The sequence below is a fragment of the Chlorocebus sabaeus genome, chromosome 11 (genome assembly GCF_047675955.1).
Source record: "Chlorocebus sabaeus isolate Y175 chromosome 11, mChlSab1.0.hap1, whole genome shotgun sequence".
NCBI lineage: Eukaryota > Metazoa > Chordata > Mammalia > Primates > Cercopithecidae > Chlorocebus > Chlorocebus sabaeus.
In genome coordinates, this window is record NC_132914.1 from 17,231,558 (window position 1) to 17,303,646 (window position 72,089).

A 72,089-nucleotide genomic window follows, 5' to 3' on the forward strand; every position below is an offset into this window, starting at 1 on the left:
TTCAAGGAAAATTGTTTTCCAACAGGTGGTCCTTCCCAGAGCTTAGCACCCTTTGCTTGCACCAAGTACCTCAGGTTATAGGCAATCTAGCACCCATTTAACCTCATCTAAGTTAAATTAATAACTAGAGGTATACTGAGCCACTCAGATAACATATAATCACACATTTGAAGGAGAAAAAATACTTGTTTTATGTTATCTCAGAGATAAATCCCCCCCCCTCGTGAGTTCTCAGTGCCAAAGTAAATTTTCTTGTATCCTGGGAAGTGAGTGGGGTAGCGTAGCACAGATTTAACTCTGAGCTTTCTCTTCCCTGTTCATAAACTGCAAGGGTGTGAGTAATGAAGTTTAAGTTTGTCAGGTTCAGCAAATGTCACCAGGGTCAAAGTGGTTATAGTGCTATGCTTACTGTCATTTCTCTTTAACTAGGAGATTAGCCTATCTTGCCTGCTCTTTGACATTTTAAGATGATTTACCATATTTAAAATCCATCATTTTAATTATTCTAATGGAAGGGTTGAACTTACTGTTTTACTAGCATGTCTGCTTCTACACCTCCTAAGCATCTCTGAAATACACTTAACTCTTCCTGTTTCTTCTTCCATCTCTCCAGTTCAAGTTCCCACCAGTTCTTACCCGAAGTGCTGCAATAGTCCCTCTCTGTGTTTTCTAAATCTGCAAATATGATATACTTAGTTCTACAGACTCTAGTCAGATTTATAAAAGCATATATATGTTTATGTATATTACATATGTGTATACATTTGATTATATATTTATATATGTTTATGTACATACTATAAATTCATGATATATATTTTACACATACATATTAATGTTTAAATATTACATATACATATATAAATATATATAAGATACATATTAATATATGTATATATAATACATATATTACATATAATGTAATATTAATATATAATATTAATACATATAATATCCAATACATACATTACATATAAATATCAATATATGAATATATAATATATGCTACATATAAATATTAATATATTAATATCTACTATGTTACATATAAATATTAATATATGTATACGTAATACATATATTAATATACATATTATATATTTTATATTATCTATTTATATTACATTATACATTTATTATATGTTCATATATGATATGTATTACATATACATATCATATATTAATATTTATATGATGCATTATTAATATTTATATTAATATATGTATTACACATACATATACATATATTAATCTGTATATTTTAGTATATTATATATATGGCCTTGTATTTGTATTCAAACTAGAAAAATGTCAAGAAGTATGGGAAGCGCAGTATAAGATATCTAATCTGACCATTATATAATTCCAGAAAATGTACATATCAAGTATGAAATGCAAATGTGGTCTTTGTAATACAATATACTATATTATATTATATTACGTGTATATTACATATACATGTTAATAAATGTATATGTGATACATATGTCATATATAAATATATAATCAAATATATAATGTAATATAAATAGATAATATATAATATAATCAAATATTTGAATATACTCAAATGCATACGTTTGATTATATATATTTGATTATATCATCCCCCCCATATCCCAAACCCTTCACCAGCTTCTCGTTATTCACAAGAATAACGACTACATATAACTATTTAGTTTGACTCCATTTTCTCCCAAGATGCTCCAGAACCACTGTTTCTTTGGCTTCTGTACCCTGCCAGGCTGACCTATGTTCAACGTCTTGTGTACCTCATATTCCATGCTTTTTTCTGATATGGAAGCTTTGAATGTGCCTTTCCCTCTGCCTGCAATGCTTTGCTTCCTGCTCCACTCCCACTTAACTCTTCCTTTGTTCAACTGTTACTTCCTTAGGGACTTTCTCAGACCTCTTTTTCTTATCAAGTTCTTTTGTCATAGACCCTCAAGGTATTACTTGCTTTCTTTTCTGGGCATTTTTCACAGCTGTAATTATGTGTCTGTTTTCTTTGCCTATCTGCCTGTAGGCTCTAAGCTGCATGAGGGCAGAACCACATCCGTTGGGCTCACCATTACAACTAGTCCGTAACATCAGGGCAACTCTGGTACTTGGGTCATTGAAAGCAGTAAATATAAAAAAAACTAACTAAGTAAAACTAACTAAGTAAAAGATATAATGTTGATTATATCTTGTACATTATCACAGTGAAATCCTTTATAGAGAGTTACCATACGATACACTTGTGAGACAGCCAAAGGAAGAGTACAAGGATGTAGAAAAAATTGTCTATGATATTTTTGTGTTAAATTTAACAGATTATTGGCCTATTAGGTCAAAGATCTCACATTCTTCAAAAATGTTAGTTTTCTTTAATAACGCATGATGATTTTGGATGAAAGCATAGGTAATTCATTCTAAGAAGAGGTAATGTGACATGATAAAGGGCTGTACAAATGGTGGGGCTTCAGATCCTATAAATCCTGATATGAACAGTGTCATAACGAAGTTGTTTTCTAATACTCTTGACAGAGGCTAAAACTAGGAAAGAAAATGGCTTCTCTCATGATGTGTTCTCTATGATAATGTATTTTCTATGATGATGTATATTAGAATTTTCTTCTTTTTAGATGTAAAAGTAGTGTAGAATAATCACTAATAACATAGACTTGAGAATCATGTCTGCCGTCCTATTCAGGCTCAAACACTTATCAGTTCTATGGTCGTTACAGAGTTAGATAAGTTCTATACACCCGAGGTGACTTGGGTGTCAAATGAAATTAATAATAATACCAACCTCATAATGTTGTAAGGATAACAAGGGTTAGCCCATGTAAAGTGTATAAACTAGTGCCTGATAAATAGTAAACTATTAAAAAATGTTAGTCATTGTTATTACTGCCTGTGATAGATCTGGATTTTTAAATTAAGAAGTCTTACACTTGCAGTATGGAAATTGGGGGTATATTATTTCTGGCTAGTTTCCTTTTATAGATCAAACTTACACTCATGCTCGAAGTCAGAAGACTTGGATTTGAATCTAAACCACTAAATATGACCATGAGTACAACCTGAATCATACTTACATCTGTAATGTAGGGGATGATAATACCTACCCGAGAGGGTTGTTTTAAACTTTACAAACGTGGTAGATAGTGTAAGTGCTCCAATCAGATCTCCTAGTTTCCCTCTGTAGTGAGATATTATTTTGAAATATTAATTTTTGTCCTAATCTTTGCCCAGTTGGAAATTGGTCAGAGGCATTCATTGCTTGAGGAGAATTAGGATTGTGCATAACAAGCATTTATAGAAAGAATCAACTAATATTTCAACTATGACATCCAAAATAGGCTTTTGGAGCCTGATATGGTTTGGCCGTGTCACCCCCAAATCTCGTCTTGAATTGTAGCTCCCATAATTCCCACATGTCGTGGGAGGGACCCAGTGGGAGATAATTGAATCATGGGGAGGAGTTTTTTCCATGCTGTTCTCATGATAGTGAATAAATCTCATGGGATCCAATGATTTTATAAAGGGCAGTTCTCCTGCACATGCTCTCTTGCCTGCCGCCATGTGAGATGTGTCTTTGATCTTCCTTCACCTTCCACCATGATTGTGAGGCCTCCCCAGTCATGGGGATCTGTGAGTCCATTAAATATCTTTTTCTTTATAGATTACCCAGTCTCAAATATGTCTTTCTTAGCAGGGTGAGAACAGACTAATACAGAGCCCTCCTCAAAAACAGTAATTTTGTACATAATATTTTTATTTGGAAAAGTCATCCTTTAATGGGGAGAAGAAAAGGCTCTTGATTCAAGAAGGACTCAGAATGAAGCAGAACATAGATAATATGTCATAATAATATGCCAGAAAGAGAGTAGGGAACTCCTCAGTCCACCTGCCCTGGATGGTGATAGTGAAGGTGGTTAATTTAGGGGTGAGTTGTGTGACTACTCAATGAACATCACTTTAAAAGAAAGGAAGGAGAAGAGAGGCCAGCAAATTAGCATCAAGACAACCACTATCACTGGCTTTCTTGAGCCCTATTTGGCTGTGCAGGAGCTAAACTGGTATCTACGGATGCCGTATTGCCATTTGGGCAACCACCACATATCACTTGTTTTGAGAAGCCATGCTAGCCGCTGCTCAGGTAGCTGTCGAGGGTGAGTCTTGCAGCCACAGCTGTCTGCATGTCCATGAATTCTGCAGCAAAAAAGACATGCGTTCGTCACGCAAGATTTTGCTAACTCTCATTCAAGCAGCCCCATTGTGAACGAAACACTCAATTTTTAATGGTACAGGCATTTTATGAACCCTGAGAACAGCAGGTAAGTGATGGTATGGAGTTGAAAGAGAATTCTCCCAGTATCCGTATCTGGATTGGAAAGGATGATGGTGAAATACCCATCGCACCTGATTCCCTTTTATCCCCTCCCCAGGTCCAGTGAGTAAACTCTCACTGATCCATATAGATAGATCTCAGTTTTCTCATTTACCCTTATTTTTTTCCATACATTCTCAAGGAAGTGTCGGTTATCCCTTCTTTTTGGGATAAGCCACTAGAGTTGTATTCTAGCATTTGTCATTGTATGCTGCCAGTATTTGTTTACATTTGTTTCCACCTCTAGACTATGCAATTAATAGTGTTATTTAATCTTGGCATCTGCAGCATATAATTTATGACACATTGAAGACTCTTAGCCATTGCCAAATCAATGAATGAAAGTATACATATATGAATATGAATATGTGAATGTATATTCTTTTTTCTTCTTACACACATAATATTAAGGCTTACTTTCTGCAAAATTTAAAAAATTCAGAATAAATATGTTTTGTAGAAACTGTAGGATCAACAACTAAGTATTATGATATTTGCCTGCTAAGAGTTGGGACCATCTGGTTTTATACAAAAAAATAATAATAACAAGGTATTTCCTTTGTTACCAAGAGACGTAATATTGGTGCTCAAAAAGGCACTAAAGTCCCCTAAGCTTTCATGCTCTCTTTATTCCTGTGGAATACCAATTTTTCCAGCTACTAGCTCTTTTAGTTTTATGTATACCAACTTATGATTTTCTAGCCTAAAAATGTGGACTCCACAGGTTGAGGACTCACAATTAACTGGTAAACCATTTATTAAGTTCAAACTACTGACCAGACTTGAAAGATTTATGTTTTCCTCTGTATTACCGGATTTCTTTTTTTTGTTTTTTTTAAGGCCTCAAGGTGATTATTTTACAAATATTTTTAGCCGGGCACAGTGACTCATGCCTGTAATCCAAGCACTTTGGGAGGGCGAGGCGGGCAGATCACTTGAGGTCAGGAGTTTGAGATCAATCTGGCTAACATGGTGAAACCCCGTTTTTACAAAATACAAAAAATTAGCCGGGCATGGTGGCCCGTGACTGTAACTGCAGCTACTCAGATGGCTGAGGCGGGAGAATCACTTGAACCTGGGAGATGGAGGTTGCAGCGAGCCAAGATCACACCATTGCACTCCAGCTTGGCCAACAAGAGCAAAACTCTGCCTCAAAAAAATTGTTTTTTCTGATAATTACTAAATGTTTTAGCGTGTATGGTAGGTTAAAACACTTATGTAAGGGACTGGAACATTAAAAGCCACATTTGCATTTCATAGTTGATATGTACATTTTCTGGAATTACATAATGGTCAGATTAGATATCTTATACTACTTTTCCCATATTTCTTGACATTTTTCTAGTTTGAATACAAATACAAGAACTTTGCTCAGTAACATTTGCAGTTTACATTGTTTATTTCACAATGCCTTAATTTCCATAGGGAGAAGGGGTACATTGTGAATTATACAGATCTGAGAACCTCCTCTTATTTACTCATCTGATTTCCTTGGCCATGAATAAAATACAGTTGACTCTTGAACAACAGGAGTTTAAAACGTGTGGGTCCACTTATGCATGAATTTTATTTTGTCTCTGCCACCCCTGAGAGAGTCCGACCAACTCCTCTACTGCCTCCTCTTCCAGCCTACCCAACATAGAAACAACCAGGATCAAGACCTTTGCAGTGATCCACTTCCACTTAATAGATAGGAAATATATTTTCTCTTCCTTATGAATTTCTTAATAACATTTCTTTTCTGTAGGTTAATTCACTGTAAGAATACAGTATATAATGTGTATAACACAAAATATATGCGTTAATTGACAGTTTATGTTATTGGTAAGGATTCTGATCAACAGTAGGCTATTAGTAGTTAAGTTTTTGGGGACTCAAAAGTTATATGTGAATTTCCAACTGTGTGTATGTGGAGGGGTGCTTCCGGCCGCCACGTTGTTCAAAGATCTACTGTATACCTAGCTACACAAATGAGGTGAAACCCTCATTCTCAATGGCAGGAATGACTTGCTTATTTACCTTCAAACATCAGTAGTAGAAAAATTACAGATAAAATTCTGTAAAATTTATTTTATAAATATTTGCAGCCATAATCAAGAAATAACCTTTCATTTCATTTCTTATGCAGAGATTTTGCAAAAAGAATAATATACATTTAGTAGTCCTTTTCATGCGCATTTATGTATAATCAAATAGTTGCCTTTACTGGATAACATATGGTCACCTGGGCCTACCATTTTCATTTGATTCTTTAAATATTCAATGTGAGAGTAAGATATAAAATGAGACCATGAGGAAAAGAAAGAACTTTGTAGATGCAGATTTAATTGGTTATAAAGTCAACTTATACCTGTACTTTAAGAACTTGTATGTTTCTGCTTAAAACTATTTATAAATGTTCTGCTATCTGCTTGTTGTTTTAATGATGTGAATGAAGATAGTTTGCAAAGTTGGAAATGAGTAAGGGTCAGATTCAACCCTCAAAAAATACAAAAATGTGTAACTAAATATTGTAGTGCTAATGTTGAGGATTGTAGTGCAAGCCATTTTAAGCTGTTATAACTAGATACCATAACGTGGAGTAGCTTAAACAATAGAAACTTATTTCTCACAGCTCTGGAGAGGAGGACTCCAGCATGGTCATTCTGATGAGGCTGTTTTTCTGGATTTCTCACATGGCAGGGTGAGAGGGCAGCGGGAGGAAGTAAGTTCTCTCCTGACTCTTCTTATAGGAGCACTAACCCCATCATGAGGGCTCCATCTTTCTCTAATTACCTCCCAAAGGCCCCATCTCCAAATACCATCACATTGGAGACTGGGGTTTTAATATACAAATTTTGGAGAAACACAATCATGCGATGCATAACAAAGGGAAAATAAGCAAAATGGCTGAGGGTGTAGATGTAAAAAAAGTTGTTGCAGACTGGAGAGAAGCATTGAGAAAGAATTCTCAAAGATTGGAGCAATTTGGTTTGAATTTCTTGAAAGTTCGTTGTTGAAAACTGAATTAGGAATCTGCAGAATTTGCATTTCTCATGCCACCTGCGGTATATCCAGATCAAACGTGTCGACCAAACGCATACATCGGAAGTATCACAAGGTAGCTAGTTAAAAACGGGCCAAGTTATTTAGCCTACAATTCCTATATCGATTAATTATCTAGTTGATGGATAAATTATTTATTCAACAAACTTTTTTGTAGTCTTTACTTTGTTCTAGGTACTCTACTGTTGTGTTAGTTCGTTCTCATGCTGCTATGGAAAAAAAAAATACCTGTAACTCATAAAGGAAAGAGGTTTAATTGACTCACAGTTACACATGGCTGGGAAGGCCTCAGGAAAATTATGGATCATAGCAGAAGGGGAAGCAAACACATCCTTCTTCACATGGTGGCAGGAGAGAGAAGTGCAAGCAGGGAAAATGCCAGGTATAAAACCTTCAGATTTTGTGAGAACCCACTCACTATAATGAGAGCAGCATGGGGGAACTGCCTCCATGATCTAATCACCTTCCATGACGTCCCTCCCCCAACACATGGAATACAATTTGGATTTGGATTGCAATTTGGATTACAATTCAAAATGAGATTTGGGTGGGGACAGAGAGCCAGACCATATCAACTTCTCAACTGTATCGTATAGAAATCAATGAAAACTGCTCCCCTCCTCCAGGAGCTGAGAGAGCTATTTGACCAATGCCCTACCAATGGAGAATAGCAGATCAATGAAAGAATCCAAGTGTTATGACTCCTGATTTATTACTCTTTCTAGAAGCAATATTGCTTCGGAAGTTTGACAGTCTAACCAATAAGAGGGGAGAATGCTCAACAGTGAAGTAAGCAAATCAGTGCCTCTAACTTATGGTAGGTTAATAAGGTCCCAGATATTTGGAGCTATGAAAAACAAACTTGCAGAATCTGAGGTAATGGGCCCTAAAGTTTCTACAATATGGGTGAAATTCTAAACCCAAGAAACATCCCCAAACACAACTACTAAAACATCGAAGGTATCGGCTTTAAAATACAAAAGCAGTAAAGCAAGTATTTAAAGTATCAAGGCAAGTATTTAAGTGTAATTGAGGTCCTTTCTTAATTACTTAATTAAATTACTTCTACATATTGGGACTAGGAAATCTTCCATTTCCAGCTTGAACAGCTCTTCCATGCTCCTTGCTGTAGGGAAGGACTTTTGAGACTTGGTGGCTGACGGCACATACATCTCTTCATCAGGAAAATAAACGAGTCAAAGCAGGGCAAAGGGAACTCACAATTACTGAGTATCATCCATGGGCCCCGAGTTTTATGTGTGTCATGTCATTTAATCATCAGAACAACCTTATAGAGTGGCAATTATTGTCTGCATTTTACTGAAAACTAAATTCAAATTGTAAAATACTATGCCCAAGGACACACATTGTAAACGACAGAGCCAGAAATGGAGACAGGCTGATCTAATTCCAAGGTTCATGTTCTTTGCAGCATATCCTGCCACCTCCAGGGATTAGAGAAAAATTTGAATGAGCGAAAAAACATCTGAAGGAAAAGCAGGGAAGATGGAAGTCGGGAATGGCGAACATTTTGATTTTTGTTTAATTATCACATATATCAGCAGAAGATTTGGGTTTATAATGCTCATTCTTCTCTGATAAAAAAAACCATTTTTTAACAAGCAGTGTCAGGAATCAAACTCAGTTCCCTCACTCACTTGTGTTGTACCCAGAAGCAAACTCTAATACTCTTAGTTTTCTGAGAGATTCTACATTCATTGAGAAATAAGAAGATAAAATCCTGTGCTCTGGAAGCAGATAGCCTGTGTTGAAATTCCACCTTTGCCACCAACTAGATATATGTAGATAAATTATCTAATCTTTGTGTGCCTTGGTGGTCTTAAGAGGGATACTAATAATAATGCCTAACTCTTACACTTGGGAATACATAAAATAATACATATAAAGAACTTAACACTGTCCAGTCCATAGTGAGTGCTCAAGAAACACTACTGACATCTTTATGTTGTTAAACTGAATTTGATCCATTTCAAGGATTAGTATAAACATTCACTGATAAATTTGAAGAACTCATACCCACCCCTCAGAGCTTACATGTTTAGTGTTTGTGAGTCCTAAATTGGAAGAAGATCATTATTGATGGCCAGGCTCATGTGGCCTAGTCAGAGATGGTGACTCTACTCCAGAAATTAGGCTTCACCATGGCTTTCCAGCACTACCTAAATTGGAGCCATTTCTATTCAAGATTCTACCACTCATTTGATCGGGGTCAGGTCATCACCAGTCTTAGAAACCCGAATCTGACAATCTTCTTTCCCAGTGTTAGGGATCTAACCATGCATTTTAAGTTTGAGCTGTTCCTTCTTCCAAATGCTCTGTTCTTGCCTTTTCTCAGATACCTCAGCCTACATCTTCTTAAAATACAAGCTCCTGTAGGCATTATCTTCAAGATTCACACTTTGTCTGGCATATTCTCTTGTCTGGCTCTAAGGAAAGTGTAGTTTCTTCACCAGGGGTGGGAGTGGTGAAAAGGCAGATACTGGAACTTAAGAAACCCTGGTCTGTCCTTCCTAGGGGAAGAGAGATAGGTGCCTTTATTATTTCCTAGAGAGATTGCTTCAGAAGAAAGGAAAAAACCTCAACAATGAACTTTCTCAATAAATTACCTCGTAGGTACGAATAAAACCATACTATCTGTAAGATACTGTAGGAAATATGGAGAGTAATATGATATATTTCTTCAAAGAGCTTATTCTCTAGTTAGTCAAAGGAGACCAAGTCAAGGCAAAACAATTGAGATACTTGGGATTCTTGGAATTTCTATCAAACATCTGAATATCTTTCCAGTGATTTTAAAACATGACAATTTTAACTAAGAATAGCTTAGAGGGTTATGCATCTCAGCCTGAAGATATACTTTGATGGCCATAATCTTTGCCTTTCTGCTTCAGTGATATGGAGATGGCTTGGATGCCAGGGTGTCAGAGAATCCGCCTAGCTGATTAGGTTGCCATAGATATAACAAAGGCCATACTTTAGCTCCAACAGTCTAATCAGAGTGAACAGATTACTTGAATCTGTGATGGAGACATATTGGCAGCCCATGAAGCCTGTCTAGAGGGATTTTGGTGAAAAACCAAAGTATATAAATGCTAAAAGCAGTTTGATTCCAGTGTGAAAATTGAGGGTGATTTAGAAGAAAACGTTTATGTGAACAATTCATTTGTATCTTGATTTCATTTTCTTTAAAGTTTAGCTTTACATAGATGAATTTTAAGAATCATACAAAATAATTTTTCTCATGTGTTTAATGAGTGTCTTAAAAATATATATATTTCAAAATAATTACACTCAGGAGCATTTTGATAGCACAGATCACATCATCAAGATGTCCACTTCCATCTGAAGCAAAACGCACTAATTGAAGATTCAGGTCTTTTGATTGAAGAAGCCAATTGCATATTGACTCTGCAACCTGGAACACATTCATCATCTAAGAAAAATGCACGTTACTTGTCATGAAAGCCATTAAACTTATTCTCATAATGAACTTTTCTAGATATGTCTATTTTTTTACATGTTTTTTGACATAGATTAAAAAACTATCCTAAGTGGGTTTCCCGGGAAACAAAATCTGAATGAGGTTTCCATGCAGGAGGTTTTTTGGCAAGTGCTCTCAGGATCAACACCTGTGATGGAGTGAAGGGAGGAGAAAGGGCAGAAGGCAGAGCTGAGTTGTGACGCAATCATGACAAAGGCTCATCAGATTCTAAGGAGAGCTCTGGAACTGGGATGATCCTTCAGAACTGGACCTTTCTTCCTATTCATCAAACAGTGATTGGGTATGGGGAGCTGTCTTTAGGAAGTGGGGGTGATCTTGGGTGAGAATGCTCTCTTCTGCTGAGAACAACTGCCAGAGAACTTAACTGAGCACCTTTAACCATTAGCTGAGGCTTCTTAGTAGGCGAGGGAATGAGTGCCTCAGCATGCATTATAGTCCACCCATTGAGTTTCTTAAGTTCATTTATTTTCATGAAAAATTCTGGGAACAGCTCCTCCAGCATTCAGATTCACCTCTTTTACTGAGGCAGAGTTGCCTGAGAATGGTTAGTGGGATACAACACAGCACTGTCTCTGCAATTGGTCTCAAGACTGGAACTGGTACTCACTATCTCTCTTCTCTCCTATCCTCTGCTACACATTTTCCCCATCTTTGGCTGCCATCTCTTTTGATCTAGATTGTTTAATCAGATGAAATGATCCAGACTTAAGCCCTGATGAATCTGAATCCCTGATTACTATTCCCATGGCTGCTGCACATACCCATTTATCAATAAATTTGGGAAAGGGAGGTACCAAACATACTCCCTCATCGTTTAAGAGTAGCCGTATCTCCCCCTATTGATCAGAGTCCATTGCCTCTAAAAATATGGTGACTCCTTTCCTTCCCTGGTCGTCTCTTGGCATGAGGAGCCTGATGTGACCCAGTAACAACCTTAGCTTAAAGTTTAATAAAATTATTGTTTTGTTCGCCGGTTAAAACGTTTCCCTTTTGAAACTAGACCACTAAACCAATAGAGCCCAGAGTGCCAATAATGGAAATCACTAATTCCCCAAATGGGATCACTTCTATTTCTAGTTTATTTACTGAGGACATAATAAAATATGACTGTAGATTTAGGATATACAGTGCATTTTGAAGGATATTACTCTATTCATGTGTAGAACAATCTCCTAATTCTTGCCTCACTTGTGCCTTTACAAGGCTGTTCCATCACTCTAGTAGCAGGGGATATGTAGTATGGTGTAGTATGAGATAGGTCCATGGACATATACTCACTTTTATGTTTCCCTTTCAGTAAAGTGGGTCTCTTGATCTGGAACAATTTTAGATAAAATGTCATGATGGTGGGTCAAAGACTGTAATTCCTGGCAATAGTAAGACAAATCCATACTTGGAATATATGCCCATTTGGTCGAGACGAATAACTGCCCCTTCTGGACTACAAGGGTCCAGTGTAATTAGCATGACACAAAGTGAATGTTCTGGTTTCACTGAGGGATGTTTCCATATCTGGATTCCACATTAATCTCTTACCATTACTCTAGATCTTTGTGGCTGGCTAGTTGGACATTTTTGGCAGCAGCGTCACTGGTTAGATCAGCCTCAGGCAGTAAGCATTTATGCTGGGCCTATGCAAAGTCTTCATTCCACCATCACAGATACTCCATTCTTGCACCCATTTGTTAGAACTGGGGTGGTCTTGGATGAGACTGGCTGATATCAGCTGACTGGGTAACTCTCTATCAGTGGTGATTAATTTCTTCTTCTGTGGGACATGTGCTCTCTTTCAGCCCTCTGATCAACCAGCCCATCTATTCTCTATTGTGTGTATACGAGTCTATCTGTCTCTCTCTCTCTATATATATATATTTATCTTGGACCAACTATCTTTTTATACAGTGTGGATGATCAGATATACCACATAAATCTCTGGCCAGTGGGAGACGTTCCCCTTACTACTTTCAGGGCCACTTCTCAGTGGAAATCCATTTTCAGCTGGTATCACACAAAACAAAATGGCTTATTTTCAGCATGGACCATACAGACCAAGACTCTCCTTTTCTGTCTCCATTATCAGGTTAAAAGGAAACACACATGATGCCATAGGAGTGAGTTGAGGTGCAATTTTGGTAGCTGACAATGGGGCATGAGTCACCTGCTGGCAATGTACTTGTGCTTCTGCCTCTGGATTGCTTGTGTCTGATCCCAATGTACCATATCCTTTAGATTTATGCACTCATAGTCAATTGATATTCTAATTAAGTTACTTAGAAACAGCTTTAATCTCTTAGGTGTCACTTTTAAGATTTCCTAGTGGATACAAAATCAGAGTTTATTCTCAGGGCAATTACTTAGACAATACTTTTCTTGGTACCCTATCTAATGCCTCATGAATTATAAGAAGGCCCCTTTCCTGTATATGAGCTCCAGGTACTGCTTCCTCTAATTATTTTGAGTGGTTCTCCCTTGATACTCAGGTTGTCTTATCACATGGACATGCTGATTGGTACTCAGCTCAATATTCCAGGGAAGATTTTGCAGGTGTCTGGAGCTTCCTCTGTGTGTCACTCTCTGATCTCCAGTACTCTACCCTGTGAACTCTAGCTGCCTTCTTTTCCCCTGACTCTGTTTGTCTCCTCCACTAAGGAAGACTGCTGAGCTCTTTAAGCCACAGCCTGAAAACTCTCTAAACAGTAACCTGGAGCAATCAGAGGGCTCATCTTACTTTTTTCATTATCTTAGAGATCACTGTCTTTAATTACCTAATGTCAAATACATTGAAAACCACTGTTTCATCTATTTAGTTGTTTCATGTGGGAGAATAAATCTGATCCTCATGTTGGCCCATGTCCTCAACTACTAATGTCAACTCAGACCTGGCATGCAACAATCCTGTAATTGTCTAGATGTTTCTATTTTCTCAGTGTATAAAGATTCAGCATGAAGATAGGTCACAGCAAATATGTGATTTTAAAGTGAAACAAAAAACAATTCTCTGATATTTTGTTGTCCCTAAACTGTACAAAAAAAACCTTGTTGTACATGCTTATTATTCATCCTTTAGAATTATTTTACCCATCATCTGCTTTTTTATAGCACTTTGTTTGTGTACTCATTGTGATGCTAATTACCTGTGGATTTGTTATTTTGTTAGTCAACATACATACTTCTTCCTCATGCTTCCTTGAATTCTGTTATTGGTATTACAGCTTCTCCATTTTGCTCCTCTAACCAAGAGCACCAGATCTGAGGTAAGACAATCCTATGCTCCCTCAATTCACAGAAAATGGTCATTCCCCACTTGGCAGGTACATTCTCACCAGGCCCTTTCTGCTATGATTCCCACGTGATAGTCTCCTGTCTTGCCTCGGTGAGTGTCAGTGCTCCAGCCTGCTTCTCCAGCCTCCCATTAGTTCTGAGAGTCTCCAAATATATCTAACATATTTCCTTTATTTATAGCACATTCAGAGTACATTTATAGTCAATAAAACAACCTATCTAGCTTTGTTTTATGTTCATGTGTCTTTCTCTCTGCAACTAGACTGTGAGCCAGTAGAGAGCTAGAATCATGGTTTATTCACCCTTGTATCTTCTGCAGGATCAAGAACAATTATAGATGTTAAATAAATGCTGCATTAAATTTAATCGATCATCAAGTGTTTTTAGCACCTTCTTCCTGAAGGATGTAGTGTTTGTTTGCACAAACACATCACAGCCTCTAAGTTCAACAGAGGTGTCATAGAATCAACTTCACCTTGACCAAAACCTTCCTGAAAGAACTTTGGAAGAAACAGACAATATTTTCAATTCAAAAATATATTGGAATAAAGTCTCTCATGCACCACTTTACAAAAAATTCAACTTTCTCTGCAAAATCGAGTGGTCTAAAATCTCCTAAATCTGTAAGTTGCTGACTAAGTCTCCTCTCTCCTGGATACTTTTTCATGCTTGAACATTTGAGTTGAAATTTTTCTTTTCCTCTAATTATTTCTTCTTCTAAGGCCCAGGATTGAAATCTGTGCTGTTACTTCTCCCTACTCACTTTCTGGAAGAATAGCTCCCACTGTAAGCATGAAGATGGTTTCCAAATTTTTATTCCAAGGCCTAATTTCTCAGCGACACTCCAGTGTCACATCTGCTTCTGATTGAGTGACACGGGCCTATCCATACACTGCCACCCATGAAAGCTAAATCTGGCACAAATTGAACTCCTCACCTTTTAAACTGTCACCTTGTCATTTCCCCACCATCATTAAAATGAGAGTCATCCCTCAGACTTGGGAAATGGGATATATTTTTGTCTCTTCTATTTTATAACCCAGTTCACACAGATCAAGTCTGTATGAATGTGAGTCACATGTTCCCAAAAGTCAGGCTTTTTCTTCAGCTTCTTCACCTATGTACACGCCAAACAAAGAAACAGAACAGACATGTTTGGAGCTATATAATAGAATCAATCTATCGGAAGGAAAAAAAACATGTATTTTACACCACCATCTTTCAGTGGTATTTCTGGGTTCCCACCTCTGGGTTCCCATAACACCTCTTGCCCTGACTCTGAATCAATTTGATTCAGGTAGATGTAACGCAGGGTTAGAATGCATAATCATCTACTTACAGCAATTATGGTCTTTGAGTTAAGTTTAGTTTTGATACATTTTGTACTTTATCTACTTAAGGACAGTAAGGTAGATAGATCCAGCCAAAAGTAATAAAATAGCCATAATATCCCACAAAAGTATAAATATTTTTGGAAACTAGTAGGTTTTTTATTATTTAATTATTTAGAAACAGAGTCTCTGTGTTGCCCAGGCTGGAGTGCAATGGCATGATCTTGGGTCACTGCAGCCTCTACCTCCTGGACTCAAGTGATTCAGATGCCTCGGCCTCCTCAAGTAGCTGGGATTACAGATGCAAGCCACCAATGCCTGACTAATTTTTGCATTTTTAGTAGAGACAGGGTTTCTCCATGTTGGCCAAGCAGGTCTCAAACTCCAGAACTCAAAGTGATCTGCTTTCTGGGCCTCCCAAATCGTTAGGATTACAGGCGTGAGCCACCACACCCTGGCAGAAACTCATCATTAATTCTTAAACTGTGGGATACCACACCAATAAAGACACTTCTAACTCCATGATGACAACAACTAGATCTAAAGCACAGTCTAGAGAAAAGGCAGCTGCTCAAGAACATGCAGCAGAATCTCAGAGCTCCCCTGTTCTTCACGTCCTTATTCCTACTGCCCCACTGGGCATTACCTTTTACAGAAACTCAAAGACTCAAAGTCCTTATTTTCCCCAAGCCCGTTCTCAATACCCCATTTTCTATTCACACAACTGTGAAGGTATAAGCATATTTTCAACCTCTTCTCTCAACCCAGGGAGTTAATTCATGCTCATTTTATTATTGAAATACTACTTTCATTTGTTTTTTTCCTTTCCATGTTTACTGTCACCGATATGTTTGGTCTTATATCTCTTGCCTTGATTATTATAATACAATAGACTCCTTGTGGACTCCTTGATTCCATTCTATTGTCTTGACCAGTAACCCTCCATACTCCTAATAGATTTAGCTTTCTAAAGGGATATCAGATCACTTTACACCCTGCTCAACAAAATACCTCATTGTCACTATAATGAATTTTGAGGCTGACACTATGTGTTTGCTTTACAATCTTCATCTCTTACTCCTCGCTATAGGGTTCCATTCATCTTACCTTGGCTATAGTAGATCTTTCCTAAGCATACACTATACTTCCCTGCATCTATGGTTTTGTAACAACTGTTTGTTTTGAATGCTCATTCACTCCACTTTTCTGAGTCAGAAATTCTATGTATTCATCCTGGCAAAACTCAAAGGACAATTTATTTTGATTCTTCCAGTTGAAATTAGACTGTTCTTCCCGCTGAGTTCTTTTTGTTCTAGTTGTTTTTCTCCTTTAAACCAAGTAAGTTTGATTATTATTTAAATTTTTATTGCATTCATTCATTCACTTCCTCAATCATCCAATAAATATTTACTGAATGTTAGTTTCATGTGTGACTTCTTGGCAGTATTCAATTCCATTCCATTTCACTACATGCATTTGTAGAATGCTATACCTAGCAAAAGTATTAGGGTTCATCCTGTTGTAGTTAAAAGCTGAACAAAACAGAGTTATATTCATTCATTAATTGAATAAATATTTATGAAATTCCTATTGTGTGCTAAACATTGTGCCAATTACAAGGAATGCTGAGATGAAGTAGACAATTTATAGTCTGGCAATAAAGACTTTAAACAATTGTTTACAGTATTCTATTAAGGAGAAGTTGAAGTTAGAAAAAATGTTTTTAAGAAGACTAACATATTGTGGGGGCTCGAGGAAAATGTCCAAGTGAGAAGAGGTGCTTAGACTAAGATACAGGTGATGAGTAGGAATGATCTATGTAAACGGGATGAAGGGCAGAGGGAAAGAGATGAAACAACCTGTCTCTGACCTGACAATGTTTAAATCAATATTATAGAAAGCCATAGGCATTTAAATAATAATCAAACTTATTTTTTTTTGTTTGAGACAGAGTCTGGCTTTGTCGCCCAGGCTGAAGTAAGTACAATGGCACGATCTTGGCTCACTGCAGCCTCTGTCTCCTGGGTTCAAGCGATTCACATGCCTCAGCCACCTGAGTAGCTGGGATTACAGGGTGCGCTACCACGCCCAGCTAATTTTTGTATTTTTAGTAGAGACAGGGTTTCACCATGTTGGCTAGGATGGTCTCAAACTTCTGGCTTCAAGTGATCTGCCCATCCTGGCCTCCCAAAGTGCTGGGATTACAGGCATGAGTCACCGGGTCTGGCCTACATTTTTTCTTTTCCATTAAGGGATAGTACATAAAGGAATATGACTTGATACTGGCTATTCAGCTTTGATTATTTTCATCTAAGTGTTATACTTTTCTCTTTTAATTTTACATTTAAAAAAAGTTATTCTTTTTAATGTTTTTCTTCTTCAGGGAGTCATACTTATATTGGATCTTTTAAGCTATTTTCTGTGACTCACTTGTTCTTGAATATTTTTATTTATTTCTTCTTTTTGGTTTTTAAACTTTTTGATTTAATCTTATATTTCTCTTGAGGCATTATACGTTGTTTTTATTCTCTTTTGTGTTCTTTCTGTTTAGTCTTTACTTCTTAAATTACTCTTGCATTGATTTTCAACTTTTCCTGGAGTAACCTTTTTTAAGAAAATTATTTTCCCCAATCTCTTCAAACCAGAGTTTTTCTGATTGTCTTTAAGATGTCTTCTAATTTTGATTTATTTTCATAAATATCCCTTCATAGCTTTTTTCAAACATTTTTAAATACTATTTTTTAGCTGACTTTAAAATATATAGATCTATTTTTGCCTTTTTTGAGGGATCATATATTTTGGCTTGTTTTCATTGACGTTAATCTACTTTTAATCTTTTTTCTTATAACTTTACTTGCAAAGTGATCACAATATTTTCTACTAGCTATTTTAAAGTAAAGTGAATTTTCCTGATTTTTTTCTGAAAATGAGTAGGACAGAATAACATTTCTGGATACATATTTCTAAAGCTTCCCCTTCAGTTTTATTTGTGACTTCTTATCAACCTGTATTGAACATTTCCATTGTTTTTTGGGGATGTTCTCATGAGTTTTTAATTGTTATTCTAGTGTTTATGGTGGATTTTGGAAGATTTTAACAATTTCACTGATATTGCATCTGTATGAAATTTAATTTTCCTAGAGTTTTAAATATATATTTTATTTTTTGCTAAATATATTTCAAACTTTATATGTCCCACCAAGTACATTATGTCATTTAGTATTATTGGTTTTGTTGCATAGAAGTATTTTATTTAAAATGTTTTTCAGATTTTATGTATGTCAGATGGTTAAAAAGTTATACATTTTGTTCGTTATTTTTATGACACTTGCTTTTACTTAAGATTTCTATTTATGCTTATTTGCTCCTAATAATTTCTTAACTTTTGTTCTATAAGACGTATTTATTTTCTAGTGATTTCTAATCTTTTCAATTTCTATGCCATCATTTAAAGATGATAAAAAATTTAGCCATCTTTTTTTGTACCTTTGTTTTTTGTTCCTTCTCAACTGGGCTAATATTGTCTACAACTGTAGTTCCACATCGTTATGTACATTTATGTTTTTTTGAAGTCTTCCCTGCCCTTTTTTCTCTTATCTCTGCTTTTTGAGATAACGATAAACATTGTTAAATTTTTTGAACATCATTACATTCCAGCACCTTCTGAATTTATTTATCTTATTTATGTTTTTCTTCAAGGATATTTTCAAAAGGATTTTCTTTATATCTTGCCCTTCTGAATCTTTTAGTTCTGTATATATCTTTATTGCACATTTACATAAATCATAATTTGGTTACTTCAAAGCAGTTTTCCTTCAATATTTCAAAATATTGAAGGAAATGTTGAGCAGTTTGAACCACTTATTATTTGTTGGTGATTCTTCCTTGTGGTTATACTTTTCTTACTCTTTTGATGGTCTTAACTGGCATTCTCCTTTCCTTTTTCGTTTATTTTCAGTTATGTTTTATATTTTCTCTCCCTTCATCCTTTTCTATTGACTTCTGAGCTATTTCTTCAATCATATCTTTCGATTCCTTCTAATCATCCTTTTTTTTTTTAAAATTACAAGCATACCTCAAAGACAGGTATGCTAATTAAAGAAAAGTTTAGTTCCTGACCAACAAGATGGAGCAAATATCTCAATTAAGTGAATCAGCCAACCTTTTGGTTTCCTGTTGCATATAAAAATTATGTTTATACTATACTGCAGTCTAGTAAGTATGCAATATTCTTAGGTCTAAAAACTGTACATATCTTAATTTAAAAACGTTTCTTGCTGAAAAATGCTAGTGATTATTTGCAACTTTAGCAAGTCATAATCATTTTGCTGGTGGATGGTTTTACTTCAATGTTGATGGCTGCTGACTCATCAGGGTGGTGGTTGTTGAAAGTTGGAGTGGTCGTGGCAATTTTTAAAATAAGGTAGCAATGATGTTTTCTGCATCAATGGACTCTTCCTTTTATGAAAGATTTATCTGTGGCATGTGAGGTTATTCAATAGCATTTTACCTGCAGTAGAACTTTAAAATTGGAGTCGATTCTTTCAAATCCTTTTGCTGCTTTATCAACAAAGTTCATGTAATATTCTAAATCCCTTGTTGTCATTTCAACAATATTCACAACATCTTCACCAGGAGTAGATTCCATCTCAAGAAACCACTTTGTTTGCTCATCTATAAGAAGCAACTTCTCACCTATTAAAGTGTTATTATGAGGTTATAGCAATTTAGTCACATCTTCAGGTTCTACTGCTAATTCTAATTCCATCAAATCTGTAGTTGCCTCCTCTACTGAGGTTTTGAATTCCTTAAAGTCATCCATGAGGTTTGGAAGCAACTTATTCCAAATTTTTGTTAATGTTGACATTTTGGCCTCCTCCCATGAATCACCAATGTTCTTGTGGGCATTTAGAATGGTGAATCCTTTCTAGAAGATTTCCAATTTATTTTTGCTGGATCCATCAGAGAAATCACTAACTATTGCAGCCATAGCCTCACAAAATGTACTTCTTTAATAATAAGACCGAAAATCAGAATTAATCTTTGATCCGTGGGCTACAGAATGGATATTGTGTTAGCAGGCATGGAAACACTGATCTACTTATACATCTCTATCAGTGCTCTTGGGTAATCAGGTGCATTGTCAACGAGTGGTAATATTTTTGAAAGAAATGTTTTTTTCTGAGCAGTAGGTCTTAACAGTGGATTTAAAATATTCAGTAAACAGTGCTATAAAAAGATGTGCTAGCATTCAGTCTTTGTTTTGTTTATAGAGCATAGACAGAGTATATTTAGCATAATTCTTAAGGCCCCTGGGATTTCAAGAATAGTAAATGAGCATTAGCTTCAACTGAGTTATCATCTGCATTAGCCTCTAACAAGAGAGTGAGCCCGTCCTTTGAAGCTTTGAAGTCAGGCATTGGCTTCTCCTCTCTAGTTGTGAAAGTCCTAGATGGCATCATCTTCCAGTAGAAGGCTGTTTGATCTACATTGTAAATGTTATCTAGTGTAGCTAACTTTATTAATGATCTTAGCCAGATCTTGTACATAACTTGCTGCAGCTTCTACATCAGCACTGGCTGCCTCACCTTTCATTTTATGTTATTAACATGGCCTCTTTTCTTAAACCTCATGAACTAACTTCTGCTAGCTTCCAACTTTTCTTCTGCAGCTTTTAAAAATAAATTTTCACTCAGCCATCATAAAATTGAAGAGAGTTAGGGCCTTGCCCTGGATTAAGCTTTGACTTCAGGGGACACTGTAGCTGGTTTGATCTTCTATTCAGACCACTAAAACTTTCTCCATATCAGCAATTAGGCTGTTTGGCTTTCTTATCATTCATGTGTTGGCTGGAGTAGCACTTTTAATTTCCTTCAAGAACTTTTCCCTTGCATTCACAACTGTTTGGCATAAGAGGCCTAGGTTTGGCCTATCTTGGCTTTCCATATGCCGTCTTCACTGAACTTAATCACTTCTAACTTTTGATTTAAAGTGCAACATATACAACTCCTTTTTTTAACTTGAACTCTCAGAGGCCATTGTAAGTTCATTAATTCAATATTTCAATATTGTGTTTTATGGCCTAAGAAGAGGGAGGGATATGGGGAAATGGCTTGCAGGTGGAGCAATCGAAACCCACAGTGCACCATCTTACATGGGCGCAGTTCACTGTGGCCCAAAAGAATTACAATAGTAATATCAAAGATTACTAATCACAGATCACAGCAGATATAATAATAGTAAAAGTTTGAAATAGTGCGAGAATTATAAAAATGTAACACAGAGACAGGAAGTGAATGCGTGCTGTTAGGAAAATTATGTTGACAGACTTGTTTGATGCATGGTTTCTGCAAACCTTCCAGTTGTAAAACAACAACAACAACAACAACAACAACAAACAACAACAAAAAATGTAGTATCTGTGAAGCTCAATAAAATGAAGTGCAATAAAACAGGTATACCTGTATTTATTTCAACTATCATATTTTTCCCTAAAATTGATTCTGTTTATTCCTATAGCATTTATAAAATCTCTTCTTTAATCCATTTGAGAAATTCATTCTGATGATTTTGAATATTTGGCTGGTCCTTTTCAATAGACCTTTTCCGGTCCTTTTCATAGACCATTTGATGTGGTCTACGCATTCCATTTGTTATCTGCTTTTAATAGTGATCCTTCACATTGAATGGCTAATTACTTTGCCCGTGAGTTCACATTATCTTAGACGTATCAGATCCCTGACCGATATTGTATACTGGGGTTACACATTCTTCCCGTAAGTTTAAGGAGAGGTGAGGAAATGTACCTCATGGCAATGGACCCCAGACAGTCCAGAGTACCTACATCATTATTCGATGTCATTCTACCAGACAGCTTCTCACTTAGTGGATTCCACCACAATCTCTTTGAAAGAAGTACCACTGGGAGTACAGTAGCTCCTAGGTTTAAGAATCTACAATCAGTTAGGAATTGTAGTGGTGAGAATGAGTGAGTGCTTATGGCTAGTGGGTGAAATTTTGTCTACATAAACTCTCATCTAGTTTTTATCTGCCTAGCCTAACTTGGGTGGTTGAATTTTTTTCCTCTTGATTTCTCCCTCATAGTAGCAATGAAACAAACAATGAATCTCTCAAGGACAGGTGGGAGAGAGCCAAAAGTAATGCTTAAAAATGATTCAACATTCCATTCTTCCCTTCTAGCTTTTATTGTCACACCTAAAACTATGTCCTCACTCATATATCTCTCCTCTCTCTCTCTGATACACACACACACACACACACACACACACAATATTGTCAGGGTTCTCCAGAGGAAAATGATCAATAGGGTGTGTAGATAGATAGATATAGAGATTTATTACAAGGAGTTGACTCACATAATTGTGGAGGCTGACAAGATCAAAGAGCTGAAGGGTGAGTTGGCCAGTGGGAAATCCAGGACAGTCAATGGTGTATTTCTAGACCTAGTCAATACCCTGAGAACCTGGAAACCAATAGTGTGTGTGTTAGTCAGTGTTCTCTAGAGGGACAGAATTAATAGGATAGATGTGTATATAAAGGGGAGTTTATTAGGGAGTATTAACTCACACGATCACAAGATGAGGCTCCACAATAGGCCGTCTGCAAGCTGAGGAGCAAGGAAGCCAGTCCAAGTCCCAAAACTGAAGAACTTGGAGTCTGATATTCCAGGACAGGAAGCATCCAGCATGGGAGAAAGATGTAGGCTGGGAGGCTTAGCCAGTCTAATCTTTCTACGTTCTTCTGCCTATATTCTGGTTGTGCTGGCAGCTGATTAGATTGGGCCCACCCAGATTGAGGGGGGTCTCCCTTTCCCGGTCCACTGACACAGATATTAGTCTCCTTTGTCAACACCCTCACAGACACACCCAGGAATAACACTTTGCATCCTTCATTCCAATCAAGTTGACTCTCAATATTAACCATCACAGTGTGGTTTCAGTTCAGAGACCAGCAAGCTCAAGACACAGGAAGAGCTCATGTTTCAGTTTGGGGCTTAAGGTAGGAAAAAGCCTATGTCCTAATTCAAAGGCAATCAGGCAGTAGAATTTTTCTCTTACTCAGAGGAGTATAAGCCTTTTTGTTCCCTTCAGGCCTTCAACTGGTTAGACGAGGCCCACCCACATTAGGGAAGCCAATCTGCTTTACTTAGTCAATACACTTAAATATTAATTTCATCCAAATACACCCTCATGGAAACATTCAGTTAATGCTTTACCAAACATCCTGTGACTCATCAAGTTGACATATAAAATAACCATCACATACATCACACGTACACATCCCAATCCAAGGCAATCTCAGTGTCCCCCAAGGCATTCAGTTAGTTTTAATGCCAGTTTCTTATACATATGTTTCTACCTCTCTTTTCTAATGTCTGCGGGGTTGATTTTGGGATAGGAAGCCAGTAGCCCATATCAATTTTCGATCTTATCAGAAGATTCCTATTCGTCATTCTCATTTATATTGCCACCAATACCTTTCTCGTGTATTGGAAAAAATTGCTTCTCTTCTACAAAATTAACTGCTACTGTGTCCATCTCTTTTCCCAGTCCCCATTACATTTCCCATTGCATTGACTAAGGAGCTGTACTTTATGCATATCTATGTTAACATGTATTTATTTCTATTTCATATGTATCAGTAAAAATATTCCTTATATAGGAACAAGATAAATGTTGGATGAGCAGATAAATGAATGAATAATGAATGGATGAAATGATCACTGAGAACAAATCCTTAATGCAGAAATTATGAAACACTATGCAAATGAGAAAGAAATGCATGTCATGAATGGTGCTAGAAAGTCCTATAGTTAAGCTGTGAAGCGTTATAAAATACTTTCTAGTTTTGAAACACAAGATTATACAACGGAAATTTCTGGTTCTTGTGATCACTTGTTATGTCTCATTATAGTTCCAAGTAATTCTCATTTATTTTATTTCAATCGTGTGTGTGTGTGTGTGTATTTCTGTTCAATTTTTAACATGCTTCAACTAGATTTGGCTAGTGTTTATATGCTGGATACTGAAAGACTCTTAGGAAATTATGCTATGACTTGGTAAGTCCCTAGATGATTCAAAGATTCATTGTCACCTTAATTGAACAGACTTTCTTTTTCTTTCTTCTCCCCCTCCTTTGCTCTCCTTCTACTGCTCCTCCCCCGGCACCTTTTTTCTTTCTTTTCTTTTCTTTTTTTATTTTTCAGCAGGGAGAAGTGGGAGTGCTAAATTGTTTTTGGAGCATCCAGTTCCCTTTGGGGAATTAACCAGCATGCTTGACTTGCAAGAACTCTTAGAGTAAAAAGATTTGACAGAATGTAAATTTAACCCTACTTTGATAGCTTCTGTTGTGTGGTTTTCTCATAAGCCAAGATCAGATTTGATATTAGTTTAGTTTAAAAAACAATTTTCTTATGAAATTGAAAGAACATAAACAATGAAAGGTAAAGGAGAAGCGACATTTTTAGTTCACTTAACCTGGTAGGTTTGTGTAACTCTTTCATTGCTAATTTTAAATTTATCTGAGATTCTTTTAAAAATTTATCTTATAAGAATATTCATCTTTTAAACAAGGAGGTTTTTTTTTTAAACATTCATTTCATATTTATTGAACAACTGCTATATGCCAATGTACCAGGCATTCTTCTAGGACCTGGGATACATCTAACATAAAAACATTTCACAGCACATTCTTGTTATTTATTCTTAACTTTATTTTGATTTTATTTATTTATCTCAGTTAAATGTACAAATGAAGCATAATAAGAGAAAAGAAAAAATACAAATGAATATATATTGATATGGCCCAGGTACATTAATGAATTATTCATAATTTCCCCAGATTTCTACTTACAACTTACAGCCAGCACTTTTGCAGTATTAGTACTAAGAATTTTCTTTTTCATTGATTCCAGGAAAATATGCCTAAAACAAATGTGCACTTCTAATTTTATCATCTAAACTTGATTTTCTTCAATTCATGGCTGAAAGATACATCATTTCAATCAAATTATTGCTATGAATTTTTATTTATTTACATTGAAAACACTTCTATCAAATAACTTTTTCTTTGTCATCATTCTGAGTATTCACAGAAGAAAATTTTCATCCATTCAACATTCAACAAATATTTATTGATCTTTTCTTACATGTTGAGTGCTAGAGATAGGGTAATAAAAAGACAAGATGTGTAATCAAATCAGAGCTATAATTCTAAAAGTTGTGAAAAGACTTGTAACCCTAGACTTCTAAGAAGATTAATAAGTAACAAACAACGCAGGCTCAAGTGTAGAAAATTAAAAGTTATACAAGATTGTGTTGTTTATTACCTTATAATAAAATATAGAATCTAATGTTGTCTTGTACTTAGCGACATTATTCCTTCAGATGCTACTCTAGGGATATTTCAGAATAGCCTTGAATTTTCAATAGCCCCTGAGTCATAAGATCTATGTAGGAAAATTCAAAATATAGAGTCTGTACTATATCTTTTAAAGAAGTTATTTCCACCCTGCTGCAAATACACACACACATACATGACACCTTCTTAAAATGGACCTGATGGTTTCTTGGTTCCGCTAAAATTATTTGAGCTTCTAATCAGTGTAACTATAAACTCTGAGTTCCCAAAGTCTGGGAACTTAGCCTCTTCCAATAAGAAAAAAGGATTTCTAATAGAACAAGCAATTTGCTCTTCTTGATATTTGCACTGAAGAAATGATGACCGATAAGAAGAAATCTATCAAATATTTACTCAGTGTTTACAATATAAAAAGCACTCTTGTAGGTACTGTGCGTGATAAAACAGACAAGGCAGGCCCTGTCCTCAAGCATTTTATTATCTAGTTAGGCAAGCTGTGACATATGATGTGCTTCATTCAGAGGAGGTTTTCCAAAAAAACTTGATCAAAGAGCTGAAACAGGGTGTTCTTACAAGATAGGTACTCTTCATACTCTTAAGTTCATTGAGGGAAGGAAATACATTGCATACGTCTTTCTATTTCCCTGTTGCAGAGAACAGTACTTGGCACTCAATAGAAGCTCAACAGATACTTTCTAACTAAACCTAATAAAACAGCAAAGGAAAAACATTAAAAGGATGTATTTCAGGAAAAGATGTGAATAAATAAAAGATAATGATAACAATTATTGTTAAAGCTCACATTTATTAGTTGCTGTTTTAAGTTTTTGAATGTATTGGCTTATTTAATTTTCACAGGGGCCTTACTGAAATAACTGCTATCATGATGCCAGTGGTGTACAGAAGGAGCAACAAAGGCATAAAAAAGTTAAGTACCTTGTCCGCAGTCATGCAGCTAGCTAGTAGCTGAGGCAGGGCTTAATCCCAGGAAATCTGGCTTCAGCATCTATGCTCTTAACCAGTCCTCAAAGCACTGTGACTAATAAAAAAAGACATGACATGATCATTGCCTTCAAAGAGCTTAAACAGTAACTGGAGAAAATTGTGTAAGTTCTGGCCATTTAAGTAGCCAAGTAGTAATAAAAACATTAAAATTAAAGCTGTTGCCACTAATCGTGAAATGAAGAGCAAGGGCATAAATGATCCAACTAGAGAAAGACAAGATGACTGAAGCCTGGAGTACTCTGGGGAGACTTGCTGGAGGAAGAGGAACTCACGTTAGTCCTGGGAATACTGGTAAGATTAGAACAGTTAGAAAGAAAGCATATTCCAAATAGAAGAAATGCTATGAACTAAAGGAGGGTGACTCTAATCAACAAAAGGGTGTGCTCTGGAGAAAATTTATAGACCAGATTGTCAGGAATAATGATTCTCTATTGAGAATGTTGGTTAACTGTCAAAAAAGAAAGACTGAAGCATATGGTAGAGGGGCCTGACTGAGAAGCTGAAACTTTGGCCTTTCTTGATTTTTCAGATCTAGTGGCTCTTGAATCTTTGGCACGACAAGGAGACCCTGTACTCAGTGTTCAGCGGCTTCCAGGAATTATTCCGAGAATAAACCTCAACATTCGGCAGTCTTATCTTCATGGGTGCTGGCCCAAGTTGCTTTTCAAGTTCTTCATACTCTATTGACTTCGGACTTCTCAGCCCGAGGAATACAGCTTCCTCTTCCTCCTGGCCATTCTCCAAGACATACCATTCTCTTCTCTCCTTGTCCAGGACGCTTAGCATGGTTGCTTCCAAAAGCTTATGCATTTTCAAAAGAAAATGAAAACATCTTTCTATGCCGTTGCAAACATGCTCTGAGGTAAGATATCCCAAAGGCTCTTTGGAAAACAGGAACAAGTGACTGCAGGAATGACAGAAAGTGAAACATTATACATGAAAATTAACCCCTCACAGATGTACTTATTCACAAATTTTATCATAAGGTGACTTGTTGGCAGTCACATAAGAAGTAGGAAAAGAACAACAACTCTGAATCAAATATTTTAAAGTATCCCTGGGTAAGTTTCCTGTAAGTTTCAGATTATCCACACAGGGTTCACATAGTTTCAAGAACAGTTGGCATGCCTGGGTTTACCTGTGTGGGACAGTAAATTTTTTTAAAAAAAAGCTTTTGCCTGCTCTTGGAAGACAATATTATGTTAAATACAGTGCAGTGCTCCACAGCTTGTAAAATCAACTATGTGGCACAAATCTGAAGACGTCTTCAAAAGATACATGGCAAGAAAGGTATGTTGTCGGCTTTAGTCATTCTTGCCATTTCTCTTACAAAATTTCACTATAGTGGCTGGACATGTGCAACCCACATTCTGTCTGGCCTTAATGTGATTTTTCTATGAGAGGAGAGGAGGGCAAAAGGAAAAACAAAATATGCTTTGCAATGAAAAATGCAACCCTTAGCCACTGGGATAAAATTACATTGACAGTGGGGGAGTTATTTTCTTCCTTCGAAGAACAATGTTTGATGTTCCAACTAGACTCTATGGTAATGAAGCTCATGATTTGGGAGCTGAATCAGATTCGAATTTAGGAAAGGGGTTTCAGACGTTGCTTAGCAGGGTGATTTTGGGGGTTAACATATGAGTAGAGATTATATTATATCTCATCTGCCCTGTGTTTGTTGGACCGAGCTTCTATGACCTATTCCTGATGGTTGCTCCTAGAAAGATATTTAAATTCTGTAGTAACTCTTCCTTATAAAATCTGTGACATTCTAATAGCTAGAAAATGTTTAAATCTTGTCTAGTTTCTGCTTCATTTCCTTCTTTATGTTGATTTCTTCATTTCTTCCTATTTATCTCTTTTGTGCATCACACATATTTCACTGTAAACTCGATTTTTGTGGGTGAAAGGCCACAACTAACTGTTTGCATGTCTTATCTTTGCCCTAGAGAGTAGTAACTCACAAATGAGCTGGCTGCACCTACTGTACATAAAACAGCACCATCACTTTGATCTCTGCCTTAATGTGCTAGGTTTAGATTACTTTGTGAGCAAAGAGGGTGAAAGGTGGCAGGATACTATTTTAACTAACTACTGGGGGCAGTATTTATTCATGGTGCAGATTTTTAATGGGAAAGATGGAACATGAAAGCCTGTCAAATGTACAGCTCAAAGAGTCTGACAACACAGAATATTTTATAGATGAAAGGTGAAGAATCTCCAACTTCTTAGTGTAATATAAATTGTATGGGAAAAGTAAGACATGTAAAGAAAGCCAGATAGAAATCTATCTATATTCTGTTATGATTGCATAGAACCCTGTCACAAAACCAGAGGACTATTTTAGAGTTGCGTTTATTGGATACAAAGTACGACACGGGGAATATTAAAAATGTGCACTTTTAGAAAGATTCTCATTGCATTTATAATTAATGTAATATTGTTTTATTAAGAATAGATATTTCAGGAAGTATCTATTCCAATGTGGTAAGAACACGGAAACCCAGAAAAAAATGTACCAGGAAAATATCTTCTGTGTTTGGAGTAGTGGCTTTATCTTGAACTTCCAGACTCTAATTATGTTTAATTCAAAGGTTGCTTGAAAATTCTGCCCTTACCTTTGTTGAGGTCTTCAGCTGTTCTTTCTTGATTCACCATAGCCTTGCCCTAGAGCATTGATTTTCAATCTTTCTTTCTGTCCCCAAACACTGGCGGTGCCTGATATACTCCTGCCACTTATAGTAGCTCCTTATGATAATATTTCTCAAAGAGGATGGGTAGAAGGTGCACCTGAGAACTTCTGGAGTAACTTATGTGTTTTAAAGAACTCTCCAAGCTGATTTTGATATACCCACAATTTTCCAACATGGATCTGGGAATCATTACTGTTAACTTATTTAGCCCTTTGTAACCTGGCCATAACCTGCCTCATTAATGAAATCAGCCATTAGAAACCTTACTCGTATTTTCTGGATCTCACCTTTTTTTATATATTATTTCATCTATTTGAAATATCAAGTCCCACCCCACCTCCCCTTAACTCCCTCTCCGGCACTCTCCTATTTCATTTTAACATCAAAGCTCAAAATTGGTTCTTCAGCAAAGCCTTTTCCATCAGCTCCCAGGAAATGTAGTTGTTCTCATCCTGGATATTTCCACAGCAACATTAAAATAACTCTGGAGGTGCATTTGTGGTGTGATGTTCTAACTTTTCTGGTTAAATAGCTGTCTTCTTAACTCAACCAACAGACTGGGGGTTAGGATATTTATTCATCTTTGTAATTCCTAATTTTAATATAGTAGAAGTTCAGATACAATGGTGAACACATTGTAAGTGATGGATAAATGATTGCTTGTATGCATGTGTATTTTTCATGTTATATTAAGAAATGTGTGTGTGTTCACACACACACATGCACACACACACACAGTAAAGCATATAAATCTTGGGTATAGAGTTTAATAATTTGTATATTTGTATACTTCATGTGACAGCCACGCAATAATTCCAACTTCTTAGAGGTTTCCTCATGCTCCTTCCTAGCCAATACCTTCTTCCTGCCACTAGAGGTAACTTCTATTCTGATTTTCATGGAATAAATTAGTTTTGCTGGTCCTGAACTCCATATGGACCCTATAAATGGAGTCACATAGCATTTATTCTTTTTTGTCTAACTCAACATAATGTTTTTGAGATGTATATATGCTGTTGCATGTATCATTAGTTCATTCTTTTGCATTCTGGTGTAGAATTCCATTGCACAAATATGCCATAATTTATTTATCCATTCTCTTCTTCATGAGCACAAAAGCTATTCAGTTTTCAATGATTAGGAATAAGTTACTACCAATATTTGTGTACTTATTATTGTTTGTGGACTTTTACATTATTTTTTCTTGAGTATGTACCTAAGCATTGGACTGTTGAGTTATATAATTGGTTTTTATTTACTAAAAGTGGCTGGGCCAATTTGTAAACTCAAAAGCTAAATGTGAGAGTTCTAGCTTCTCCATATCATCGCCAAAAATTGTTATTGTTTGCCACAATTTTTAGCCATTCTGGTGGTTATATAGTAGTATCTCATTATAGATTGAATTTGCTTTAATAAATAATAATGTTTAGCAAATTAGTCATTATTAGCTATTTGGATATCATCTTTTGCAAATCACCTCTTTAATTCTTTTGCATACTTTTACATTTTTCCTACTGATTTGTTGGAAATCTATATATTTGGATACAATTCCTTTGACACCTGTATAAACTACACATATATATTTTCTTAGGTTTGCCTTTCTTTCTCTTTTAAAATTTACTTTAGGTTTTAGAGCAGTTTTAGATTCACGGCAAAATTGAGTGGAAGATAAACAGATTTCTCATATTCACCCTACTCCCACCCAGGCATAGCCTCCCCTGCTATCAACATCCTACACCTGAATGATACATTTGTTACAATCTACGAATCTCCAACGACAGGTCCATATCACCCAAAGTCTATAGTTTACAGTGGGATTCACTCTTGGTGGTGCATAGTCTACGGGTTTTGACAAATGTGTAATGATATCTATTCACTATTATGGTATAGTAAATAATAGTTTTGCCATTTAAAAAATCCTCTGTGCTCTGCCTATTCATATCTACCTCTCCCATTGCTGGCAACCATTGATTTTTTACTGTCTCCATGGTTTTGTTGTTTCCAGGATGTCATATAGTTGAAATCACACAGTATGTAGGCTTTTCAAATCAGCTTCTTGCACTTAGTGGTATGCATTTAAGTGTCCTCCGTGTCTTTTCATGGCTTGATAGCTCATTTCTTTTTAGTACTGAACAATACTCCGTTTTCTTGGTGTATGATCACAGTTCATTTATCTGTTCACCTACTGAAGAACGTTTTGGTTTATTCCAAGTTCTGGCAATCTGAATAATCCTGCTTTAAACATCCATATGCAAGTTTTTGTGTAAACATAAGTTTTCAACTCCTTTGGGAGAAGGATTGCGGAATCATATCATAAGGGTGTTTTTAGCATTGTTAGAAACTGCCAAACTGTCTTGCAAAGTGGCTGTACCATTTAGCATCTCCACCAGCAATGGTGGAGTTCCTATTGCTTCACATCCCCAGCAGCATTTGGTGCTGTCGGTATTCTGGATTTTGGGCATTCTTTTAAGTGTGTGGTGGAATTTCGTTGCTTTTGAAGTTTGCATTTCTCAGAAAACACATAACATGGAGCGCCTTTTCATATACTTATTTTCCATCTCTCTTTTTTTCCTTGGTAAGGTGTCCATTCAGATCTTTTGCCCATTTTTTAATAGGGCTGTTCATTTTCTTATTGTTGAGCTTTAAGTTTTCATTGTATCTTTTGGAAAACAGTTTGTTACTAGATGTATCTTTTGCAAATATTTTCTCACAGAGCATGGCTTGTCTTTTCATTCTCTTGAATCTGTCTTTCATAGAGCAGAAGTTTTAAATTTTAATGAAGTTTAGATTACCAATTATTTCTTTCATGAATTGTGCCTTTCGTGTTGTATCTAAAATGCCATCACCATACCCAAGGTCATCTAGATTTTCTCCTATGTTATCTTCTAGGAGGTTTACAGTTTTGTGATTTGCATTTACATCTGTGACCCATTTTCAGTTATTTTTTTTGTGAAGGATTTAAGGTCTTTGTCTTTATTTATTTATGTTTTGCATGTGGATGTCCATTTGTTCCAGAACTTTGTGTCAAAAAGACTATATTTTCTCTATGTATTGCCTTTGCTCTTTTATTAAAGATCAGCTGGGATCTGGGCTCTTTATTCTGTTCCACTGATCTACTTGTCTGTTCTTTTATCAATACCACAATATCTTGACTATTGTAGCTTTATAATAAGTCTTGAAGTAGGGTAGTGTCAGTCCTCTGACTTTGTTCTTCTCTTTCAATGCTGTGTTGGCTATTCTGGGTCTGCCTTATTGATTCTTCTTTTGGTCTGTTTGTTTTTATCAGTTATTGGGACAATTGAGTTAAAATACTATAGTGTTTTATACCCATCAATTAAATCAATTTGATGTGTCATATTGTTCTAATCTTTTATATCCTTACTGATTTTTTACTTGCTTATACACTCAGTTACTAAGAAAAGTGTGTTAAAATATCCAATTGTAATTGCATATATGTCTGTCTATGTTAGTTTTGTTAATTCTTGCTTTATATATTCTGAAACTATATTATTAGAGCCATACAAGTTTAGGGTTATATATCTTCTTGTTTATGACCCTTTTATCTCTATGACATGTCTCTTTCTTGTGCTACTTCTTACCTTTGATGAAATCATGCCCAATATTAATTTAGCAATTGTATCTTTCTTATGCTAAGTATTTACTTGGAATGCCTTTTTTCAATTATTTTCAGCTTACCTTATATTTATGTTTAAAGTATGTTTTTTGAAAATAGCATATAATTTGACCTTTTAAAATATATTTAAATCTTGTGTTTTAGTAGGAATGTTTAGTCGGTTTACATGTAATGTAATTATGACATAGGTAGGTATAGGTCTAAAATCTCACTTTTTGTTTTTTATCATCCCATCTGCTCATTATTCCTTAATTTTTTTTTTCCTGCTCTGTTGTATTAGTTAAATATTTTTGTTTGTTTATTTTATCTCCTCTATTAACTCTTTTTTTGATTATAACTTTTAGTATCATTGTTTTGTGGTTACTCTTGAAATTCTTAACTTATTACAGTATACATTAAATTAGTATTTTTATAATATCATAAACAATGCAAACTGTTTCTACTAGTTGTACTCCATTGAATATCTCTCATTGTTTTGTTTGTGGTTCATTTTACTATTATTTCATGCATTTAATTATAAGGGAAGAAAATAACTCCCAAAATGTTACAATTGTGACTCTAATTGGCCAACAGTCTCATATGTATCCATATATTTGTCCATTCCAGAGCACTTTATTTCTCTTGGTCTCTATTCTTTCAGCTTGGATTATTTTAATCATTATACCTGTGAATTAGACATTCTGCAAACCCACAGATAATGGTACTGACTGAAGCTCTGCAGGCAGAATTCAAATCCATAACAAGAAAAGCGTCACTGCCCTTTTAAGATAGGAGGATCCAAAAGTTGTAAACTTGCCACTAAATGGTTGTATTCTCACTGAGAAACAGAGCTATAGTTTGTGTCTGTGTTGTCATTGGCTGACTAATCGGTCAGATAGCAATAGCCAGATTAGCCTTAGTGAGTAGTATTCCATGATGTTGAGCTCATACTCTCAATATCTGCCACTCTGATCAATCCTTGTTTGCTCATTGGACCAGCACTGAAGGGGATGATGACAAAGGCTGACGTGTCAATTGGCTGATTTTTTTTTTTCTACTTGGTTTTTTAGTGCATCTTCCGTGGTTGGAGGTTTCTGTGGGTATTAAGTTATAAAGATCTTTATACTTTATACCAAATCTTATATATCCACACACATGCCTTTACTCCAGACCACTTTGTCTCTGATCTTCCAATCCACTTTCATCGTCCCTTGATCAGCTGGCCAAGCCATTTTCCACTGCCCATGAATTCATTACATATCCTCAACTCAGAATATGTTTTCTTTTGCCAAAATGTGCATAGACATAAGCACCTCAAAAAGCTTCACTTATTGGGAAGATTTTTTGTCTCAACAATATCTTTCAAAGTAACCCCTATGCGTGACTTCTATACAGACATCATCATTTTCAGTTATCCTCACACACCAAGTCAATCCATCCATAATCCAAGCTTGGACTTTTTCCTGCCTCCTTCAGCTGGTTATATAGAATGTTTCACATGGCCATAGGCATAAGCTGAATTGGGAGTGCTGGTACAACAGTAGTGAGTGACACATAGTTCTGGACAACCTGCTCATGCAATTTACTTATGTCTTTTGTTCCTGCTTAGGGTACATAATTCCAATTTATCTTGGATTGCTGCAGGGCCCACCTGACTTTATGACTTGATGAGTCTAACAGAAGTGAGCTCGTGGGCAGTTTCAGACAGACTCATGGTTAAGCCATGGGTCCAAGTAGCGTATTAGAAGCTGTTTTTCTAAGGACATATAGTGTTTTGTTTTGTGTAGATGGCATGGCTTTCCCAAGGGACTTGAATTGTGATTTTTCCCACTGAGACTTGTCATAAACTCCATACTGTATTTTTTTTAACACTGTTGAAACCTCCGCAGTCATAAAGCTTGCTTGATTTTGAGTAGAAAACTGCAGGGATTTTTTGTACAGCATCCGGGGCTTACTATCTAGCCCTTTTCTGCTCTAGGCCCCATCCGAGATCAGCTCACTAAGTCACATACTTTATTAGGCCAGAGCAATGTTCTTAGGTGTGGAATGTGTTTTGTCTCTAGAATCCAAAAGGGTTACTAAGGATTGTAATTCCTTCTTTGTGGCAGGGGATGTAAGATATAGCAATTAGCCTTTTGCTTTGGTGAGATTGTACTGGCATATCCCTTATGTTAGGCACTAGACACTGCTGAGCTGATAGGTCCTTGAAGAGATAATTTATCTTCTACCCTCCGGGTCTCATGTGCTTTACCAAATCCTCCAGCATGCTAACTGTCTCTCGTTCACCTTGCATTCTAAGAATGATAAGATGTTGTTAATGCAATTGACCAATGTGATCTTCTATGTAAAATCCAGACCTCTTTATATTTATGAGAAAAAGTAGGAGAGTTAACGTAGCTCTCGGGCAAAACTGTTGATGTATATTGTCCATTCCATGTAAATGAAAACTATTTTGGTCCTCTTTCTTGATTAAGGTAGTGAAGAATTCATTTGCTATATCAATGCTCCCATGCCAGGTAGCTGAGGTCATTTTATTCTGTTCTCACAAAGATGTTACAGTCACATGGCAGCTATAATTAGGGCTACTACTTGTTTGGATTGGTGGTAACCTGAAGTTATTCCCCCAGGATCTATCTAGTTTGGGCAAGGACTACTTATGGCAGGATACACCAAACCTGAAATCTTTAAGGATGACACTAATATCCTTTATATCCTCAGAAGTATAATATTAGCTTCAATTTACTAACTTGGCATAGGTATTAGTTTCAGATCTTTCTACTCGGTCTTCCTAGGATTATAACTTTTACCTCCACATGCCAAGGTAATAATGTGAAAGTTACCCTAATTGCCATGTATGTCAAAACCAATTACACATTTGGGATTTGGGGAACTCACCAACGTATGGTTTTGTGGACCTAGTGGAGCCACTTAATCCAGTCTGACCAGAGCAACATTTACTTTATACTCCCTCTGTGTGACTCCACTCTAACTTTGACATTTTGGGTCTCCAAATATCAATATCGAATTAGTGCCCATGTCTAAATGACCAATAGCAATATCTGAATATTCTGCTTTGCCCAGCGATAATTATCCAAACTAATAGCTAGAGGTCCAGTTGCAGAGTGACTAAGGAAATTATTTCAATATATGTTTATCCAGGTGTTGCAGTCTTTTCTTCCTGGGACATAGTCATCTTTTCACTTAACGGGTTATAGGTCTGAAACCTCCAGGAAATGGAGAAATGACCATGACTATAGGATCTAAGGATTTAGAAAACTTCAGAGAACCCAAATTTTTGGGTGAATAGGTGCACCTGACTGATCTCATATGTCGAGATACCAGGGATTCCTAGCAAGGGCCCCAAGCCTGGCGTAATAGATTTGACTTAGTTGAACATTCTATATACTTTCACAGTAGCTGCTTTCAACCAGGCATCCTGGAGGCTCTCCTGGCACTTGTGCAGCTCAGATATGTAAGGTCCTGGTGGAAGATTATGGTGCTCACCATGGGCCTCCCCTTTTTCATGGGCTGTAGGCCTCAGTTGCTATCTAAAGCCTACAAAGGGTTCCTTTATATTTTTTCCAGATTTTCTAATTTCTTATGGTGAAAACTTAATTTCAAAACTAGTAACTGTATCAAGGTCTCAATAAATGATTGCTGAATAAATACATTTGTTGCATTTGAGATGCATCTGGACGTCTGGTATGTGCTGATGAATACCCTGAGTAGGCATTGGGAGTCACCTATATATAGTACTAGTTGAAAGACACTGTACAAGTTGTCAAGATATCCAATGAAGCTTATAAAAAGGCCAAAAAAAGAAAAATGTTAAACATTTTAAATTTTAAAATGAGAGAAGAGCAATATTGAAAGGACAATGAATGAGACAATTCAGAAAAGACAAAGAAAGAAGAAACATAAATATTTTATTTAAACATTCTCTATTGTGCTTCAAATGAACAAATACTTGCTGAATTTCTCCCATAATTTGTATAATTAACAAGGAAGAGATTGTATGGATTTGAGGGTGAGTCAAGAATTAGGGTTCAATGAGGAAGAATTTTTGAAAGAGTGGAGGTGTTGGGTTTCAGACTAACTGGTTAAAACAGAAAACAGGATAGATCTGGAGGATAGGGTTAATTCAGCCATCAGCTAAGCAAGGGCAGGCTTAAGACCTTGCTGCTATGATGCACATGAGAATATCAATTCAAAAAATATCAGGGTAGAAGAAAAACAGTAATGGTTACAGGATTTTTATAGTGATGGAGATTTGGGGCAAAAATATGGTTGAAACCAAATTCAGAAGACTTGTCTGGAGGTGGCATTTCTCCATAAACACACTTTTAAAATTTAAAGTCTGTGTTATAGATAAATAAAAATAATCAGATTGATGATTTCAAACACATGTTGGCTAACTCTATTCTTATTGACATCATTATAGTAATTGTTGAAATTGGGATGGTTTTGGGAAGTAGAGGATTTTGGAGGACCTTTATTTCTCTCCAACTCCACCCCAAGCTATCCTTATCCTGCAAATGCAACGCATGACTATGTTAATGAAAGAGGAGGCTGGGAGATTCCACATGAAAGAGTGAAGTAGGAAACATTATCCCAGTTGGCCTGAAAGGCATATATTTACTTTAAGAGATATCATTTATAAGAAGAAAGGGGGCAGGTTAGATATTTAAAAGTTGAGCTAACTATGACAAGAATAGTCCATAAAAATACTGGTAATTTCAATCCTAATGAAACAGGAAGAATAATGGTGCTGTGCAGTCTTAAGTTGAACTCTGTGTAACTTTAGTTGCTGTATTAGGCCATTCTTTTGCATTGCCATAAAGAAACACCTGAGGCTAGGCAATCTGTAAAGAAAAGAGGTTTAATTGGCTCACAGTTCTGCAGCCTGTACAGGAAGCATGTTGCCAGCATTTGCTTCTAGTGAGGATCTCAGGGGACTTACAATCATGGCAGAATGTAAAAGGGAGGTCAGCGTATCCCATGGCAAGAGCAGAGCAAGAGAGAGAGAGTGGAGAGGTGCCATACACTTTTAAACAACCGTATCTCAAGTGAACCCACTCATCACCAAGGGGATGGTGCTAAATCATTCATGAAGGATCTGCCCCATAACCCAAACACTTCCCACCAGGCCCCACCTCCAACACTGGGCATTACATTTGAACATTTAAGACAGGACACACACTCAAACCATATCAGTTGTTAAGGTGAGTATACATTAATACATGTCCAGGTGGATATGCTTCATAATTAGTGAAAGGTGTACAATTGGATGAAGAAAAATCCATGGCCATCTGCCTCTCTGTGACATAATAAATGCTCCATGTAATTGTTCATCAAAATAGAGTGGCAATAAGCAAGATCAACTATATTATGATGCCAATAGGGGACCCTGTGGCTTTGTGATAAAATTGTACTCGTTTATTCAAATTTTGCCCCAAAAGAACCATGTAATTAGCTCCATTAATAAACAATTGAGTCCTTCCACTCATCCGTCTAGCCCTCCATTCTTCCACTCTCCCGTTTAGCGCCATTCACCTTCATTCTTCATTAGTTAACAGTGAGAATACTCAAAAGGCAAAAAGCTCTGCAGTTTTCTCTCCACCTCATTGGAATTGTGGGAACTTTTATTGAGTGGTGAGAGTTAGGGTAATGAAACTTGGAAAACTGCCATCCTAGGATCCCTCTGTGCTACCAATATGCAAATAATTTAATAGTAATGCAGTCAAGAGTTCCCTGAGTAAAGACTCTCCATTTTCATCACTGTTGGTAAGTGCCAAGAGGGACAGATGAGAATAAGTTATAGCCACATTGTGACACGTAATAAATCTTCCAAAAGAGGTTTACACGTACTCAGCTCTTTGGCTTTTATCCTGTGTATGAGACTTCTGTTTGCTTTGCATCTAAGCAACAGAAAGTAATCAGCTGCTAAGAACTTAATTATTGGTTGCACGGATAACCCTTAGGGTGTCTGTGTCCAGTCACTTGGGTCTTCTTCTACATCTCTCATCACATAAAGCAAAATGCTTCCCTGAGTGCCTGCCTCTCTGGAAAGCATGGTGGTTCATTTCTCCTTCAAGAGGAAGACAAAGGGCTGCTGAAACAACAAAATACAATGAAATGGCTGTTCCTTGGGAAAATTAGCCACTAATAGTTCTTGATGACTGAAACAAAAGAAGAGTCCTAGGGCTAGAAATCACTCAAGAGCAGAGCCTTGATAACAGTCAGAAGCTGAGAGGTAGAAAGTGTAAGGAATTCTAGGGAGAGGAGTGAGAAAATACTGTAACAGGCTTGCAAAATCCAACTCAGAATCACACTAGTGTATTAATGAGACAAGTTAAACCAGTCACACTCCCACCTCTTAACCAAACTGTTAACACAATTTAACACACTTTCAAAGGGGCACCCTTAGGATGTGCTAATGAAGTCACTTTCTTCCCAGCATGAGTGAATGGGCTTTTCCCTCTTTGTTGAGCTCTGTTTGATCAGGAAGACAAAATATTCAAATATCTTGTGAATCTAGGAGGTGGTTAGGATGGTTTTCACATATATGTATTCTGTGTGTGTGTGACACACAGAAACTGAGACATAAAGGACCAAATCTATAGCTCAAAGTTGGTATAGTTATCTGAATTTGAATTGGTTTTCTGCTTCAGCCTTTCCCTACTGCTATTTAAATGCTGTGAGATTAATAAATACTGTTTAGGAATTTTCTCTTTTAGGATTATAAGTAACCTGGAAAATAACAATAACTGAAATGCTCTGTAATTTGGAAGCAGTCAACAGATGTATAAGTATCATTTCAGTTTTCAAAATTACATTGTAAATTGTTTGAATTGGACTTTGAAACAATTTTTCTTTTAACAATAGGTGGTGGATACATTCTAGAAACTTGTATCTTAAAGCAATCAAACAATTTAATTATTTTCAGTATAACTTCAAGATTAAAGCAATCTCTGAATAGGTATTGTTTCACTTAGATAGCTCCAAAGACAAAAACTAGGTCCCATGAGGCTAAAACAGTGGTATGCATAGGGGGGTTTATTTTTACTGTCCTTTAAACTGTCCACATACAATATTACATATGTTCAAAGATATACAAAATACACTTTTTATGTATTATATATTTCAAAATAAAAAGGAATTCTCAAAAAGACTGTGCTCCATAGCAGAAATCTTAAAATAAATTGAGTAGAGGAAATGCATTTAACATTCTTAAAAGTTTCTTGAAAGATTTTATAGAAAAACTGCCCATTATTCTAGTTGACAACAGTTATATGAATTTAAAAAAAAAGACAACCTGTAAAAAACAAAAAAGGTCTTTTAACTAAACTATATGATATACAGATCACTACCTATATTTTTTTATGAGCATCTAAATTTTGGTGGAAAATGTTTTAAAATTTCTTATTGCTCTTATAAACCTTTGTGGTTATCTGACAATGATTCATGTAATATTATTGCATAGCTGACTTTGGCAGTTACCCATTACACCATGTTAACATATTTCAATAAGTAATCAATTTGGTTTTCCAGTACCCTGATTTAATACAGGTTTCATTATTCGCCTAGTATTTATTTTTTAGGCATGTTGTCCATCTTAGTCTAGGACTGCCCTTTTTGCATTAGCCATTTTAGGATAAAATACTTAATAAGATTTGCATTTAAAAAATGAACTTGAGGAACTGGACCCCCTCCAGCCAGAGCAAGTAATTATGTCATTTGTATTGCAAAGCAGGAGTGGCTATAAAGCAATGGTATACTTTTTTAAAGATTGATAACCTTAAGCAGTATTATATTACGCATAAAATGGCAGGTCTGACAGAGGAACTAAACGTGGGCAGTGTATAAAATTCTGAGAACTGTAGAGAGTTGCAAAGTCTTTACTTTGTCTTTCTATAAGACAGTCAATTAGAATGAACTGATTATGGCCAATATCCTTATTTCCTATAACATCTCTGTTTCATATATTTGTCCTGTCCTAAGAGAACCCTAAGTTTTTGTAGATAGCAAGATTGCCACATCATATACTAGTGGATGCTCTCAAATTCACTTCCTTGTATTCAGAGGCTCAAATTAGATTGTGTCTATAGGAAGTGGCCAAATAAAATGGGAACTGTTTAGTTGCCATCATGATCACCCTATCCACCAAACTGAAATTTTCCATTGCTGATAAGAACTCATAGCTGGCAATATTATTACTACTAAAGAATACAACAGATAACTTGTATTGAGCAGCCCAAAACTGTTTGAGATACTTGTATTGAGATACTCAAAACTATGTTCCAAGCGCTGTGTTAAGTATCTGACAGTATTTATCCCATTAATCCTCACAACAACCTTGCAAGGTTGGTATTATTAGTCAAGATACCCAGTCTAGTTTAACTTTAGAAGTGATGTTTTTAATTACTATGGTAAATTTATTTAAGCTAAAAAATGTTTTAAAAAATGTTCTGAAGATACATTCCAAACAGAAGCATCCATGACTACGTTTCAGTGAATTACAGGAAATTAAAATGTTCTGACCTTAAACTGGGATCTTTTAAACTAATAGCAGTCCAAGTGGTTTGTAGAGGAAGGTTTTATAAAAAGATGTGCCTACATATACACCATGGAATACTATGCAGCCATAAAAAAGATGAGTTCATGTCCTTTGTAGGGACATGGATGCAGCTGGAAACCATCATTCTCAGCAAACTATCACAAGAACAGAAAACCAAACACCGCATGTTCTCATTCATAGGTGAGAATTGAACAATTAGAACACTTGGACACAGGAAGGGGCACATCACACACCGGGGCCTGTTGTGGGGTGTGGGGAGCGGGGAGGGATAGCATTAGGAGATATACCTAATGTAAATGATGAGTTAATGGGTGCGACACACCAACATGGCACATGTATACATATGTAACAAACCTGCATGTTGTGCACATGTACCCTAGAACATAAAGTATAATAAAAAAATAAATATAAAGATATGCCTAAATTACCAATCATGGTTTCTTTAGGATAAAAAGATACATGCCAAGTTGTTTTTCAGGCATTGGCCAACATATATTTTCTTAAATTTGATCAGTGTTCCCAGCCTTACTGTATCAGGGTTCACATCCTCACGAAGGAAAACACTAAAAGAAATGCAAAGCGATTGAGAAAAGTAGTCTTATAAGAAAAACAAAATTGCGCAGAGGCAACAAGCCAGTGTGATATGAACCAAGAACACTAATGGGGAAGAGTACTTTTCCCATGAGCTCAGTAAACCCATTTAGGGAGTTGTTAAAAACTGAGAGAGGCAATGTGGAGATAGCAACGTCCTTTTAGATTTCAAAGAGAAGAAAATATATTTAGGACCTTCCTGACATGAAAAGCTGTTAAATTCTGAAGCTTTTCCGTAACATTTATTCTCAATTTGAGGCTCTAATGTTCAGTAGTTGGATTCCACGTTTAATTGTTCCATATTTCAATCAATAGTCTACTTAAAACAACAACTCAATCAGATGAATATTCTGGTAATGTTCTTTACATGATTTATATATACATACAAATACATAAATATGTATATACATTTATATAATAAAGCTCAGCAATTTTAGTTAACTATGAAATAAGGTATATCAGTTTCTTAGGGCTGCTGTAACAAAAGTATTATAGAATTGTTAGTTTAACAGAAACTCTGAAAGTTCTGGAAGATAAATGTCGAGATCAAGGTGTTGACAGAATTGGTTTCTTCTGAGGACAGTGAGGAAGTGTCTGTTCCATGCCTCTCCCCTGGCTGCTGGTGGTTTTCCAACAATCTTTGATGTTCCTTGACTTGTAGAAGCTTACCCCCATCTCTGCCTTCATCTTCGCCTGGCATTTTCCCCGTGTGTGTGTGTCTCCAAATTCCCTCCTTATAAGCGCATCAGTCATAGTGAATCAGGGACCCACACTGCTCCAGAATGACCTCATGTTAACGTTATATCTGCAACAAGCCATATTTCCAAATAAGATCACCTTCTGACATGAGAGTTAGGACTTCAACATGTAGATTTTGGGGAGGACAAAGTTCAACACAAAACATAAGGTCAACTTTGAAAGAAAAGGGATGTTTAACATAGAAAGTTAGAGTTGGTAGGAACTTTAGAAGCCTATGTGACTTTCAGATGGGAATGTCCTAGCCCAGAGGAATCAGGTGACTTACCCGCTGATCACACAGCCAGTGGCAGAGCTAGGACTGGGATTCAGATTCCTAAGTGCAAACACAATATGCTTCCCACCACCTAGGTTTCAGCTCACTGTTAATAGGGCACTTGTATAAATGATTTCATTTAGGAAATATTTTTTCCTGGTAGGCAAATTACATTGTTAAATGAGATTTTAAGGTTTGGACTACATATTTCACATACTTTATGGGGAAACTCTGGATACTTCTCAAGAACAAATATGTTAAATTATTAAAAAATAAGAATTTAATTTCTCTTTATTTCTTCTCTTTCTAGTGATCCTTAAATAATGAGGGTATTGTGCAAAATGCTCTACTTGTACTATTTCCATTTATCTTTATTGAAGTCTTAGAGGGTAGGTCTCATTATTCCCATTTTAAAGATGAGGAAGAAGAGAAAGATGTCAAATAAGTCTACCAAAGTCATCCAATAATAAGTTACACAGCTAGGATTCAGACTGGTTTATTTGACCATAAAGTCTTTTTCCTTTCAACTATGAAAAACTGTTTCACATATTTGATTTCTGACATCACAGAATAACCTGTAGAAATGTAGAGGAAGAAGAAGTCAGAGATAAATCATTTTAGACATAGTATTTCTACTGGAAAATATGTCAAGCATGTGAGTAGAAATGTTCCTGAGGTAGGGGTGGATAAAGGGAAAATTCAAGGCATCAACACTGAACTGTCAATGAAACCTGTAATTAATGTAAAAAAATCATCAGTAAGTTTAAGTAGACCAAAAAAAAAAAAAAAAAAAAAAGAGTGGGGGGAAGGAGGTGCGAAGATCTGAGGAGAACCAGGGCAGGACAGTGTCAGATATCTCACATTAAGAAGAAAGTGAAGGAAGAGAGGCTATTGAACTAAATTGTGTACTGGAAACAAATCTTCCTCATTTTGTATCATTAGTACCTACTGTGCATTAAATAATTAACAAATATGTGTAGAAATGAAAACTTTGGAATTGACAGTAGAAAACATTTTTAATAGAATTTTGAGGACAATGATAGAATGTAAGTCTATCAAATATGCCTAGTTTCATAATAGTCTACCTACTGGTTTGAAAAATAATAGGCAGCATTAATTGAGCATATGCTATGTTTCAGGCTGTTCTAAATAGTTTGTAGGCAACATTGCATTACATTCTCTCAACAAATGGATGATATGAGTACTATTTTGATCTCCATTTATAAATGAAGAAAATGAGGTTTAGAAGCCACACAGTAAGGGGCCCACTAGATTATTAGGAGCAATCACTCTTAACCACTGATTTCACCAAGGAAGAAGAAATGTTATAAGAAGGAATTTAGTTCACTATTTTTTTTTCACCTAGCACAGCACTTGGCAGGTATTTAATAAATGTTGGATAAAGTTTTAAGTTATGTTTTATTAAGGATTGGGTCCATGGAGATGCAGAATAGCACAGGGGAGTCTTCAGAGGATAAAGTAGATGATGCTAAAGAATGAAAAGAAACAGCAGAATCAAGAAGCCTCATCAAGTGAAAAATAGTCTGCGCCTGAGCATGGATAGACAAGGCAACTTTGTGTGAGAAATACTTCATCATCTATTGCTATGGTTCATCACATCTTGAATTTCAGAAATCTGTACAAGAAAGTTACATTTATAATGGCCATGAAACCCAAGAAAAAAATTCGTTATTCCTAAAGTTTATGTTTTGCAATCACCTGTTTCAAAGAGGTTCAAATATGAATCATACTGTTAATAGTGTAAAACTATAAAATTTTCAACAGTAAGTTATTGAAACAAAGTAGACGATGCGAGAATTACTTAGGAGTGTGTGTGTACGTGTGTGTATAGGAAGAGTCATATTGAACTATTAAATGCAAAAATATTTTTGTTAAAATTGTTGGTTGCTAAAATATATATGCAATTGCCTTGATATAGTTGAGCAAGTGTCCACTTTCTATTTCAAATATAGGTACATGTTTATTTAATATTTATTGAGTTTCTATTACATGCCTGATATCATGCCAGGCTGCAGGATGTCTCTATAATTTTAAAATAAAAAAATTAAAAACCTGCTAGTTACAGTTTGTTAAACTTTTTGTTTATAAACCTTGGATATATTTAGTGTCCCTATTTTTCCCCAATTGGAGAAAGTCAATATCTAATTCTTGTAAATGAATATAAATTATTGTCAAATATTTTCTGAATGTTAGATAAAATACATTGTAGCCCCAAACCATCATTTATAATATTAATCATTAGTTGTCAGAAGCTGAATAAAAAATACGATTTATCTTAATTTTTGAAAAAAAAAATTTTAAATCTTAATTTAATTTAAAATAGCTATATCATTAGGTCACAAAAATATTCTATCCAAGTACATAACATACCCTCTCAGACAATGGGCTTAACTCATGGACTGAATTAAAAGTTAGATAGGAATATGTCAAACTTACTTAAGGAACATCAGTAGTTATTTCTACCATAAGTGTCTTTTTCAGTCACTACTATTCCAACAGAGGTTGAGGGCTCAGGAACATTAATCTAATTCAGATTTTGGAAATATTATAAATTAACACACAAACTGAGTCACCTCCCCTACATACTCCTTAGTTTATATTCTCAAACTCATAAAAAGCATCATCAACCTTTGGGCTTTTTTAAAATGGCAACCTCAAGCTATTCTGAAGTCCTCGTCCTTATTCTCTCCTCAGCCTATCAAATGTGAAACTCTGTCAATTCAGCTTCTGAAAACTGATAACCTGCATTTGTTTCTCCACTTCTTTGTTAATTTGAATGTTCACCCTCTAACCCGGACTAATGCAGAGTCACTAACAGCTGTCCCTCTCTCTGGTTCACTCTGTTGCTTCCAGTCCCTCCTGACTGCACACATGTCCTAAACCTGAGTTGTCATTCCCTGCATAAAGGCATTTTAAGTTCCTCTACTGTTCAAAGAATTTGGACCATGCTTTTAACAGAATTCATATGGAGAGACTCATGGTTTCTGCGTGGGTCTTCTCATATCTAGGCATTAATAAAATAAATGACATCAGTTTAACTAAATATTTTACTACAAAATTCTTTCTAATGCATACTTATTAAATATTTAGAATTACTCCAATTACCATCCTAAACTCCTTTAGCAATATATATATGTAAATAAACATGTACGTTACATATATATGTATACATTTACATTTGATTTTGTTTTGAGAAACTTGGGAGTGTGCTCTAAATCGTCGTATTAATTCAAAGTTGGTCATCTTATTAGGCTGCAAAAAATGTGGCCTAAATACCCTAGTTTATAATTCAGCAAAGTGCTTGGAGGAGGCACAGTAGGAATGATGAATGGTAAAGATGGGATTATTACTCAAGTCTCATTTGTGACAGTTGACTTCCGTGATATTTATCTCACATTTTTCTTTTTGGCTGTGTGTGTGAGTGTAATACACTTTATATATTAGCATTGGTCCATCTATTATTATATTGGCAGCAGCAGATTTTCATTGATTAGTTTCTCTCTATTTGCTTTTTCTTTCTCTAAACCTTCATGCTGTAATGCAGAAGATTTATTTTCAATGATTTATTAAAATGTAATTCTAAGGTGACTCCTTATCAAGGAAGTAATCTGCAGGCTATCTTTGTTTAAACTTGCAACCTGCTTTGTCAAGGAAAACTGCCTATGAAATTTTCATTATAATAGACAGCTTTTCATAATGAATGAAAAACAGCTATTATGATTGAAAACAAATTGCTCTGAAACATATTCTTTGAAACAATGTGCTGCTTAATTGTATTTTGGAGGAGGGGGAGGTGAAGGCAATTCTATTTAATTGGTTACATTTTTCAGTTCTATAAATTAATTTGCACTACCCAATATCACTTAATTTTTCCCTAGGAAAGCTTTTGCTTGCCCTAGCAATATTATAACTGCTAATTCAATTACACTGAAATTGTTTAATAGAAAATATAATTGCTTATTCATACAGAATACCCATTAAAGAAGTGCAAAAGCGTGAACCCGAGGGTTACTGCATATTAATACTTTGGGAATAAAGATGGGAATGTTGTGCAGAGAAGGTGCCAGTTGATCTTTAATTGTTCATCACCTGCCTCCAAAATAATATGAATGGACCCAAACTAAATGACCACTCATTACAAGTTTCAATTTAGGAGCTTGGCTGGGGTCAGCAGATTGCTTATGCTGATCTCAATGATTTGAAGTTGTGATTACCATAAGCAATTTAAATTTTATTGATCTCTCCTTCTGAAAGTTGTAATTGAGCATAGATGTTGGACCCACAGCTCTCCAAACTAAATTGTACTCTGAAGCCCTTGCTGGATTCCTGCAAGAATCAATAAGCAGTCAGTCACATTAACAATGAAATAGGTCCATTAACATACGATGCTATTGGTGAAACTTTATTTAGGAAGGGTGTTAGTTCACTTCATTGTTTTATCAATGAATCTCGGCTGTACAAGGAAAAGTATTGCTTTAATATGTGTAATAAGCTTGTATGAAAATGAAATTATATATTATAAACATGTGGAATATCACTAGGTAGGCAGTTGAGTCCTTATATGAGCGTCATTGTGATTCATATCGTCATTTTACTGTAAACAGAGGTTTCATATGACTGGAATTGCAGCTTGCCTGCTGCAGTGCTTTGCAGTTATTTGGAATTTTTATTCTTCTTTATTAGATACAAGCTTTCCCTCCATCAAGGTTAAGTACATCTTGAAGTCTCCATGTTCAGTGGTAAGTAGTGGCTTGTTAGGAAAGCTGTATGGCCTATCCTGCTGAGCTGAGAGCAGGGAATTCTTACAGAAATCTAAGTAGTTCCAAGCAATCTGAGGCAGAATTTCATACCCAGAGCACTACTGAGCCTTGTTAACAACTCTGGCCTACCTACGATCTTCAAATTAGAAAATGCTTAAAATGATAAAAGTCTATTAAAACTTTAAGATAAACAGGACATTGGGAATAAGATTTGTCTATTTTGAAGGCGATTAAAGACATTATTCTGTTTATTTTTCTAAATTTAATCGATTATTATTTGCTTCCTCCATTCACTTTCTTTCTACTTCCTAATAGAATGATGGATAGTAAACTCTTGACGATTCCCAACCTCCTGGCAATTTTAAATCTCAAGAAGTGTGGGGATAATAATATCATCACCTAAGAAACTTGCTGCTAATACCACGAGCTTCGAAGTCCCTAAATGACCTACGGCATGGGATTCTTTACCTTGGTACAATGTGGTGAATGAGGAAGAAAATGGGATCAAGAACCTTTCTATTCAATATTTATTACTCTAGTTAGTAAAGATAAACATTATTTCCTTTCTCCCTTTGGTTAGCCTGAGTTACAGATGATAGTCTCCTTTAAGTGATTCAAGTCATAGGTCATGGATCCTGCAGCCCTTTATTATTTAAGAATTAATTTAATAATAGTACACATAGACAAATTTTATTTTTGGATCTTCTTTGCTGAGTAACAATGTCTAGTTCAACTGCGGTCAAGAATGGCCAAGAGGTGGGAACAGAAAGTCAGATCAAGGGCTAGGGAGTAAGGTAGAGAATCTTTTCTTGATCCAGAGTGTGCTGCAGGTTTTTACTAGAGTATCACACAGAATAACTCTGGAACCCAGCTTCTCAACCACATCTTTTGCTCTCATGACCTTGATATATACAAAGCCCAGCAGGAATTTAACTTTGCATGTGGCTTGGGTTGTGTGTCTCTCCTTACGGGAAAGCCTCCCGTGGGGGCTTTGCTTAAATGACCCACATAGAGATACGGAAAAGGCATATTTTAGAAATCCGAATGCTACATTTTAGAACCTCTGTATTGTAGAAACAGAAGGTTAATGGATTAAAAATGTGACTTAATCTCTCTATGCCTCACTTTCCTCAGTGTTATAAGAACAATAGAACACACTCTTATAGGAATGATGTGGGGATTAAATAAAACAGTCCATGTAGGAAATTTAGTGTAGTGCCTGGCACAGAATGAAGTCTCCATAAAGGTTAGTTGTTATTAGGGTGTCATATGTCTGGATAGCCTTGGATAGCCTTGGTGTCATATTAACAGTGTGGTAGTGCAATGCTTGAATGAAAACCTAAAAGTCCACTTTAGCTATTATCATTCAATGAAGCAGTGAGTGGAGAGCATGGCATATACATTCTCTGCTGGAGGAATCGGGAATGGGAATGGAGAGAGCACTTGAAGACTTGTGGCTGGTGGGAGGGTTAGAGTTCACGGAAGGCCAAGGTGAGGTGTGCTATCCAAAACATAGATAGGTCTCTACAAGATGGGAAGTTGCTGACTCTTTTCTCTTACATACTCCTACCTTCTTTTAAAGATTCTGGTTCCCCTTCAAATGATCTCCGTTCTGACCAGGTACCCTCCTCTGTGTACCTTCCCACCTTGCTTGAGCGTGCCTAGGGCTTTTGTGTGGGCATCTAATTCAGGTCAGTGTTTTTTTTTTTTTTTTTTTGAAAAAATATTTTATATTCTTGGTGGTGGTGTTAATCACCTCCAGTTTAATAACTTCTAACTCATTCTCTATGCTCCATCATCAACAATGTTAGATCTAAATTCAGGCTATATTGTAATAGTCTTGTTTTTCAAAACAGATATTTATTGAGTCAATGATTAAATGAATTCACCCTCATAAGTGCATGTGTGTTTTAACAGATGTCAGGTGATGCAGTCCCTTAACCTTAACAAAATACTCTTAAACGGTAACTTTAGGCTTTATAGCAGGGTGTTAAAGGAGATACTATAAAGCAAGAAGCTTTCTGGGTGTCTCTTAAATCATATGGTATTAGTCATTATTTGACCTCGCAGAATGGAAAAGGTTTAGGAGAAGATTCAGAGGAAGTCTTAGAATAAATGAGTGAAGTGGATGTTGAACACATTAAGAGAGAGACAAAATAGAAGTAATAAAGTTGCCGGGGGCGGTGGCTCAAGCCTGTAATCCCAGCACTTTGGGAGGCCGAGACGGGCGGATCACGAGGTCAGCCGATCGAGACCATCCTGGCTAACACGGTGAAACCCCGTCTCTACTAAAAAATACAAAAAACCAGCTGGTTGAGGTGGCGGGCGCCTGTAGTCCCAGCTACTCGGGAGGCTGAGGCAGGAGAATGGCGTGAACCCGGGAGGCGGAGTTTGCAGTGAGCGGAGATCCGGCCACTGCACTCCAGCCTGGGTGACAGCGAGACTCCCTCTCAAAAAAAAAAAAAAAAAAAAAAAGAAGTGATAAAGTAATAGAAACAACAACAAAGATTACAGAGTAGAGTGCTTTGGAGACAACTAAGTTAAGAGGATAATGGGTTATTTCAATAAATTGGAATATTGGAAAAGAATGCCCAAAGGAAAAAAAAAAGCACATCATAACATCATTGACCTTGTTCAAACACGGGCTGCCTAGGTTACTTATGGCATTAAAGATGCAAATTATTATTAATCCACAGATACCCTGAACACTAAGGGGATTTAAATTAATTATTTTTCTGCAGTTGACTTATATAATTATTCTATATTACTTAACTTCTAGATTTTATCAGGCTCACTAAGGTACATCATTCCAAACAGTTTATCAGACATGCAACCAGAATGGTTTTCCAAGTACTTCTTATGCTAGCACGTGCCTACCAAAGAAGATCCTTCATGACTCTTTGATGTTTTAAAGCATTCAATTTATTATCCAGTCAATATTTTATCTTGGCACCAACAATATAAAAACTCTCCAGGAAAAATAGGTTCCTTGGGTAAGAGAGTCTGTTTCCAAATAAGCATGAGAAGAGGTTCGAACCCATGAGGAAAAAACATTTCAACTCTCCTTGAAAAACACATGGGCTTTTCTTGCTTTCCAATTATTAGCAAAAAACAGAATATTAATACTTGTCTCAATTAACTCACAGGAACATTGACAGAATAATTGAAACAACCTGTACCCAGAACAACTGCCCAAAACAACGGGTTGTTTTTGGTGATTATGACCTTAAAGGCACCATTGTCGTCTTTATCATGTATTATCCCCAACCACCTTTCAATGTTACTTGGTTTACCAAGATGATTAGTTGGCTTACAGTAGCTATCTTTAACAATAAAATATTACACTGAATTCCAGATATACCTTGTTTCATGTGATGTGAGGATATATGAGAAGCCTGTTTTCCCAAGGGCTCATCGCCTACAGATAATCTCACTCTGAGGCTATGGATCTGAACAGCTGGAATAAAAACCTGTGACCAGCAATCACACACTTTATGTTAATTAGCTCCCCATCTCACCTTAGATACTCTTTCATTATTAAAAATACATTTTCAGAAAATTGGGATACTGGATCTACATATGTAGACATGAGTATGTATAATTTCCTAGGTGTTTGGAGCTTTTGCAAGCATTTTGCATCAGTTAAATTTTTAAACTTCCAACTAACCTTCGGAGGAACAGGGTGAATATATTATCTTTAAACAGATGAGAAAGTTCGAGTAAAAAGTTGACTTTTGTAAGGTTACAATAAGTCAATAGGGACCTTCCAGTTCTTGATCCATTAATATAATCTACAGAGTACAGCATTTGCTGTCATGTGTAACACTAACAAGTACATAAAATAAATAATACATCAATGAACTCTGTTATAAGGCTTTATGAAACCCGTCTTTTTAGAATGTATAAATGCATTAATATTAGGGTTCATTAAAAGACACACTTTACCCAAAGAAAAACTAGGAAAAACCTTTGTTGAAAGTACAAACTACAAAATTTCGGAAATCACATTTTTTGCTGAGATAATGGAAAGAATCCTGGCAGAAGTTGTTCTAGATGCAGGTTCAAATCAATTGTTTAGTTAATTATTAGATAAGATTATCTTGATTTGATCTTCATTTAGTGGCAGGGTAAGCATCATCTTTTTATAAGGTAGAAAACTGAGATGCAAAGAAAAGGAAAGTGGTAACTTTCCCAAGATCATGTGATGGGTAACCATGAACTAGAAATAATACTCAGATCTTCTAACTACAGATTTGGTGCTGTTTCTACTACATTTTAGGAAAGGGTGATGATATTTTATTCCTCTTATGGTAAAGCTTTGCTACTCTTTAACTTCCTTTGTGACTGATAACTTTGGCATATCTGATATACCGCTATAGACTAACATATATGTCTTCTTTGTTCTCTCCCACTCTTTCTCTCTCCCGAAAATCTTCTAATTTAAAACTTAAAGGGTAGTTGAGCAACACTTCATTTTTACTTGTCAATCTATTTTTCAATGTTATGTTGTTTCTTAAAAAACTAAGCAAAAGGAAAGGCAGAAAATTAAGAGACTAACACTGCTTACCTCTTCCCTTACCTTACCTCAACGCCTAGTTTTCTCTTTTTAGAGATGAGGTTTTCTCTGTCAACCTAGAGTGCAGTGGTGCCATCATGGCTCAGCTCACTGTGGCCTCACACTCCTGGGCTCAAGCCATCCTCCTGCCTCAGCCTCCCAGATAGCTAGGATTACAGGTGTGCATAACCATGTCCAGCTTCAGTTTTTTCTTAAGAGAAAGAGATTGGCAATAATTTTTAAAAGACTGGTTGGAGGACATTTATTGTGAGGTGGTATATGCTCTGGGGGTGGGGGGAGGGAGAGCATCAGGAAGAATAGCTAATGGATGCTGGGCTTAATACCTAGGTGATAGGATGATCTGTGTGCTAAAACACCATGGCACACGTTTACCTCTGCAGCAAACCTGCACATCCGGCACACGTTCCCGTAACTTAAAATAAAAGTTGAGGAGAAGGAAGAAAAAAAGAAATAAGTGAGGCAGAGCTTTTTTAAGCAGAAAATATATTTTTCTCTTAAAAATAGAGTCTACTTTGATCCTTTGGTCTATGTGAAGATTGAGCCTTTACATTTGCTTCCCTATTTTCTACCCTACATGGTGTAAAAAGAAGGCACAAGACACTCACTCATAAGCCTGTTTCGTTGTCTAAGTACAGCTCATCTTTGCTTCTGCCTCTTTATCAATACTAACACAACATATTTGAAAAGAAAGATGACTTTAATGTTAAATGCTTTTTTGAATTTCAAAGTATCTTCTCTCTGATGATACGAAGTCATAATGTATACGACTGGCTATCGCATCATCATCTTTGGAGGCCACAGGGCATGGTTATTAAGAAGCATATTTGGACTCAGTCGGCCTGGGTTTGAATGGCAGTTTCATTACTCATTGGCTATTGAAATGTGAGCCAGTTACTTGACTGTTATACTTCATCTGTGAAGTGGGTATACAAAGACTTTAAAAGTCATGAGAATTATGTAAAATAATTTACATAAAAGATTCTTTTTAACAGATCCTGCACATAGTGAATGATCAACCGCAGTTATTATGAAACACTAAATGTAGCAGGAACACAAAGTAACATTTATTTCATTACATTTCCCCGCCATTGCCATATTATCTAATGCTGAACATGGGCAAAACTTCCAAGCTTCATCTTTCTTTTCTCTGGCTGGTAGCAACTACAGAAAAAATTTTCTGTTGATTTTCTTCCTTTGAAAGGAATGGGTAGTTTTTGTGATTTCTTTCACCCTCACTGTGATTTAGTTTCAGATAATAATATGATTGAAAAATTTAAATCTAAGAGCCTATAATACATAATTGGCCATGGGCTGTGTGTGTTTTGCCAAAGGGCAAGTGTCACGTTTAATCAACAAGCTCTTAATTGTTGAAATCACAGAATAAAGCAAAAGAGCCTTTTAGAACCACGTAGTAGTCCCTGGATTCCTATGCAAAGGTACTCGCCTATATTACTGTAACCAATAACATCACAATTTCAGTGACTTAACATAATAGACACATGTTTCGTCTTCAAGTGACAGTGAGCTCAGTGTTCCTGAATGGCATGAGGCTTTACGTAATGATTCTGATAACTGAGATGCTTCCATCTCGTGGTCCCTCCACGCCCTAGGGCTTCATAGTCCTTTGCAATGCTTGTAACAAGCTTAAATACATTTTTCAATAACTTCTACACATAACACCAGGGAAACTCTGAAAAACAAAGCCCTTTTGATCCCCCTCTGACTGCTTTCTATGGGCCCATGCCTCATTTCCCCCCGTGCACACATTTTTTACCTGACACAGCAGTGTGCCGTGTTGTTTATACTTGGACTAACACACTAGAAATACTGTACTTCTGCACCAACACTGCCTCTGAGAAGAGAAGTGTGTATGACCAGCCAGTTCTCCAGATGTAACCTAGGTGTGAGACTAAAAGTCTTCTTCATTGACTTAAATTTCAGTAATGGCAAGAGGAGGGATCGTGGTATGGTTTGTGCTTATACAGGTCGTGGTATGGTTTGTGCTTGTACAGGTTCTCAGTTAACATATAGCTAATAACTCTTATTTTTCTTATGTTTTGGACTGTTTAGGCCTATCCGGATGTAAGAATGAAAATTCATTTAGTGGAAATACTTGCGTATGTGTAAAGACCTAAATGGTGGTTCATTCAAGAAAATTAATCTGTGTAATAAACTGATTACCACAGCCATAAGATTTTCTTAAAGATACAACATTTCTGATTTCTGCTCACATTCATTGGCAACTAGTCCCATGGCTGTATTGAACCTCGAAGGAGGCTGGCAAGCATAGTGTAACTTTGTGCCCTAGAAAGAGAAGAAATGGATTTGTGATTTGTGAAAGGTTCGGGATCTTCACCCCACCATCCCTCTCATAGGATTCTGAAATGTTTAAATAGCTGGTGAGGTCAAGGCTACTAATTCTGATGAAAAGTGAAGGATTCTACTGTGTACAGTTGAAGCTTGATAGGACACTTTTACATAAAATGTCATTACTGAAATGTGGCCATGACAAAGATGCTAACACAGCTTCCTTTTGTCATCTGGTCTTCGATTTAAAACCTTGGTTTAATGAAAGTGTTGACACCACACCGAAGAAAGAAAGACTGATTTTTTGGGGTCATTAAATATGAGCCACTTGAATAAAGGAAAGATGGTCTTGGATAGGTGAAGTATTGTTTATATCAGCATGGGACAAAATGAGAAACTACAGAAGTCTACAAGAATCCCAGTGAGATATATTTTCTCTCCGGATAGAAACCAATAGCAAAAGTAAGGCAAGGGTTAAATAATTAACTCTCTATTTTTCTTTCTTTTAACACACTTTCTCTTTTGTGTCAGACACTAAAAAGTATGGCCTCAAACTTTGAACACTTTGAAATCTCCTCTCTTTTTTTCCCTAAAGATTTCACATTTTCCACAATTTTGTTGCACTGATAATTATCACTCCCTTCCTTCCACTGATAAACCCAGTTTTATGTAACTTCTAAAAGGCAGTCTGACCCTGAGACTTCATAGCAGGTGGCAGATGGCTTTGGTGGATGCCTATGTCTGCTGTTAAAGTAAAAAGACAGGAAGCAACACAGAGAGTGTTCTTTTATCTTTTTTAAAAAAATTGAGTTGTCACGTGATATGAAACACAAATCTAAGAGCTTGCAGCAATCACAAACCTTATGTAGTGTGATTTTCACTAGAAGAGCAATGTAATACTACCTTCAAGGCTGCATGAAAGATGACTTGCATGACAGAAAAGATGGTGCTTTCTGGTCTACTACTTATACATGTAACAATTTATTATATAAAAATCAGAGTACAACCCGGACAACTTGTGACTGCTAATTGAAACTGCCAGGCAAAAATATGTTGTTCTGTGCCATATTAGCTTTTTCTGGTTTAGGCTTAGGCCAGCTGCTCTATTTGAATTAGGTTACATAAACCGTCACATTCAATATGTAAGTTTAACATGTATATTCAAATATTTTTCCTTTTAAAGTGGAACTATGACTCATATTATACAGAACTTATTCTGAATAAAGTAAAACTAGACAGACTTCAGTGTTTTCCCCTAGACATCTAAGAATTCTAAGAGCCCACAAACACAACAGTAAGAGTTTCAGGTTTGTTTTCAATAGTCAAATGCGTTGCTTATTCCACTTGTAAAAAGTTCATAGATCTCATTAATAATTTTGTATACCATAATCATTCACCTTGAACATTTGATATTGTGTTTAAAATATGACTTTACTTAATTATTTTCAACAAGCACTTTTACAGAGCATCCACCAGGCAAAAGCACCATTTCAAGGGCTCTGGAACCTTCTGCTTTCACATATTAATAATTCCCAAACAGAGTGTCTGCTTCAGACATTAGTTTCCGAAATAGAATTGAATCTTAATTAGCTCAAGAGAAACGCCTACTTAAGTAGTCTTAGAGAAAATGCACTCATTTCCCCCTCTAATATATCCTCCTGTTATTTGACTGTGATGAGAATGGTCTTTTAAAAGAGGCCTCAGGTGTGAAACCAACTGTTCAGGCTCATTGTCAGCTGCTGGTTTCTAGAGTATTAATTCAAAATTAGGGAAAATACAAGACTGTGTCTACATTGGCCAACTCTATTGCAAAACGGAGCAATTTTCAGTTAAGGGTGCAGCATCCTCTACAATGCCCTTGAGGAAGATTCAGAAGCTCATTCTATTTCCATCTGCTTCCGTCATTAGAGAATGCAATTGATTGATTCAACCTCTCTAACAATAAGAACGAATGCTGTTTAACTAAAAGGTGAGTATCGGCATCATATCTGGTCAAAACGAATACAAATAAGCCTGCTATTTGTCAATTACATATATGTGAATACATATGCAGATTCCCAAGTATCTATACAATTTTTCAAAGATAAACATTATGCTTTTTATGATTTGAAGGCTGAAATGACTTCATTTGTGTCAGGTCTCATTGTTATTGGATGAAAAGTGCAAAGGAAGAATGACCAAAAGAATGGCTGCTGTCTCCTCCAATCTTCCTATCAAGAAATGACACTGAGTAATCATCTCACACATCTTCCACATCACTCATTTAACACCAGATATAGTACATTATGATCAACATTATTATTAACATCATCACTGGAGGTCTTGAGTGTATATAGCTTATTTCATCAAAATATGGTGCTTGTGGGTAAAATGGTTATATATATTTTAAATCCCTGTGGGGCCTGTCGGAGTGCTATATACAAAATAGGCACTCAGAAAATATTTGTTTTAGGATTGATTGATCAAACTTTTTATTATATGCTTAAGACAAGACTGCTAATTGTCCCCTAGTATTTACTCACCCCTTTCTATAGGAATAGAAACCCCATCTCCACCCTCAGGTGTTAGGGCACATGGCTGTCTAGTTAGGGACTACATTTCTCAGCCTTGCTAGCAGCTGGATAATCTGGCCCGTGTCCAGTTATTTCTTATGATACTGCTGTCCTCTACTTCTTTCGCCTTTTCAGGGGTAGTGATGATCCAGCTTCACCCACAGTAGATGAGAAACTCCTAGGGGATTGTAGAAAAACAAGGTAGAAGGAATTCAGATGGAGCAAAATTATTTATGTGTTTGAACCTCCCACCTATTACTGCACTGCTAAATGTGAGAGAAATAGAGATCCATTTTATTTGAGTGAGATTGCATTCTGTGATATCTTTGTTACTGTAGCTTGGTTAACACTATAAGTAACATAACATGCATAATGCTTTATTATTTTTTTTTTTTTTGAGACAGAGTCTCACTCTGTTGCCCAGACTGGAGTGCAGTGGCTCAGTCTTGGCTCTCACTGCAACCCCTGTCTCCAGGGTTCAAGCGATTCTCCTGCCTCAGGCTCCCAAGTAGCTGGGACTACAGGCATGTGCCACCATGCCTAGCTAATTTTTTTTTTTTTTTTTTTTTTTTTTTTTGTATTTTTAGTAGATACAGGGTTTTACCATGCTGACCAGACTAGTCTCGAACTCCTGACTTCAGATGATCTGCCTGTCTCGGTCTCCCAAAGTGTTGGGATTACAGGCGCGTGAGCCACCACGCCTAGCCATAATGCTCTATCCCATAGATGCCATTCTAAAATCCCATAGATCCACTGGTTGTCCTCTACTAGGGCTGTGATAATCTGAGAAGCAGTCAGATCTGACTTAAAGGCATTTGTGACTATTGAAGACAAGAGAACCCATCTGTTAAGGATGCCTGCTCTCAAGCTAAGTATGGGCAAAATTCAGTAAGGCTGTGGTCTTCACTGTAAGAGAAGCCACTGTAAAATGAAGTCAGAATTGCACAGATTATCAGAGTAAGTTGCCTTTGTTGCCTATGTAATTTGCGATTGTCTCAAATAAATCTAACAGTGATTTTTTTAGGTTTTGTAAAGAACTAAAAATGAAGTGCAACTTAGCCTTGAATAATCAAAGCATTTTTTTCTAAATACCTCTATGCCTTAACACACACACACAAACGTAAGCAAATTGAGGAAAGAGACTTTTTCATATTTCTGTTTGCACAGAAATCATGTTTGTATACACGGCGAAACAGTGAACTCATCCTAAGTATTCATTGAGGCTTGTTGAATTGACTGTTCAGAATATAGAAGTTCAAAAATATTGTACATTTCTAGTGTCTGTGACTAATAATTGGAATAAGTTTCACAATAGTTTACTTATCTAAATATTATTTTCTCCAAATTGGTAATTGCTATACTGTTAGTAGTACAAAAATAAGTATTTGGGGAACTTTGTACTTAAAAAAAAAATCCAGTGATTGCTAGAGTTATTTGAGCTAATAACTATGTTTCATTTGAGATTTCCAGAATATCTGCTGAAAACTTTATCCTGCAATTTAGATCAAGAAAGCAGGGTTTATTTTTGATCAGGGTTTATATATTTGCAGAAAAGAGAAGAAAAATCTCTAGATTCCAATTAGGTTGAGTTTGCTTTTTTGAACAATAAATTCAGATGTCATAATAATGAAATATTTCTCCACCACACTGAGCCTTTGAGAGAACAGCTTTCTTATGGGAAAGTTGATCAGTTTGGTCTGGGTAACAGGAGCTACGCACACAGCAATCACTGGTTTGGGGAAGAAGGTTTTCTGTTATTTGTGTTGTGTTGATCCCCATCATAACAGGAGAGTAGTCATGGATGACTACTTTCTAAGTACCTAATCTATCACCCAATTTTGAAGAGCTAATTGAATCATTATACATTTAAATATAGCCTTTTGAAGATTTTTAGCAATTGCTTCCAGAAAAACATGACTTGTGACATTTTAAAAAATTACCTTAAAAATAATATGAAAAAGTCAATAATGAACTCAGATAAAAAATAAGTTACTTAAGAGTTAACTATTTTTCCAAATTAAATTGCACATTAAGTTCTATAGTTTTTGAGATCATTTAAAACAAAATCTTTACCAACCTCCCTTTATTTGAGGGTATTTTAAAACTAAAAACAATTAAGTTTCTGAGATCGATTTAATTTTCACTTCTTTTAAGTAGCAGCATAAATATCTGCCATCTGGCATAGAAATTACTTCATAGGGCGGGAGGAGAGATGAGATTTATTTAAAAGTTCTTTGTCTTTGATACTTTTCCCTGCTGCATTTTCCACTAGTGTAATTTGAACCTGACTGTATTTAAATAACCATTTATCGCCATAATGGAAGAGTGGACTTAAAAATACATAACTGCTGTCATTCCAGGGGACTGTATTAAGGAAACATAGAATTTGCCATTCTAGATCAGACCATTTGTCTGTCTTGTCTCACACTTGCCTGCGGCAGTGGCCAACGTTGAAGACAATGGAGAATAGCAGAAATATGCAATGTGGCCACAACCCATTTTGTAGGGAAATAATTATTTTCTCCATTGGTATTCTTACACTATGGTATATCAGAATTGAATCACCCCCACCTGTTTATATTATTAATAATTTTATCAATCAATACACTAACCAGTTCTGCTAAAATTATTTTACTGAATTACGCTTAATGAGCTATGGTATTTCTATATAGGAAATACTCTTATGGGACTAACACTCAGGTTTTTAGTGCCTTAATTTTAAAATATGAGAAAGATATAGGGAAATTTAGGCTGTATAGCACAACAAAACAAAATGAAATCCTTTAATTTTTGCTTGTATTTTAAAGCCCTGAAAAATACATATTTACGACAAAAGTTCAGCTTGCAGGTCCAGAAGACAATCTAACATGATCTAGCTTTATACTAAATTTACTATTGATAGTAGCAGAATAATTCTATGCTGGGTGAGTAATAGGCTGGCCAGAATGGAGGCCTACAAATTTTTATCTTCCTTGACAACTCACCAACGTTGTGGAAAAAATATTACAGCGACAAATTCATTTCATGATCTGTTTCTGAAGTTATAGGTGGGTACAATGAACAGAATACTTACCAAGCGTAGAGCTCACATACACACAGATACACACGCACACGCATACACACACAGACACCAATGCATGCGCACATTGTCTGCTCCACATACTCACACATCTCCCCAGTGCTCCAGGCATTTTGAACTATTTGGTACTCCCTGTTCATTATTTGCCTTCACTTTGTCCTCTGCTAGTTCCTTCCTTACCTCTCCCTAGGAAAATATAAACTGTCCTCCATGATTACATAAATTATACTTATTCTTCTATAAGATTATTATAATCCCTCAAGGAATTATAAGTGCATAAAATTTGCATAATCTTTCAGCCAACTCCTTACTCGCCCCATAAAAAGTACTTATACAACAACTTTTTTCTTGTCTCCTTCACAAGCAGAAAAAAGACAAGTCTTTGTAAATTACTGTCAAATTACAAGTACCACTACTGGTGTGATCATTTTTTGGAATAATATGTTTGCAAACATATTTACTACAAAAATCAAGAGTTTTAAATAACTTGGGTAAACGTCTGCCCACCTGGTTACTCAGTTGAGTAGGGCCTTACTTCTGTTTTTTTTTTTTTTAAGTCCTCTGTTGGTGTGACTATTAATGCCAAATCATTTTGAAAGTTCAGCAAAATGTTTTCAGTTTTGAGCTGAAAAATGGTATTAGTGGCTGGAGATGGTATCACATGATGTTTCCAGCCTCCAGAATGATAATGTGTTGTCTGACGATTTAATAAACTCTCTTTCTACAATTGTTAGTATCTTCAGAGATACCTTTTCAGTATTTGTTTTTATGTATATTGAGCAATAACACAATCATACATGGTCATGGATGACTAAAAATATTCAAATTGGGATACTTAGGTAGTGAATGAGTTTTAAAAGTGCTCTTTAAATAGGTAAGCAGTTGAAAATGATTTATTTCAATTGGCGTTGTATTGAACTGGCAGCAAAAGGAGAGGCAGGGAAAAAATCCTCATCCCTTCCTAAAATAAGAGAAAGAATTTTAACTTTGAGCCAAGCTCTAAAGGCATCTGGAAATCCTTGCATCAGTTTCTTAGCTTCTTGCATTTTGTAGCCTAGCCTTTCCACGAAGGCAAAAAGAACTTTCTTAGAATAAACACTTCTTCCAGTTAAGATCAATCCCTACCTTTCAGATGTAGCCTGCCTATCAAAAATAAAGCTTGGCAAGATTTTATCCATAATGCTACTTGATAACTTTTAAATCTGTTGGCCAGATTCTTCACTTTAGCATGAGACAGGTTAAGATATCCCTCTAGATTCTTCACTTTAGCATGAGACAGGTTAAGATATCCCTCTATCTCCATGGTTTTCAATGGAAGCAATTTTTGGCTCCACATCCCCTCCATCCCCAGGATATTTGGCAAAGTCTAGAGACATTTCTATTGTCAACACTGTGGGGTTGGTACAGGCATATAGGAGATAGTGGCCTGAGATACTGTTAAACATCCTACAATGCACAGGACCAATGCACCAACGAAGAATTTTCTTGCTCAAAATATCAATAATGCTGAGATTAAGTAACTCAAATCTAAATGAAGAGTATTAAAAACACAATCACAGAGAGTATTGAAATATCTGACTGCCCACTCTGGAATGAGAATTATATATGGTTTACTATGAATTAAATTAAGAATAACCATATACAATTGTCAAAGAAATATACTAGGCTTCTAATAGCCTTTATTTTGTTTTATTTTAGTTTTTTAGTTCTCCTCTCTAAGGAACTAGACATCATTTTTCTATTTATTTTTGGTTGGTTTATCAATTTTCTAGTGATGCTGGCATTCATCTGTCTTCCACACCATTCTTGACTATGCTGTTTGTGTTTTGAATGGTCATTTCCGTGTATAATGATTTGCATTGCTGTTTGCAAATAAGTCTAATCACTGGCTGTGTGCGACAGTTCACACCTGTAATTCCAGCACGTTGGGAGGCCAATGTGGGAGGACTGTTTAAGCCCAGAAACTCAAGACCAACCTGGGTAACACTGAGAGACCCCGATTCCACAAAAATTTTTAAAAATTAGCTGTGCACAGTGGCTCACGCCTGTAGTCCCAGCTACTTGGGAGGCTGAGGCAGGAGGATGACTTGGGCCTGGGAGGTTGAAGTTGCAGTGAGCCGTAACTGTACCACTGCACTCCAGACTGGGTGACAGAGCAAGACCCTGTCTCAAAATAAATAAATAAATAAATAAATGAATAAATAAAAATGTAAAAAAGTCTAATCACTGAGAATAGAAAGGCCTCAAGTTAATTTTAAGTAGCACTCTTTGTCATCTTACTTTAGGGACTTTGCTTGTGTCCCTATAGAAGTTATATGTCTAACCAGGGTATTCTATGCTATACTGGAACAGGCTGAACAATTTGTTCTACAACCTTTGAGTTTCAGTTGGAATAGCTCCCATTAATAACTGTGAATGTAGACATGATGATATTCCTTGTGTAATACCAGTAAACATCCACTTGTTTTTCTCACCGTACTTGTTGTAGCTGCTTAACGTTTTCTTTTATTTTGTATTTCTATTTAAACATTCCATACCCATAGCAAGAAGGCAAAAATGTCATGAAATTAACAGAACATGTAGAAGTGTGTTTGCAACTTCAGATGAAGAATTACAAGGAAAAATTTTAATTTTACATTTCATTGGGGGAAAAGGTACATGATCAATTCTGATACTTGTAAAAAATTAGAACAACATATTAGAAAACCTTTGTCCTTGTTGGATTTCATGCAAATTTGCCAAGACTCTTGGATATCAATACCAAAGCAGACTTTCAAAATTTCTCTACCCCAAAACTGAACACATATCTCCAATGTATTCTCAAATGATGAAGGTTGAAAATGGGCCAGGTGACTGGGCTGATTTTCCACTGCATTGCTCTACTCCCCACTGAACACACAAATTCATATAACCTTCTTGACCCCCTTTCTCCCTCTGTCCTTCCCTTACTGCCACTTTTATGTCTTGACCATTCCGCAAGAAATGACAAATGGTTATCTTGAGGTCATTTTTGAACGAGAGCAATAACAATAATATTGATAATAAAATCCAAATTCAGAGAAGACCTGTGTTTGATTCAGAAACTAGTGTGTTTGTGCATGGTGTTAAAGGTGTACTAAGTAGGTATTAATCTTATTTTCTCCTTTCATTTTACATGAAAGCTGTCATTATTGGGATAAGAATAAAATGAACATAAGTATGATAAATGATAAGTGCACATGGGAGTCAATATACCACTCAGAGAGAGCACTGCTAATCAACCGGTGCAGTAGGCTAATGCACCATGTGAGCAGGCATCTCAGGGAGAGTCTAAATTTGTAACTCAGGGAAGCTTGGCATTTAGCTTGAGCTGCTTTTGGCTTAAGGTGAAACAAAGGGTACAATCATGTGTGGATTACAGCAGCAAATCATGTTTCAGAAGGTGCCTTTGCAAGACCATGTAAAACACAGAACCAATTCTATATCCCTAATAAGGCCCAGCATATACATGAGTTGTTTAATGAATGTTAAATAATGTTAATAAAAATTGGGGGTGAGAGAGTACTGTACTTATTTTTTTTAATGAACAGTGAAAAGAAAGAGTAAGAGAATCAATTAGTTCTCAGTTTGAAAGCTCTGCCTTATATATTAAAGCTGATGAACACAATTTTAAAAATGCAAGTGCTGGAGTCTCTATGCTATTGGGAATCTGTCATCTTCTAAAACATACTTTTTAAACTTGATTCTTAATTATTAATAGATTAATGATTCCCGTTGCTTTTGATGATCTCAAGATCTCTTACATAGCTTCTTTGTTAACAGCGATACCATTTCTGTTTCCCTTATTCCAGTTAGCCAAGAAGCTGGGGAAGTAGCAGGTTTGTGGTTCTGTTATTTCAATTAAAATGCATTTCTTATACCCTTAAGAGAGGAGTGGAATAGATAGCACTTGAACTGCATAGAAATATGGTTGGCTGGGCTCATGTTGGCTAAAGAGACTGTTGGAAGTAGCCATTCTATTGCTGATTCTTGGAATGATTAGTGGCTCTTAGTGACACCAGTCACCTTGGCTCTTACTTCTGGTATTTTAGAAGTGTCCCTGTTGCACTCCCTTCCCAGGTGGTTGATGAATTAATGATTATTTACTGAGCATCTACTATGTGCCTGATTCATTGTTAGTTACCTTGAGAGCAACAAAGAAAATGAGACAGTGAAATAGAAAACCCATGCTTAACTAGCAAACACTACTTTCTGGCTGATAGTTCAGGAAAGAGTTAGAGACTGAAAAGAAAAAAAATACATGATCGTGACTAGAAAGAGGAAGTAGATTAGATTCCTCAGTTTCCATTTTCCTGTCTACCACCACAAGCCCCTACTCTCATATTCTTGTTCTAGACCCAATGAGGACTTGGTAATAGGTACGCAACTGCTGAAGAACAGTATGAAGAGTGGAAAGGAGAATAACCATAGGGAATACAGCTAGAGACTAAGAATGGTGGATGTAGTGAGAGTGCAAATAAGACTTCTTACATCTTCAACATCGTAAGCTAGCTGACAGACATCAAACACTAAGCAGCAAAAATAAGACGACAGCAGTGGTTGTGAGGTAGTTGCTAGCTTTATTTACCACCAACGAAATCAATATTGTGCTCTTTTACTTAAACTTACATTACTACAAGTATGTAATCATAGTTCTTGGTCTATACACCACTTATTCCCATCACTACTGAGCAAGAACAATGTATCAGTATGGTAATATACTGCCACCCTCTCACAGCAAGCTTTCATTCATCTTCACCGTCTACTATTTCAGGCCCTTTGTAGGTGCCAGATAAACAAAGATGACCAAGACATGTTCCCTGCCCTCAAAGAGGACAGATTATCTGGAATGTTCTTTTAAAATGTGCTGATATTGTTGCTACACCAGAGTCAAGGTCATAGTTGGTTAAATATATTGGTTAAATATAATCATTTTGTTGGTAAGCCAACAAAATTTGAACTGCTTTAGATAATAATTTTTGATAAGGTCAGACCTGAAGGAAGGATTTGAATAGATCACAGAGATAAAAAACATTCCAGATTGATGGAAATATGTAAGTAAAAAAGGATCCAGTCTTTGAAAGATAGCATGGCACCCACCTGTACTGACAGAGGTCAAGATAATTGACTGAAATAAGGTGAGAAAGAAGAGGATTTCTGCATTGCAGATAGTGTAAATAAAGTCCTTGGAAAGAGAGTTGGCCCTGAAGTCAGGAGATCTGGGTTTAATTTTGTAATCTTGAGCCAATCAGTCTTAGTCTATCATCTTTTAATTCTCCTATTCATAGAAATGAGGATGAGAATACATATTTGTCTATACTGTAATTCACAATTTCACAGAATGGTTTCTAGTCTGAATAGGAACCTAAAGCAAATTGCTTTGAGCTGTTGGAAGAAAGATACTATTCAAATCCAAGGAAGTATTTTAAGATCTTATATTCACTCACTTTTATATGTGGTCTTGCTAAAATAGAAAGATTAGTTTGAAGTTCATCCTGTTGTTTTGGTAACATCAGTAAAAATGTCTTCCTGATATTTTTCTGAGTGTAAGATAAAATTCATTGTTCTCAGCTAAGTAGATTATCAGCCATTTTCTTTGAATACCCATATTTTAAAAGTAGAATCTCTTTTATTTGTATATAACCTAGAAAATGACATGTGAACTTATAAAATTTCATGTATAATGAAGCACGTTAAATGCATGTGATAGTTTTTAGTCCTGAGTTTGTTATTCCTTTCTATGTAATACAAATAGAATCTTCCCTAACTTAAATTTTAGTAGTTTCAAAAAAAATTAATACTAGTTTCTTTCAAGCATATATTTTAGGTCTTTTTTTTTTTTTTTAAATAAAATCATTATCTTACTTGTATACTACTCAACTGTATTTTAACAATGATGTTTGTAAAATAGGTAGATGGAAACTTCTTCATTTTCATCCTACACCTAACTAATGCTCAGCTATCAGCTGAGGTCATACTGCCTCTTAAATCTAAGGAAGATTAACTTGATTCCTTGCTTTAAGTCTTGAGATTTCAGCTCCTTCTACAGTAGGTTAGATCATGCATCATTTTGCTATTTTGTTCATTGTGTCCCTATTCCGCCATATTGTCTCAGAGGTGGAGGCCATCTTGTTTACCTGCTTTTTTTCTTTTTTTGAGAGGGAGTCTTGCTTTGTTGCCCAGGCTGGAGTGCAGTGGCCGCATCTCGGCTCACTGCAAACTCTGCCTCCCGGGTTCACGCCCTTCTCCTGCCTCAGCCTCCCGAGTAGCTGGGACTACAGGCGCCGCCATCTCGCCCGGCTAGTTTTTTGTATTTTTTAGTAGAGACGGGGTTTCACCATGTTAGCCAGGATGGTCTCGATCGCCTGACCTCGTGATCCGCCCGTCTCGGCCTCCCAAAGTGCTGGGATTACAGGCTTGAGCCACCACGCCCGTCCCTTGTTTACCTGCTTTTAACAGATAAATGTCTCACAAAGAACTTTTTAGTGTTAGCTGAGTTTAATGATAGTTTGGGGAAATGGAATTGGTTCACAGTGCAGCGTTGTAAACGTGAAAAATACATTTTAAACATCTTGGTCCTTTAAAAACGTCCATCTGTAGATATTTTTGAAAATCAGGCTCTAGCCTTTCTCTGTGTTATTTATTTATTTATTTATTTATTTTTGAGGCAGAATCTCACTCTGTCGCCAGGCTGGAGTGCAGTGGCACGATCTTGGCTCACTGCAACCTCTGCCTCTTGAGTTCAAGCGATTCTCCTGCCTCAGCCTTCCGAGTAGCTCAGACTACAGGCACATGCCACCACACCCAGCTAATTTTTGTATTTTTGGGAGAGACGGGGTTTCACCATGTTGGTCAAGATGGTCTTCATCTCTTGACCTCATGATTCTTCCGCCTCAGCTTCCCAAAGTGCTAGGATTACATGCGTGAGCTGTGTTTTTAGAGCCTCCTTCTCCTTTCATTCTCTTGAAAGCCAAACATAAAATGAAATTAAAATAAATTCTTCGTATCTTTATAACACAGAAGATTTGGAATCTCTCTCCATTCTTCTTGACTCATGACTTTGTAGTTATACTTTGCATCGCCACTTTTCCAAACCTATGTGATTCTCTCACTGTGAAGGCTTGATGTTACTATAATTTTTTAATGTTATTAAATATTCTATGTCAAATATATTTCAGACTGATTAAACCACAAAATTACTAGAAGAAAATTTTAGTGAATTTTTTTTTAATTTCAGAAAGTGGAAGGATATTATAAACATAAAGTAGATAATAAATTACAATATTTAAAAATTTATAGATTGGACTACATGACATTTATTTTGTCCTTACACTTCAAAAAAAGAAAATAATTAAACTTACAAAGATTTCATCCTTGAGTCTCTTAAATGTTTTTTTCAATTTATCCACATGAAATTCACATAACATAAAACTGTATGAAATTGAACAATGCAATGGCATTTAGTACATTCACAGTGTTGTATACTGCCTCTATCTAGTTTCAAAACATTTCGTTGTTCCAAAATAAAACATATCACTAAACAGTTTCTCCCCATTACCCCTTCCCCTAGCCCCTGGCAAGCCCCAATCTGCATTCTGTCTTTATGAATTTACCCATTCTGGATATTTCATATCAATGAAATCATACAGCACGTGATGTGTCTGGTTTCTCTCACTCAGCTTGTTTTTGAATTTCATCTACAGTACAGTATAGGAGTATGTATCTACTGCACATATTAAAGTATGTTTCTGTGCTTCATCCCTTTTTATGCTTGATAATCTTCCACTGTACATATATACCACATATTTTTAATAGACTTTATCTTTTTTTTTTTTTTTTTTGAGACAGGGTCTTGCACTGTGGCTCATGCTGGGGTATGGTGATACACACATGGCTCCCTGCAGGTTCAACCTCCTGAGCTCAAGCCATCTAGCTGGGACTACAGTGCATGCCATCGTACATGATTAATTTTTAAAATTTTTTTTGTAGAGATGGGGGTCTTACTATGTTGCCTGGGCTGGTCTCAAACACCAGGCCTCAAGTGACGCTCCTGCCTTGGCCTTCCAAAATGCTGGGGTTATAGGTGTGAGCCACTGCATCTGTATCTTTTAGAGTAGTTCTAGGTTCACAGCAAAACACAGCAGAGGGTACAGAGATTGTCCACATATGCCCCACCACCTAACATTTTAAAACACCTGTAAGCCTCCACAATTATATTTAAACATCAAGAGTCAAGAAATGGATTATAAAGTAAATATAAGTTAAAACCATAACACTTCTAGAATAAAATATGAGAATAAATCTTTATAACATTGGGTTAAGCAATGATCCCTTGGATAATACACAAAAAGCACAAACCGTAAAAGAAAAAATTGATAAATTGGATTTCATTAAAATAAAAATTTGCTTTTTTTTTTTTTTTTTTTTTTTTTTTGAGACAGAGCCTCACCGTATCACCCAGATTGGAGTGTAATGGTGCGATATCGGCTCACTGCAACCTCCACCTCCTGGGTTCAAGCAATTATTCTGCCTCAGACTCCTGAGTAGCTGGGACTACAGGCATGCACCACCATGCCCAGCTAATTTTTGTAGTTTTAGTAGAGACAGGATTTCACCATATTGGCCAGGATGGTCTTGATCTCTTGACCTCGTGATCTGCCCACCTCAGCCTCCCAAAGTGCTGGGATTACAGGCATGAGCCACCGCGTTTGGCCAAAAATTTGCTTTCTTAAAGACACAGTTGAGAAAATCAGAATACAAACCAGAGATAAAATTTTGCAAAACACGTATCTGATGAAGGACTTGTATACAGAATGCATAAAGAACTCTTAAAAGTCAATAATAAAAGGGCTAACAAGTCAACTGAAGAAATAGGTAAAAGATTTGTCAGGTAATCTAAGCCTGATGAAATGTCCTTGACCTATCTGCTAGCTAAGAAAAAAAAGCCAGGGATTGGCGAATGTTTTCTGTAAGGGATCAATTAGTGAATATTTTAGGCTTTATGGGCCACACATGGTTTCTCTAACATATTTTTGCTTCTTTGTTTGATTAAACCACCCTTTGGCTAGGCCTGGTAGCTCCCACGTGTAATCCCATTGCTTTGCGAGGCCCAGGGAGGAGGATCATTTAAGGCCAGTTTGAGACCATTCTAGGCAACATAGCCAGAGCCTGTCTCTACCAAAAAAAAAAAAAAAAAAAGAGAAGAAAAGAAAAAATTTAACAACACTTGAAAATGTTTAAAAAAGTTTTTAAAAAATAACTCACAGGCTATACAAAAATAGGCTGTGGGCAAGATATAGTCCTAGGATTATAGTTTGCTGACCTCTAGCCTAGGCTTCAAGAAGAACAAAGAAAAAAAACCAACCATGCCCTATCCTGGAAAAAAAAAAAAAAGAAAAGAAAGAAAGAAAGAGAGAGAGAGAGAAAGAAAGACCTCACCCAAACAAACAAACAGAAAAAGTCCTCACTTACTGAGAATTAATAATAATATCTCTGTCCTTAAATGTGTTTATGTTTCCAATTTTCAGTATCTACGTGGTCCAGGAAATCCCAAGCCAAGATATGCAATTAAAGTAGATCTGGATAGGTAATGTTGATAGATGCTCAGGGGAAGCAAAAACATAATTTCTGGAAAGCAGTCTCTCAAATTAGATTTAGAGGACCAATGCATGACTCAAACTAAATATTTTAAAATGGAAAAGAAAAACCCCAAAGAATTTCTCTGTTGGAATTGTCAAATATTTAAAATGTTGAAAGAGAAAATAAAATTTAAGATATGTCTAGGATCCTCAATTGTCTTGAGGTGTTCTAAAAAAAAAAAAAATGTGTAAGATATAAAAAATAATAAGATGAACCAGTATATTTGGAAAATATTCAAACAAAATTTATAATAATTAACACTACAATAACTGAAATTAGAAACAGTGGACCAGTCAAAGAGTACCTTGGACATGGCTGAAGAAATAATTAGTTATCTAGAAGGTAGATCTAAAGAACATACAAAATGTAGCACAAAGAGAAAAAGAGATTGAAAACATAAAATAATGATTATCAAATACAATGGCTGGAGTGAGATGGGCTAAAATAATTTGATCATAGTTTCAGATAGAAAAGAATACAGGGAGGTATGAGGGGGCAATATCCAAGGTGAAATACTGAGAATTTTTCAGAATTGAAGAAAGTCCCCAAGCTTCATATTCTGAATGCTTAATGCATTCCTGACAGGAAAAATTGTTATCTTAAAGTTATATGATAGTAAAATTGCAGAACACCACAGTAAAGGAGAGCTTAAAATGGACTAGAGAGAAAAGACATTTTACATAGAAAGGAATAATAAGCAGATTGACAATGTAAGCTAAGGCATCTAAAATAATAACATTCAGGTACTGAAAATATGATAGTCAACATAGAATTATATTCTAGCTAAATTTTATTTAAAATGCTGAAGGAAAATAAAGATATTTTCATGAAAACAAAAGCAAATTACCACCAGTAGACCTCCAAACCCTGAACTTCTGGCAGGAGGAAAATTATCTCAGATGGAAGGTCAAGAGAGGCTTATAAGTAAAGATACTCAGAAATATGTGAATAAATTTAAAATAGATATATCTGTGAGAAAAAAAAAAGGAATGTTTGATTTGAAGTATAAAAAAAAGGGCAAGGGCCAGGTGCAGTGGCTCACGCCTGTAATCTTAGCACTTTAGGAGGCCAAGACGGGTGGATCACAAGGGCAGGAGTTCAAGATCAGCCTGGCCAAAAGGGTGAAACCCCGTCTCTACTAAAAATACAAAAATTAGCCAGGCGCGGTGACGGGTGCCTGCCATCCTAGGTACTCGGGAGGCTGAGGCAGGAGAATTGCTTGAACCCGGGAGGCGGAGATTGCAGTGAGCCAAGGTCATGCCACTGCACTCTGGCCTGGGTTACAGGGCAAGACTTTGTCTTGAAGAAAAAAAACAAAAAACAAAGAGCGAGAACATGTAAAAATGCAAGGAAGATAATTGTTCTAGAGAAAGGTATGTTCTGGAGAAGGGAAAAAGATAATGGCTGAGATATGCAAAGGATTAGACTATCATGTCAGATACACGTAAATCAGAGACCTTACTCAGTATCAAGCTTGACTAATCATTTCAACAATACAGCAATCAGGAGTCCTAGGCAGAGTAGGTTCAAGGTCTTGAACCACCAGTGCAGCTCCTTTGTTGCAACTTCATGACGTGTGCTCTGGCTCAAATAATTCATGAGGTCTCCAAGTAAGAGTAATGTAGGCAAGAATGTTACTTTTGGAAGGGACCCATTCTGTCATAAAAACGACTTTATTTTATGTAGATAGCTACATAGCTTAT